Source organism: Erythrolamprus reginae, chromosome 3 (genome assembly GCF_031021105.1).
Source record: "Erythrolamprus reginae isolate rEryReg1 chromosome 3, rEryReg1.hap1, whole genome shotgun sequence".
NCBI classification, from domain to species: domain Eukaryota; kingdom Metazoa; phylum Chordata; class Lepidosauria; order Squamata; family Dipsadidae; genus Erythrolamprus; species Erythrolamprus reginae.
Window position 1 is genome coordinate 4,828,442 of NC_091952.1, and position 71,688 is coordinate 4,900,129.

The 71,688-nt window shown below is 42.1% G+C and overlaps 4 protein-coding genes across 4 annotated transcripts in view; all 4 read right to left on the reverse strand.

Moving 5' to 3' along the window:
* Positions 1-4,107: 4,107 nt before the first annotated feature.
* LOC139165559 (tyrosine-protein phosphatase non-receptor type substrate 1-like) lies at positions 4,108-9,653 on the reverse strand. The gene is made up of 4 exons (XM_070748754.1): positions 9,524-9,653; positions 8,311-8,637; positions 7,049-7,369; positions 4,108-5,507 (listed from the first exon to the last, which is right to left on the reverse strand). Exons 1-4 carry the CDS (start codon positions 9,627-9,629, stop codon positions 5,338-5,340), a joined length of 924 nt encoding a protein of 307 aa, XP_070604855.1. The 5' UTR covers positions 9,630-9,653; the 3' UTR covers positions 4,108-5,337.
* A 6,250-nt stretch (positions 9,654-15,903) lies between these two features.
* Positions 15,904-27,509, reverse strand: LOC139165561 (tyrosine-protein phosphatase non-receptor type substrate 1-like). The gene is made up of 5 exons (XM_070748755.1): positions 27,373-27,509; positions 23,898-24,230; positions 21,947-22,273; positions 19,014-19,361; positions 15,904-16,304 (listed from the first exon to the last, which is right to left on the reverse strand). Exons 1-3 carry the CDS (start codon positions 27,446-27,448, stop codon positions 21,975-21,977), a joined length of 708 nt encoding a protein of 235 aa, XP_070604856.1. The 5' UTR covers positions 27,449-27,509; the 3' UTR covers positions 15,904-16,304; positions 19,014-19,361; positions 21,947-21,974.
* Positions 27,510-33,193: 5,684 nt separating this feature from the next.
* Positions 33,194-58,507, reverse strand: LOC139163474 (tyrosine-protein phosphatase non-receptor type substrate 1-like). The gene is made up of 5 exons (XM_070744273.1): positions 58,432-58,507; positions 46,930-47,271; positions 37,320-37,646; positions 36,540-36,866; positions 33,194-33,676 (listed from the first exon to the last, which is right to left on the reverse strand). The coding sequence occupies exons 1-5, from the start codon at positions 58,505-58,507 to the stop codon at positions 33,504-33,506; spliced, it is 1,245 nt and encodes a 414-aa protein (XP_070600374.1). The 3' UTR covers positions 33,194-33,503.
* Positions 58,508-67,066: 8,559 nt separating this feature from the next.
* LOC139165562 (tyrosine-protein phosphatase non-receptor type substrate 1-like) overlaps positions 67,067-71,688 on the reverse strand; it is a 7,564-nt gene continuing 2,942 nt past the window's right edge. Inside the window, exons 2-3 of the mRNA XM_070748756.1 lie at positions 71,270-71,611; positions 67,067-67,526 (exon numbers count right to left, since the gene is read on the reverse strand). Coding sequence (XP_070604857.1) covers positions 67,381-67,526; positions 71,270-71,611 — 488 coding nt within the window. The 3' untranslated portion in view covers positions 67,067-67,380. The remainder of the gene's footprint in view (positions 67,527-71,269; positions 71,612-71,688) is intronic.

Below are 71,688 nucleotides of genomic sequence, written 5' to 3' on the forward strand. Positions count from 1 at the left end.
TTAGATCTTGTTTAAGGCGTCTTAGTTCTAAGCTTTCTAGGCCCAGGATTGTAAGTCTAGTCTCATAGGGTATTCTATTTCTAGTGGAGGAGTGAAGGGCTCTTCTGGTGAAGTATCTTTGGACATTTTCAAGGGTGTTAATGTCTGAGATGCGATATGGGTTCCAAACAGATGAGCTGTATTCGATCCACTGGTTGATCGTTGTGACCATCCTTATTTCCAGGTTGAATCTCTCCTTGGTCAGCTTCCAGCCGTTGTTCCTCGTCCGGCCCTCCGGTGCCCTGGAGAATAAAATAATCCCCTCCTCTCTGTGGCAACCCCTCGTATACCTGTACAATGACCAAACTATTACCTAGTTTGGTCATTGAAATGTCTGCAAGAAAATAACCAAGTTCCAAGGATCATCGAAATATAGAAGACTGATGGCGGAAAAAGACCTCATGGTCCATCTAGTCTGCCCTTATACTATTTCCAGTATTTTATTTTAGGATGGATGGATGTTTATCCCAGGCATGTTTAAATTCAGTCACTGTGGATTTACCAACCACGTCTGCTGGAAGTTTGTTCCAAGCCTCTCCTACTCTTTCAGTCAAATAATATTTTCTCCCGTTGCTTCTGATCTTTCCCCCAAATAGCCTTATATTGTGGCCCCTTGTTCTTGTGTTCACTTTCCTACTAAAAACACTTCCCTCCTGGACCTTATTTAACCCTTTAACACATTTAAATGTTTCGATCATGTCCCCCCTTTTCCTTCTGTCCTCCAGACTATACAGATTGAGTCCATGAAGTCTTTCCTGATACGTTTTATGCTTAAGACCTTCCACCATTTTTGTAGCCCGTCTTTGGACCCGTTCAATTTTGTCAGTATCTTTTTGTAGGTGAGGTGTCCAGAACTGATCACAGTATTCCAAATGTGGTCTCACCAGCGCTCTATATAGTAGGATCCCACAATCATCTTCCTCCTCCTCCTCCTCCCTGTAAACCTCACTCCCTTTTAGCACTGGTGTTATCTAGTCTTCGGAGAGGGGCGGCATACAAATCTAAATAATAAATAAATAAATAAATAAATAAATAAATAAATAAATAAATAAATAAATAAATAAATAAATAAATAAATAAATGTCTTTAACAAAACAAGGAAGTTGCCAGGCCAAAGGCAGAATGCGTGGCCTGGCACATTATGCTACATTCTTTTGGAACATTTCTTGCTGTGTGTTGCAGTTAGTTCTGGCCCAGCTCCTGCCCCAAGGAATGTGCAGGTGGATGTGGGGGAGACATCCACATGCTGGAGGCCTGATTTGCTCCCGATGGAATCTGCCGACAAAGTCTCCTCTGACCAAGGAGGCCTGAGTGACAGGGAGGAAGAGAGTTTGGCAGACAGCCCAGGAGGAGATCAATCATCTGTATCATCTCTGGATTCTGAACAAGAATTAATGACACATCCACGCATGCGTAGAGTGATGCATAGGAAGCAACAACTGAAGGATTATTACAAGAGAAAATGAGGCCACCTGTGGTTGGGTGGGGCTGCTGTAATTAGTGCTGCTGCTATAAATAGCAGCTTGTGGGTTTGGCCGTTGTGGAGAATTATCTGATCGTTGTGTTTCATGAACGTCTTGCTGACTCCGACCTTTGTTTGTTGACTTTTCCACCACTTTGAAACCAAAGCGGAGCAAAGTGTGTTTCACTTCGTGGAAGAAGAAGGGCTGTGACTTTCTTCACAGCTGCAAGCTAAGTACTTACGAACTGATAAGGGACTTGTACAAACTACCCAGTTGTTTTGGGACGAGTGCTCTTTGCAATACAAAAAGAGTGCTTAGTTTATTTTGACTTTTGGGATAAAGAACATTGTTTTGAATTTTCAAACGTGTGTGTGTCTGAAATTTGTACCTTTGAATTTTTGGGAGGCTCCTACCAGAGAGTCCTGCAGAACACCGTGGGAACTTGAGGGGTGTGTGGTAGATGCATGCCATGACACATTGATTGATTGATTTGGATTTATATGCCACCCCTCTCCGAATATTCGAGGCAGCTTACAAACATATAAAAAAACTAGAAGAATACAAAATAGTCATCTAAATCCAATTAATTTAAAACTAAATGTACTAATCTATAAAACCCAATATTATTTTAAAAAACAATCATGACCACTCACACAACAATCATACGTAACATTCATCGACCAGGGGCTTAAGATCTAAGCGCCCCAAGCCGGGCAGCATAAATGAGTCTTAAGATTCTTGTGGAAGGCGAGGAGGGTGGGGGCAGTACGTATCTCCAAGGAAAGCTGATTCCAGAGGGCCGGGCCCCCCACCAAGAAGGCTCTTCCCTAGGCCCTGCCAAGCAACATTGTCTTGTAGATGGGGCCTGGAGAAGGCCGACTCTGTGGCACCCAACCAGTCACTGGGATTCATGCAGCAGGAGGTGGTCCCATAAGTGTTCTGTCGGGCTCTCTGGTAGAATCCTCCCAAAAATTCATAGGTACAAATTTCAGACACACACATGTTTGAAAATTCAAAACAATGTTCTTTTTAATGAAAATTCACTTAAACCAAGCCCTCTTTTGGTATAGCAAAGAGCACTCGTCTCCAAATAAACTGGTAATTTGTCTTAAACTGGTAAAGTCCCTTATCAGTTCTGTGATACTTAGCTTGCAGCTGTGAGGCAATTCACAGTCCTTCTTCTTTCACAAAGTGAAACACACTGCTCTGGTTTAGTTTCAAAGCGGGGAAAAATCAGCACACAAAAGGTCAAAGTCAGTAAAGCAGTCATGAAACACAACGATCAGATAATCCTCCACAATGGCCAAACCCACAGGCTGCTCTTTATAGCAGCCTCACTAATGACCACAGCCCCACCCAACCACAGGTGGCCTCATTTTCTTTGATAATAATCTTTCAGTTGTTGTTGCCTATGCATCGCTCTCCGCATGCGTGACTGTATCATTAACTCTTGTTCTGAATCCAAGGAGGAACTAGATAATTGATCTCCTTCTGAGCTGTCTGCCACACTCTCCTCCTCCCTGTCACTCATGTCCTCTTGGTCAGAGGAGCCTTCATCATCAGATTCCACCGGGGGCAAAACAGGCCTGCAGCATGTGGATGTCTCCCCCACATCCACAGTCCTTGGGGCAGGAGCTGGGCCAGAGCTAACCACAACAATAAGTAATCTGGTCTAATGCTTTATAGGTCCTTTTAGGTTCTCGCTATCAGACTTGGGTGTTGAGTACACTGGCGTAGAATACCAACCCACACCCATCTCTCGATCCTCAGAATCCATGATCAGCTGTGTAGGATGCGGCCGGGCCACAACACTTTCTGCCTTTGTTAACATTTTTCTCCTTTGCGGATATATAATATTCTGCCTCTTTTAATATCCCCCAAAATATTTCATTCTATAGGAAGAGGGGAGGGTTCATCCAATTTAAATAAATGTCAAAAGAACTGTTACTTGAAGCCGGGGTGGCGCAGCAGGTAGAGTGTTGTACTGCAGGCCACTGAAGCTGACTGTAGATCTGAAGGTCAGCGGTTCAAATCTCATCACTGGCTCAAGGTTGACTCAGCCTTCCATCCTTCCGAGGTGGGTAAAATGAGGACCCGGATTGTGGGGGCAATAGGCTGGCTCTGTTAAAAAGTGCTCTTGCTAACAGACTGTAAGCCACCCTGAGTCTAAGGAGAAGGGAGGTATAAAAATTGAATGAATTAATGAATGAATAAATAAATAAATAAATATTTCAGTTTACTTGCTTAATTTTTTTAGAAACCCCCCATCCCACCCCAAGATCTGCATTTAAATATCCATTCATCATTACAGACATGGCAAAACAAAGCAAGCTCAATTTCTGCTTTATATCAGTTTCAGTTTTATTGGCTTACTAGTAGCTGGATACCTGTAAGAAAAATTCCCCAGACCAAGAGAATAAAAGCTACATAACAGAAAGATAACAAAGATTCCAGCATGATCATACAGGGATGAAAACCAGCCACTGGAAAAAAAACTCCAGTAAGGGCGCCCTGTCAGGTTTCTCCCAACCTCCAGCCAGGAAAAAAGTTCTCAGGCCCCACGTTGGGTGCCAATTTGTAAGAAAAATTCCCCAGACCAAGAGAATAAAAGCTAAAAAGCTTTATTAACAACATGGCATATATATATCATAGAAACATATATCAAACATAACATAAAGATAACAAAGATTCCAGCATGATCATACAGTATCATACAGGGACCAAGAGAAGTCACGGGAAGAACACCCGTGAACCTCAGAAGGTAAAGTACCTAACTACAAGAATCATCTTATATAGAATTTTTATGTCTCTTTTACACCCACTTCTTCCTGTCCACTTATTTGTCCATATATGGGGTTGTCTTGCATCCAATTTCAGCATAGTTCCTTGGAACTCTCTAGATTAATCCATCAAGCTGTTGTTCTGCCTTTATGAATGTTTCTTGGCCTAAAAAATAGGATTTCTTCATCTCTGATACAGGATGTACACATACTTTTGTACTTTTTGCATTTTCTGGCAAGGTCCGCTGTCCAAAAGGTCGGAAGTTTAGTACTCTAATAAGAGTGTTTTGTGTCTATCTAGGCCTTAGATGCCTAGATTCTATAGATAATTCTCACAATACCTGTGTTTCACTAAGAAACTATGTGATGGGGCTTGATAAATTGACAGTTAAAGCTTGAAAATTAATGAGTAGTTGCGATCGGGCTTGATACATTGACACCTGAAGCTTGAAAGTTTATGTAGAATGTGTAACTCCTTAGCTTCAGAGTGTGTTAATATAAGGCAACTGGCAGTTGGAACAGAGTTCTTTTGTGGTGGGGAGGGGGAGTAGAATGTCTAAACTCCCAGCCCACTGGCTGGATAAATTACGCACTGGCCACATCTATGCTCAGTTTAGCAAAGGGGTAGCATCAGAATGTGATAATATAAGGCTGCTGTCAGTTGGAACAGAGTTCTTTTCAGGTGGGGAGAGGGAGTAGAAACACTGATTATGTTCCCTAGTTCGATAATGAAACATCTGCAAGGAAACCACAAAATTCAGGGAGCATCCCTCAGTTCTAGCATTGATCCCTCCCCACGCCCGGTTTAGCGAAGGAGTAGCATCAGAGAGTGTTAATGTAAAACAACTGTCAGTTGGAACAGAGTTCTTTTCAGGTGGGGAGAGGGAGTAGAATGTCTAACTCCTTAGCATCAGAGCGAGCACCTAGAAGCCAAGAGGAACATGTGTTTGTAGTCTTTATAGTTCTGGAGATTATACAAGCATTCTAGGAGTTGTATGGTTGATTCCCTAAGCAGATCCTTTCTTATACTGAAAGTCTGTCAGGAATAGGAGCCCTCAACCTGACTTTCCAGACTGCCTCGCTTCTTGGGATAATCTGGAGGGATTTCTTGCACAATTGCATTTGCACGCTTTCATTACGAAGAGGAGAGAGATGACAAGAAGAACGCCTGCTTTGTTCAGAAAAAGTGCAATCCAGAGGTTAGTGGGAGAATTCTGTGTTGAGCCTGTGGAGAAAAAAACAGCAGATTATTTTATATAATAATAATAATAATAATAATAATAATAATAATAATAATGACATCGCAATCCCAGAAGACAGCAGAATTGAGGAGAAGCAGCTAGAGAAATTAGTGAAATACGAAGATCTAAAAATTGAGCTGCAACGACTCTGGCATAAGCCAGTGAAAGTGGTCCCAGTGGTACTTGGCACACTGGGCGCAGGGCCAAAGAATCTCAGCAGACATTTGAAAACCATCGGAATTGACAAAATCTCTATCTGTCAATTGCAAAAGGCCACTTTACTGGGATCGGCAAACATAATTCGCCGCTACATCACGTAGTCCTAGGTGCTTGGGAAGCGCCCGACTGGTGATGAAATATGAAATCCAGCATAGTGATCTCGTTTGCTGTGTTGTACTGACATAATAATAATAATAATAATAATAATAATAATAATAATAATAATAATAATAATTACTACTACTACTACTACTATTACTACTACTACGACAAAAACAACAACAGAGTTGCAAGGGACCTTGGAGGACTTCTAGTCTAACCCCCTGCTAAGGTAGGAAACCCTACACCATTTCAGACAAATGGGTATCCAACATCTTCTTTAAAACTTCCAGTGTTGGAGCATTCACAACTTCTGGAGGCAGCTGTTCCACTAATTAATTGTTCTCACTGTCAGGAAATTCCTTCTTAGTTCTAGGTTGCTTCTCTCCTTGTTTAGTTTCCACCCATTGCTTCTTGTCCTACCCTCAGGTGCTTTGGAGAAATCGCTTGACTCCCTCTTCTTTGTGGCAATCCCTGAGATACTGGGACACTGCTATCGTGTCTCCCCTGGTCCTTCTTTCCATTAGACTAGCCATGCCCAGTTCCTGCAACTGTTCTTCATATGTTTTAGCCTCCAGTCCCCTAATCCTCTTTGTGGCTCTTTTTTGCACTCCCACCCATGAAAAAAGAATTTCCGTGAAGTAGAGGAAAGATATTTTTTAAATGTATTTAACGAGTATTTGGACTTTTAAAACGCACCCTTTGCATGAAACAGCCATTCTATAATGTTTCTCAGCTGGAACTACATGTGATATCCTACCAGTTTCTTTAATTTAGTACAGTAGTACTGTAGAAGAATTTTATGAATTTTTAATGGATTTAAAATTTTCAATGGACTTAATGGATTTAAGTCCCCTTTGAAAACCCGTGAAGTAGCAAATCCGTGAAAGATGAACCGCGAAGTAGCGAGGGATTACTGTATAAGTCTACATGCTATTTCTATTCCTTTGTTCCTTCTGCACGTGTGCGGAAGTAAAGAAATGGCCGAAAAGCTGTGAAATCTTATGTACAAGAGTGTCCTCACGTGAGATTTCGCTTGCAGACGTGCAGAAGCCAAATCTCGCGCTGACGGGCACATACATGTCCATCAGACGTGCACATACCTGCAAAGGTCCTGGAGAGCATACAGGTAGCGGCCGGTAAGTGGAACCCCCACCTGTGCAGACCCCATGGCCTCCTCCCTCTCTGCAACCCAGAGCTCACCGACCTCTTATGACTTTCCCGAGTACAAGGTCCTGCTGTAAGGAGTTCTCCAAGGAGCTGTGTCGAACTTGGCATGACAGCACCGATCCCATATCTTCTGGTCGGAGCAAGATCTTCACCGTGGTCTCCAGGCGGTACCGGATGTCCTCGAATGTTGTATAATTCCAGATGTCGGTCCCGGCGGGCTCTATTTCTTCCTTATCCTTTAACCAGATGACTGTGATTTCTTGGGAAGGGAATTCTTTGGCGGAACAATTGAAAGAGACCTGGGATCCCACCGCGATGCCGTCTGTGGGGCCACGAATCAAAGGCTGGGATGGATGGGCTGAGAAAGGAAGTGTAAAGGCAAAAGCGTAAAAGAACAGAATGGAGTAGAATAAGGATAGAATTGGGAATGGAACGGAACAGAACATAATATGAATAGAATAGAATTAGAATAGAATAATAAAAATAGAATAGAGTAAAATGGCATGGTATGGAGTGGAATAGGATAGGATAGGATAGGATAGAATAAAATAAAATAGAATAATTGAATAGAATAGAATATGGATCAGGATTAGGAATTGAATTAAAACAGAACCGAACAAAATAGAACAGCAAAGAATTAGATTTAAATAGAATAGAATGGAATAGAATTGTAACAGAATAGAATAGAATTAGAATAGAATAGTAAAAATAGAATAGAGTAAAATGGCATGGAATGAAATAGGATAGGATAGGATAGAATAAAATAATAGAATAGAATAGAATAGAATATGGATCAGGATAAGGATTTGAATTAGAATTTAAAACAGAACAGAACAAAATAGAACAGCAAAGAATTAGATTTAAATAGAATAGAATGGAATAGAATTGTAACAGAATAGAAGAGATTTGAATTCGAATGGAATGGAATTAGAATAGAATAGTAAAAATAGAATAGAATAGAAACTTTATTGTCACTTTAAATATACATTCATCAGCATACATTAAAATGAAATTTCATCGCATCCAGCTCTCAAAGTACAATCATTATGCCTATACCCACATACATACACATATATGACACAGAGAAACATTACACTATGCCATTACATGGCAAGGAAAAAACAGAAACGTATGAATTTGCAAGACCCAATGGCATCAGGAGCCAACCCTGCCTTTTGCTTCTTGTGACTGCGCAAGGACTCCAAGCTAGGTCCCTGCTTGAGACCCCCCCCCTTCCATCCTGACTGGCAGATTTGCTGCCGAGTCGACTAGAGTTGATCCCACCTGAACAGCACCTACCAACCACAGAGACCACCGATTTTGTCTTTATAGAGTTTCTGCTTTGGGGACCTTCGTTGACCACTAAGCAACAATAGGTCCCGCTATCTTCAGGGCCGACGTTGTACAGTTGGACACTGAAGTCAATTGGAGATCCTGGAACGAGCCTTGCCCCACGAGAAAATTTGTCACTTTCCCTGTAAATGATCTCCTGGTCATTGCCCAAGTCTTTGTACCATTCGGCAGTGGCTGGCATATCTTTCTGAGTCAGGATACACACGAGAATGAGGGTTTTGCCAGCTGTGATTGTCACAGCTTCCTGGCTCATTGGGTTAGGACGTCCACCAACTGAAAAGGAAAACGGCATATTATTATTATTATTATTATTATTATTATTATTATTATTATTATTATAGAAACATAGAAGACTGACGGCAGAAAAAGACCTCATGGTCCATCTAGTCTGCCCTGATACTATTTTGTGTTTTTTATCTTAGGATGGATCTATGTTTATCCCAGGCATGTTTAAATTCAGTTACTGTGGATTTACCAACCACGTCTGCTGGAAGTTTGTTCCAAGGATCTACTACTGTTTCAGTAAAATAATATTTTTTCATGTTGCTTTTGATCTTTCCCCCAACTAACTTCATTTTACATTTACATTTAATTACATTTCTATTTCTTCATTTCCCCTATTTTTTGGAAATAATAATAATAATAATAATAATAATTACTACTGCTATTATTATTATTATTATTATTATTATTATTATTATTATTATTAATTAGATTTGTATGCTGCCCTCTGCAAAGACTTGGATTTATTTACATTTATCTTATTTCTCACTTTCCATCCATCCAAATATAAAATTTATCCCACATAGTGTAATATCCTTCTTCCTGTTTGTTCTGTAACTCGAGTAAATTTACTCCATTTTGTACATCCTAGTATTGTTTTTAATTATCCTTGGTTGGTACATTTTCTTTTTTCCAATTCTGTGCAAAGATCAGTCGGGCCGCAGTTAATACACGTGCTATCAAATAATAATTGGCTTTTTCATGTTGTCCTCTGATTATTCCTAATAAAAATATCTCAGGTTTAAATTCTAATTCAAACTTTAGTATTTTATGTTGTTATTATTATTATTAAGACACTTTCACTAATCTGGAACCTGCTAAGGAATCGAATAATCTCCTGGTCTTCCAGCTAGGAATCAGAGCAAAAACAACTCACCTATTCTCTCGAACGAATGCTCTGCCAGGTGTGTTCGCACAAACAGGAGGAGCCAAAGTTGAAGTGCTGGACCCAGGATTGTGGAGAAGGATCTCAAGGCAGCCATGGTGGCATCATCTTCCCACCCCTCCCAAAATGCTTCCTTTTTAAAGACGGAGCAAAAAGAGGAACCTGCGTTTCCTGCTTCGAGGTTTGAGCCAATTGCCTTCTTTGGCAGAGTCGCTCGGTGGAAGAGTCACGAAAGGGGGCATTCCGCAATCCGAGATTAATAAGTCCCCAAAGTAGAAGAGATGAGATGGTGGTGATGCAAGAAGAGGCTGGGAAAAACCTGGACAGAGAACTCAGCAGTGATTTCTGTTCTCTTTCACCAATGACGTTCCCTAGCTGGGTAATGACATGTCTGCAAGAAAGCCACCAAGCTCCAAGAGAGCCAGGGACCCCACAGCTGTCGTTGTTGTCGTTGTTGTCCTCTTCCAGGAACCCCACAGTTGTTGTCATTGTTGTTGTCTTCTTCTAACATCATCCCCATCTAGCACTGATGACATTCCCTAGTTGGGCAATGAAATGTCTGCAAAACAACTACCCAGCTCCAAGAGAGCCAGGGACCACACAATCATTGTCATCATCATCGCCTCCTCCTCCTCCTCCTCCTCCTCCTCCTCCTCCTCCTCCTCCTCCTCCTCTTCTAACATAATCCTCATCTAGCACTGATGACATTCCCTAGTTGGGCAATGAAATGTCTGCTAGAAAACAGCCAAGCTCCAGAGACTTCACAATCTTCCTTGTCCTCTTTCTCCACCACTCCTTTCTAGCATTGATAATGTTACCTTATTGGGTAATGAAATGTCTGCAAGAAAGCCACTAAGCTTCAAGGGAGCCCGGGAGCCCATTGTCCTCCTCCTCCTCCTCTAGACTATTTCTCTCCCTCTCCCACTCCCTCCCTACCTACCTACCTACCTACCTACCTACCTACCTACCTACCTACCTATCTATCTATCTATCTATCTATCTATTTATCTATCTATTTATCTATCTGTTATGTCCATTTAAAGAAATAAGAGAAATTCACTGATTGGTTAAGACGCAGCTAGTTCTAGGTTGCCGCCAAAAATAAATGGTTGTCAGAGGAAATTCCCGCGCTTAAAAAATGGTATAAATAGGGCAACGGATTAGCCGTTGCCCTTGTTGGGAGTTACTGTTGAGAGGATCAGTTGGATGTTACACCTTCCGAAATAAATATGTTTGAACAACAAGAGTCTCCGGTGCAGTGATTTAACACTATCTATCTGTCATCTATCTATCTATCTATCTATCTATCTATCTATCTATCTATCTATCTATCTATCTATCTATCTATCTATCTATCTATCTATCCTATCTATCATCTATCTATTATTATTATTATTATTATTATTATTATTATTATTATTATTATTAATTGGATTTGTATGCCGCCCCCCTCCGCAGACTCAGGGCGGCTAACAACAGCAGTAAAACAGTAAAACAAAATCCAATACTAAAAAAGCAGTTAAAACCCCATTATATAAAGACCAATCATGCATACATTAGAGTTGAAAGGGACTTTGCAGGTCATCAAGTCCAACCCCTTGCTCAAGCAGGAAACCTTACACCTCCCCAGCCAGATGGCAGTCCAATCTCCTCTTGAATGTGTCGAGAGTTGGGGCATTCACAACCTCCGGTGGCAGGCCGTTCCACTGGTTGATTGCTCTCACCGTCAGAAAGTTCTTCCTTATTTCCAGGTTGAATCTCTCCTTGGTCAGCTTCCATCCGTTGCTCCTGGTCTGGCCCTCTGATGCCCTGGAAAACAGTGTGTCCCCCTCCTCTCTGTGGCAACCCCTCAAATATCTGTACTGTATACTGCTATCATGTCCCCCCCCCTGGCCCTCCTTTTCGCTAGACTATCCATGCCCAGTTCCTGCAACCTTTCCTCGTATGTCTTGGTTTCCAGTCCCTTTATCATTCTGGTTGCTCTTTTCTGTACTTTCTGTAGAGTTTCAATGTCCTTTTTGTAGTGGGGTGACCAAAATTGAATGCAGTGCTCCAGGTGTGGTATTACTAGGGCATTCGCTGGCTGGGGAATTCTGGGAGTTGAAGTCCAAATATCTTCAAGTTGCCAAGGTTGGGAAACACTGGACTAGGGCATTACAGAGTGGTATTGGTACCTCCTTAAGTCTTGGAGTGTATCCAGCGGTGGGCCACCATTGCCTTGCGCTCCTGGAACACAGCGCACACTTGCACATGCTCTTGGCGCATGTCCTCATGTGTGCTCCCGGCATGAGCAGAAGCCAAATCTTGCACGAGGCCTCTCGTGCACATGAGAGTTTGCCAATTTTCGGGTTTTCTGTTTCTGCACATGCAGAAGCAAAAAAAGGCTGAAAATAAGGTAAATGACCTGCTCTGCCCCCCCCCCCCGGCTCTGTTGCTCACAGCTGCTCTGCCGCTCGCACCTCCACCCCACCCTGCTGCTTGCAGCAACTCTGCCGCTCGTGCCCCACCCAGCCTGCCCCATACCTTTTGGGGCCTTCTCCACCTTGCTTGCGAAGGGGCCGCACTGAGATGGCATGCGGTCCACAGGCTGAGCGGCCCTGAGCTCCAGCTGCACTGTGGTCTCCCACACATCTCTTGGTGCACGCCATGATGGCCCCCTGAGTGAATTGTGGCCACTGTTGGGCGAACTGAACCCGCACAATTCGGGTCCATACCAAATTTTGTGGTGTTCGGCATTTAAAAAAAAAATCGTGCTCCGGTTCGGCGTTCGTGCCGAACACCGCGAAAGCCACTGCCCGGCTGTCATCTGCTGAGAAGAGGAGGAGGAGCCGGGTGCCGGTGGCAGCGGAGGAATGCGAACACCGGGGAGCTGTCAGCCGGTCGGGAGGCTGGGAGGGAGGCACAGAAGAAGCTGGGGAATCCCACGAAGGGATTCCGGGGGTGGACCTTTGACATCACATATACCGGCAGGTTGCACAACAATTTGTAGAATAGTAGGTTGTGGTCTACTTTATCAAAAGCTTTACTAAAGTCCAAGTATATTACCGTAGGTCTATTGCATTATGCTGGTCTACTGATTTAGTTATGGTGTTGAAACCAAATCAGTTGAACCATGAACCATTTGTTGAAACCAAATCAGACTAAACTGTCTCTCTTTCATTGTTGTTGCCTCAAGGACTGGAGGACTGTGGTTGCCTTTTAAGTACTTTAACATTCTCCTTTCCCCTGTGCTTGGACTATGCTTCTTGGTAAGTACCTTGCAAAAATAAAGGGTTTCCTTTTTTTCATTCCCATACTTGTTTACATTGGAGAACTATTTATTCTGCCTCAGCTAAGGACCAGAGAAAACATAGCACACATGCAGTTGGTTCAAACCTATATTTAATTGATTAACCCCTACTAATGTTCTGCCGGCGTGTCCCAACCACCTGTAATTATAGGGTAATTAATCCAAAAAGACACACACCACACGATAGAAGGAAAACCAAAAGTCTTTATCAACAGAAAAGCAGAAAAAACTCCCCTTTTAAATGTCAAAGGGATTTTCTGGTACACACAAGGCACAGGTTAAATGCAATCCAATGTCTCACCCAGTAACTGAGAAATTGAGTCCAATTCTAAAGTCCAGAAAGTCCACACACAGTCTTGAACAGGGAAACAGCAAAACCACGATCTTGACGAAACTATGAATCAGATAAACTTCCACAAGGCTAAATCAGCACGCTGCTCTTTTTATCTGTAGCACTGATTACACTTATCTCCTGTAATAATCCTTCAGTTGTTCTCTCCTATGCATCACTCTATGCATGCGTGGGTCCGTCATCAGTTCTTGTTCAGAATCCAGGGATGATAAGGATGATTGATCTCCTCCTGGGCTGTCTGCCAAACTCCCCTCTTCCCTGCCACTCACGCTTCCTTTGTCAGAGGAGACTTCGTCGGGAGATTCTATCAGGAGCAAAACAGGCCTGCGGCATGTGGATGTTTCCCCCACATCCACCTCCACATTCCTTGGGGCAGGAGCTGTCTGATTCCCCTCCTCCACTGTCTGTCATTGGCAATGAATCTTCACCATCAGAATCTGCTGGCAAGAACACACATCTCTGTGAACCCGAGAATTCCCCTGAAGTAGCGTCCAAATTCCCCATTGCAGAAGCTGGTCCAGAGCCAACCAAAACAGAAACACAATGTAAAGAGTTGGTTGTAACCTATAAAGCCCTACATGATTTAGGAGCAGATTACTTATGGGACCGTCTCCTGCCTCACGTATCCCAGTGGACAGTCAGAGATGAGCGCCGCCAGTCCATCAGTTAATGCTCCCATTAGTGAGACATCAGACTCAGAGGAGGATCCGCTTGTAGATGCCCATGTGCGCAGGCTCATGGCAGGTATCGTCGAAGAGGCAATTAGGGTAATGTGTTTGGTGATAAATTACGGGCATTGGGGAGTGTGCATGTAGAAACATAGACACATAGAAGATTGACGGCAGAAAATGACCTCATGGTCCATCTAGTCTGCCCTTATAATATTTCCTGTATTTTATCTTAGGATGGATCTATGTTTATCCCAGGCATGTTTAAATTCAGTTACTGTGGATTTATCAACCACGTCTGCTGGAAGTTTGTTCCAAGGATCTACTACTCTTTCAGTAAAATAATATTTTCTCATGTTGCTTTTGATCTTTCCCCCAACTAACTTCAGATTGTGCCCCCTTGTTCTTGTGTTCACTTTCCTATTAAAAACACTTCCCTCCTGGACCTTATTTAACCCTTTAACATATTTAAATGTTTCGATCCTGTCCCCCCTTTTCCTTCTGTCCTCCAGACTATACAGATTGAGTTCATTAAGTCTTTCCTGATACGTTTTATGCTTAAGACCTTCCACCATTCTTGTAGCCCGTCTTTGGACCCGTTCAATTTTGTCAATATCTTTTTGTAGGTGAGGTCCCCAGAACTGGACACAGTATTCCAAATGTGGTCTCACCAGTGCTCTATATAGGAGGATCATAATTTCCCTCTTCCTGCCTGTTATACCTCTAGCTATGCAGCCAAGCATTCTACTTGCTTGTAGACGTTTATCCATTTGGAGAAAGACCATTGCTACTGTTTAGATTATCCCAGGACTTCTACTGACTTTTTGGACACTTCACAGTTAACTAACTCTTGTGGACTCATAGAAGGGGGTGGTTGTCAGGATTGACAGCTGCTTTAATTGCTCGTTTGTTTTTGCCTTTGGCTGCATTCCAGGACTGTTATCTAAATGAGAGAAATTTGGCTCTTTTTTTAATATTTTTTTAAAATATTTTTATTTACAAATATAATACAAAATACATGAAATACATAAATACATTTATGTATTTCAATTTGGCTCTTTTTAAAGTGTGTGCTTTCAAAACTGTTTGGATAAACTATTTGATTTGATTTGATTTTATTGGATTTTATTGGATTTGTATGCTGCCCCTCTCCGCAGACTCGGGGCGACGAACAACAGTAGTAAACAGCTTATGACAATCCAATATAAACCGTTAAAAACCCCTATTGTAAAACCAACATACATACAGACATACCATGCATAAAATTGTAAAGGTCTAGGGGGAAAGAATATCTCAGTTCCCCTATGCCTGGCGGCAGAGGTGGGTTTTAAGAAGCTTATGAAAGGCAAGGAGGGTGGGAGCAATTCTAATCTCTGGGGGGAGTTGGGTCCAGAGGGTTGGGGCCGCCACAGAGAAGGCTCTTCCCCTGGGTCCCACCAAGCGACATTGTTTAGTTGACGGGACCCGGAGAAGACCCACTCTGTGGGACCTAACTGGTTGCTGGGATTTGTGCAGCAGAAGGTGGTCCCTGAAATAGTCTGGTCTGGTGCCATGAAGGGCTTTATAGGTCATAACCAACACTTTGAATTGTGACCGGAAACTGATCCGCAACCAATGCAGACTGCGGAGTATTGGTGTGACATGGGCGCATTTAGGGAAGCCCATGATTGCTCTCGCAGCTGCATTCTGCACGATCTGAAGTTTCCGAACACTTTATTTATGTATTTATGTATTTCAATTTGGCTCTTTTTAAAGTGTGTGCTTTCAAAACTGTTTGGATAAACTATTTACATTTCTTCTGTGCTGGAGTGTGTGTGTGTGTGCTTGAATTTACATTCCTAACTCACTGGGCACCATTAGTGAAGAGCCCAGCATAACAGCCCCCCCCCCCCTTTCTGATTTTATTTTTCTTTCTTGGCCTGAAAAGCTGTCAGAGCTCAGATTTCCTAATTGGACTTTCAGACTGTTTCATTTTCCGGGTTGTTCTGGAATGACGTTTTGTGTGTTTGCATACCGGCACCTTCATTAGAAAAAGGCAAGATATGAAAAAAAGGATGGCTACTTTATTTAATTTATTTATTTATTTATTTTGTCCAATACATAATACACATTGCAGAGAATAGATATGTAATAATATAAAGAAAGAAAAGAATAGGAGAAAAGATATCAAAGTATATGTGAACATATTTGAAAGAAAGAAAAGATAAATGAGATAAGGAGAGACAATTGGACAGGGGACGGAAGGCACACTGGTGCACTTATGCATGCCCCTTACTGACCTCTTAGGAACTTGGAGAGGTCAATCGTGGAAAGTCTAAGGGAAAAATGTTGGGGGTTAGGGGTTGACACTACTGAGTCAGGTAATGAGTTCCGCGCTTCGACAACTCGGTTGCTGAAGTCAAATTTTTTACAGTCCTTTGATCAGGAAAAGCAGGATCCAAAGAACGAGGAGGGATGGTGAGTCTGTAGAGAGGGAAAAAAAGTGAGTTGTTTTGATTTAATCCTCATATATAACAATAGCAACATATCAGGAAAGACTTCATGAACTCAATCTGTATAGTCTGGAGGACAGAAGGGAAAGGGGGGACATGATCGAGACATTTAAATATGTGAAAGGGTTAAATAAGGTTCAGGAGGGAAGTGTTTTTCATAAGAAAGTGAACCCAAGAACAAGGGGGCACAATCTGAGGTTACTTGGGGGAAAGATCAAAAGCAATGTGAGAAAATATTATTTGACTGAAAGAGTAGTAGATGCTTGGAACAAACTTCCAGCAGACGTGGTTGGTAAATCCACAGTAACTGAATTTAAAAATGCCTGGGATAAACATAGATCCATCCTAAGATAAAGTACAGTGTTCCCTTGATTTTCGCGGGGGATGCGTTCCGAGACCGCCCGTGAAAGTCGAATTTCCGCGAAGTAGAGATGCGGAAGTAAATACAGTACACTACTTTTGGCTATGAACAGTATCCCAAGCCTTCCTTAACACTTTAAACCTCTAAATTACAATTTCCCACTCCCTTAGCAACCATTTAGATTATTACTCACCATGTTTATTTATTAAAGTTTATTTTAAAAAATGTTTTTTAAAGGCAGACGAAAGTTTGGTAATGACATATGATGTCATCGGGCGGGAAAAACCGTGGTATAGGGAAAAAACCCGCGAAGTATTTTTTAATTAATATTTTTGAAAAACCGTGGTATAGACATTCCGCGAAGTTCGAACAAGAACAAGGGGACACAATCTGAAGTTAGTTGGGGGAAAGATCAAAGGTAACATGAGAAAATATTATTTTACTGAAAGAGTAGTAGATCCTTGGAACAAACTTCCAGCAGACGTGGTTGGTAAATCCACAGTAACCGAATTTAAACATGCCTGGGATAAACATATATCAATTGTAAGATAAAATACAGGAAATAGTATAAGGGCAGACTAGATGGACCATGAGGTCTTTTTCTGCTGTCAGTCTTCTACGCTTCTATGTTTCTAATACAATCTAATCTGAAAAAAAAATATCTTTAAAACAAAAACGAAGCCTACAAAGCAGCGATGGATTGCTCCAAGTTCAGCTTGGTTCTGGAAACTGGTAGTGGAGATGGCGGGAGGCTTTGCCCATCATCTTGGGATGGATGCTTCTCCACATGCACAGAAGCATCGCACCCATGCACGAGTGTGCACACAAACCGGTAGCAATGGATTTTAGAACCCACTCCTGCTGCAAAGTGTGTATCAGCAAATTCTCAGAAAAACTATTGAATAAACATAGAAACATAGAAGTCTGACGGCAGAAAAGGACCTCATGGTCCATCTAGTCTGCCCTTAACATATGTGAACACAAGAATAAGGGGACCCAATCTGAGGTTAGTTGGGGGAAAGAGTAGTAGATGCTTGGAACAAACTTCTAGCAGACATGGTTGGTCAATCCACAGTAACTGAACTTAAACATGCCTGGGATAAACGTAGATCCATCCTTAGATAAAATACAGGAAATTGTATAAGGGTAGAATAGACAGACCAGGAAAATCCAACTTTCCTATTTATTTATCTATTTATTTATCTATTTATTTATCTATTTATTTATCTATTTATTTATTTATTTATCTATCTATCTATCTATCTATCTATCTATCTATCTATCTATCTATCTATTTATTTATTTATAGAAACATAGAAGTCTGACGGCAGAAAAAGACCATCTAGTCTGCCCTTATAATATTTTCTGTATTTTATCTTAGGATGGATATATGTTTATCTCAGGCATGTTTAAATTCAGTTACTGTGGATTTATCTACCACGTCTGCTGGAAGTTTGTTCCAAGGATCTACTACTCTTTCAGTAAAATAATATTTTCTCATGTTGCTTTTGATATTTCCCCCAACTAACTTCAGATTGTGTCCCCTTGTCCTTGTGTTCATTTTCCTATTAAAAACACTTCCCTCCTGAACCTTATTTAACCCTTTAACATATTTAAATGTTTCAATCATGTCCCCCCTTTTCCTTCTGTCCTCCAGACTATACAGATTGAGTTCATTAAGTCTTTCCTGATACGTTTTATGCTTAAGACCTTCCACCATTTTTGTAGCCCGTCTTTGGACCCTTTCAATTTTGTCAATATCTTTTTGTAGGTGAGGTCTCCAGAACAGAGCACACTATTCCAAATGGGGTCTCACCAGCACTCTATGCAGCGGGATCATAATCTCCCTCTTCCTGCTTGTTATACCTCTAGCTATGCAGCCAAGCATCCTACTTGCTTTTCCTACCGCCCGACCACACTGCTCACCCATTTTGAGACTGTCAGAAATCACTACCCCTAAATCTTTCTCTTCTGAAGTATTTGCTAACACAGAACTGCCAATGCAATACTCAGATTGAGGATTCCTTTTCCCCAAGTGCATTATTTTACATTTGGAAACATTAAACTGCAGTTTCCATTGCTTTGACCATTTATCTAGTAAAGCTAAATCATTTACCATATTACAGACCCCTCCAGGAATATCAACCCTATTGCACACTTTAGAGTCATAGGCAAATAGGCAAACCTTCCCTACCAAACCTTCCCCTATGTCACTCACAAACATATTAAAAAGAATAGGACCCAGAACAGACCCTTGTGGCACACCGCTGTTGGAAAAGAAAAAAACTCTGAAGAATCAACTTTAAAGCCAATACTTACTTTCTGGACCATCACCCGAAAGTCTGTTGTCGTTAGGATGCATCCTGATAAACAGTGTGATGCTTTCATTGACCAGAGGCTTGGAGTCTTGCTGGACCTGGCAGAGGAACATGGAGTTGTTCTTGTCTTGGGTGGCCACCACCTCTAGGCTGCTTCTTTGGGTCAAGGTCCCGTCTGGATTTATGGTCCACATATGAAATGATGTTTTTATGGTTTGGGCATCCTTGGAAAACAACTTCACTTCCACACCACCTGGAAAATAGCTCTCTGCATTGCAAGCGACCACCACGGAGGGGTTTAGCTGGTCGGGAGAAAGTGGGATGGTCTCAAGGCGCACCTTGGGGGGAACTGAGCAAAGAAAGCCAAAGAGGTCAGTCAGAAACATGGACACATAGAAGATTGATGGCAGAAAAAGACCTCGTGGTCCATCTATTCTGCCCTTATAATATTTCCTGGTTTTTTTTATCTTAGGATGGATCTATGTTTATCCCAGGCATGTTTCAATTCAGTAACTGTGGATTTACCAACCACGTCTGCTGAAAGTTTGTTCCAAGCATCTACTACTCTTTCAGTAAAATAATATTTTCTCATGATGCTTCTGATCTTTCCCCCAACTAACCTCAGATTGTGCCCCCTTGTTCTTGTGTTCACTTTCCTATTAAAAACACTTCCCTCCTGAACATTATTGAACCCTTGAACGTATCTAAATGTTTCGATCATGTCCCCACTTTTCCTTCTGTCCTCCAGACTATACAGATTGAGTTCATTAAGTCTTTCCTGATATGTTTTATGCTTAAGACCTTCCACCATTCTTGTAGCCCGTCTTTGGACCCGTTCAATTTCATCCATATCTTTTTGTAACTGAGGTCTCCAGAACTGAACACAGTATTATTCCAAATGTGGTCTCACCAGTGCTCTATACAGCGGGATCACAATCTCCATCTTCCTGCTTGTTATACCTCTAGCTATGCAGCCAAGCATCCTACTTGCTTTCCGAAAAGATTCGAACTCCTGGTTCCTGCATGCAGAATGGGGTGAAAATCCAAACGGATTCTGCTCTCCAATTGTGGCATTGGGGAAATAATTCCAGGACAATTAGGATTAAAATATATCTCTCCAATTTGTAACCACATTTGTATTCCACATTTGGAATACTGTGTTCAGTTCTGGAGACCTCACCTACAAAAAGATATTGACAAAATTGAACGGGTCCAAAGATGGGCTACAAGAATGGTGGAAGGTCTTAAGCATCAAACGTATCAGGAAAGACTTCATGAACTCCATCTGTAGAGTCTGGAGGACAGAAGGAAAAGGGGGGACATGATCGAAACATTTAAATATGTTAAAGGGTTAAATAAGGTCCAGGAGGGAAGTGTTTTTAATAGGAAAGTGAACACAAGAACAACAGGGCACAATCTGAGGTTAGTTGGGGGAAAGCAGAAGTAACGTGAGAAAATATTATTTGACTGAAAGCGTAGTAGATGCTTGGAACAAACATCTAGCAGACGTGGTTGGTAAATCCACAGTAACTGAATTTCAACATGCCTGGGATAAACATAGACCCATCCTAAGATAAAATACAGGAAATATTATAAGGGCGGACTAGATGGACCAGGAGGCCCTTTTCTGCCGTCAATCTTCTATGTTTCTATCTCACCAATTTGTAACTCTACTCAATTTATTATTATTTTTATTTTATTAATTGGATTTCTATGCCGCCCCTCTCTGAAGACCCAAGTCGGGACTGCTTTGAGGGTCGAACGACTGTTTCACAGGGGTCACCTAAGACCATGAGAAAAGACAATTTTCCCACGGTGTTAGGAACTAAAGTTTCTATTCTGGCGCTTTGGAACATATTTTTACAATCCGCCCATCAAGCATTTACATTGCGGGTGTCCTTCTGACCTTCCTGCCAATCAGCTTAAAGCTCTGTTGGGAGAATTGGTGGGTGCTAGACTTATGGTTGGGGGTCACCACAACATGAGGAACTGTATTAAGGGGTTGCGGCATTAGGAAGGTTGAGAATCACTGATTTAGATCTTATATTCGACTTCTTTTTAAAATCTTTTTCTGTATTTATATTGTTTATATTGTTTATTGTTGTTCTGTCGGGCTTTCTGGTAGAATCCTCCCAAAAATGCACAGGTACAAATTTCAGACACACACACGTTTGAAAATTCAAAACAATGTTCTTTATAATGAAAATTCACTTAAACCAAGCCCTCTTTTGGTATAGCAAAGAGCACTTGTCTCCAAACAAACTGGTAATTTGTACAAGTCCCTTATCAGTTCTGTAATATTTAGCTTGCAGCTGTGAGGCAATTCACAGTCCTTCTTCTTTCACAATGTAAAACACATTTTGCTCTGGTTTAGTTTCAAAGCGGGGAAAAATCAGCACACAAAAAGTCAAAGTCAGTAAAGCAGTCACGAAACACAACGATCAGATAATCCTCCACAATGGCCAAACCTACAGGCTGCTATTTATAGCAGCCTCACTAATGACCACAGCCCCACCCAACCACAGGTGGCCTCATTTTCTTTGATAATAATCTCTCAGTTGTTGTTGCCTATGCATCGCTCTCCGCATGTGTGGCTGTATCATTAACTCTTGTTCCGAATCCAAGGAGGAGCTAGAGAATTGATCTCCTTCTGAGCTGTCTGCCCCACTCTCCTCCTCCCTGTCACTCATGTCTTCTTGGTCAGAGGAGCCTTCATCATCAGATTCCACCGGGGGCAAAACAGGCCTGCGGCATGTGGATGTCTCCCCCACATCCACAGTCCTTGGGGCAGGAGCTGGGCCAGAGCTAACCACAACAATTTTAAGCCGCCCTGAGTCCTTCGGGACTGGGTGGCTTAGAAGTCGAATTAAATAAACAAACAAACAAACAAATAATAATGGCCTCATTTGTCTCTGCAACCCAAAGTTCACCTACCTCTTAGGACATCCGCAAGTGCAAAGGTTCACTGGAGAGGACCACGACCTTCCAATGATTTGTGTTGGATCTGGCAGGTCAGTTGAGACTTCACATCTCCTCGTTCCAGCAAGATTTCCACGGTGCTTTCCGCTCGGTACGAGATGCTCTGCTTTTCTTCGGAATCCAGGATGTTGGCAGGGGCAGCCGGTATTTCTTTCCCATCCTTCAACCAGCTGACCGTGATCTCTCGAGGGAAGAATCCCCCTGTGGAGCAGTTGAAGGAGGCCCGAGACCCCGCCGTGATTCTCCTTGTGGGGCCACGAAACACAGGCTGGGATGGCTCGGCTGAGGGAGAAAGCAGAGAGAGACATCTGTTGAGGTTCCTCAGGGACAATACAGGAGGCCACGAGATGGTTATAAAAAAAACTTTATTGAGTATAAAGAATTGAAAAAAGGGGGAGGGAAAATGGGGGGAAGGAGAAAAGGGGGAGGATACACAATAATTATTATACATAATGTGGTATACATCAGCACATCATAACAACAGTTATCTAAAGGGATGGACAAAAAAATGGAAACACTTGACTTTGGCATCATAATGTTTGAACGTGTTCAAATCAATCAAAATTTGACATATTTTAATGTTTTTTTAAAATTCTGTTATTTGATACATTTTTTTAAACAGAAATTTAAGGAAATTGGTTGTAACCTTCTAGAAATGGCAGACCTCTCAGACTTTCAAAGAGGCCAAATTGTTGGTGTTTGAATGACAGGCGCTAATGTAACAGAAAGTGCCCAAATGTTTGGTGTTTCAAGAGGTCATGTCTCAAAAGTCATGACTGCTTTTGAAAGAGAAGGGAAAACGTCCTCAGCCAAGCACAGGTCTGGTTGAAAGTCGAAGTTGTCTGAGAGAGACCGGTCGGACTCTAAAGCGAATTGTTAGAGTGGATCGCAAGACCGCAGCTCTTAAAATCACTGCAGAGCTCAATGGACACGTACAGAACCCAGTTTCCACAAAAACTGCTCGAAGGGAGCTTCACAAATCTGGATTCCACGGAAGAGCTGCAAGGTGTTTCCATTTCTTTGTCCACCCCCTGTATATTTGTACATTACAGGGAGTAAAAGGTAGGTGTACAAAATATAAAGTAAGTGAATGAAATGATGAAAGGAAAAAAGAAAAGAAAAAAAGGAAGTGTAAGAAAATTGGGAAAGGTAGGGAGGGGAAGGAGGAGAGGGACATTTTAGAAGTATACGACTTTATGGTCTAAAGGAGTGGTGCGTGTATATGGTATAAAGTAGTAAATCAAATATAGAATTGTGGTAGTAAGTTCTGATATTTCTGTAAAGCTGTGGATGTTTTGGTATTTCAAAATAAGTTGAGGAGTTATGTGGGTTTTTTTCACGAGATAGGTTTTGGTCAGAGAGACGCAACTTTGAACATGGGATGTAGAATGGAATAGAACAGCAGAGTTGTAAGGGACCTTGGAGGTCTTCTAGTCCAACCCCCTGCTTAGGCAGGAAACCCTACAGTACTTCAGACAGACGGTTATCCAACATCTGCTTAAAAACTTCCAGTGCTGGAGCATTCACAACTTCTGGAGGCAACTTCTCTTCCACAGATTAATTGTTCTGTCAGGAGATTTCTCCTTAGTTCTAAGTTGCTTCTCTCCTTGATTAATTTTCACCCATTGCTTCTTGTTCTACCTTCAGGTGCTTTAGAGAATAGGTTGACTCCTTCTTTGTGGCAACCCCTGAGATATTGGAACACTGCTATCCTGTCTCCCCTGGTCCTTCTTTTCATTAAACTAGCCAAGCCCAGTTCCTGCAACCGTTCTTCATATGTTTTAGATTCCAGTCCCCTAATCCTTTTTGTTGCTCTTCTCTGCACTCTTTCTACTCCCACCTGTCTCATGGTTGACTGGGAACTTCTCCCTCCATCCCCAGAAATCAAGTGCCAAGGGCAACTTACCAATCACGGAGACCACAGTGCCTTCCCCTGAGACCAGCTCTTTCTCTGGGACCCCTGCCCTGAACTTCACACAAAAGTAGGTCCCATCATCTTCACGACGGACGTTTTGGATGATGATGCTGAAATCCGCGTTGTCTCCTGGGATGACCCTCACCCCCCTGTTGGAAGCTTCTTGTCTATCGCTGTGAATCGGGGTCTGGCTTCTGTCCTTCCCTTTGTACCACCACACGCCTCCAGGTATGTTTGCTCCACTCAAGACACACTGTAGAGTGAGGTTATCTCCTGCTTTCACTGATACATGTGCCGGAAGTTGGGTTATCTTTATGTTTTGTCCTGTAACAATTAAAAACATAGAAACATAGAAGACTGATGGCAGAAAAAGACCTCATGGTCCATCTAGTCTGCCCTTATACTATTTTCTGTATTTTATCTTAGGATGGTTATATGTTTATCCCAGGCATGTTTAAATTCAGTGACTGTGGATTTACCAACCACGTCCGCTGGAAGTTTGTTCCAAGGATCTACTACTCTTTCAGTAAAATAATATTTTCTCACGTTGCTTTTGATCTTTCCCCCAACTAACTTCAGATTGTGTCTCCTTGTTCTTGTGTTCACTTTCCTATTAAAAACACTTCCCTCCTGGACCTCATTTAACCCTTTAACATATTTAAATGTTTCAATCATGTCCCCCCTTTTCCTTCTATCCTCCAGACTATACAGATTGAGTTCATGAAGTCTTTCCTGATACGTTTTGTGCTTAAGACCTTCCACCATTTTTGTAGCCCGTCTTTGGACCCGTTCAATTTTGTCAATATCTTTTTGTAGGTGAGGTCTCCAGAACGGAGCACAGTATTCCAAATGGGGTCTCACCAGCACTCTATACAGCGGGATCATAATCTCCCTCTTCCTGCTTGTTATACCTCAAGCTATGCAGCCAAGCATCCTACCTGCTTTCCCTACCGCCTGACTGCACTGCTCACCCATTTTGAGACTGTCAGAAATCACTACCCCTAAATCCTTCTCTTCTGAAGTATTTGCTAACACAGAACTGCCAATGCAATACTCAGATTGAGGATTCCTTTTCCCCTAGTGCATTATTTTACATTTGGAAACATTAAACTGAAGTTTCCATTGCTTTGATCATTTATCTAGTAAAGCTAAATCATTTACCATATTACAGAAGCCTTCATGAATTGAAAGACAAAAGAGACACTTTTGTAACTAGAATTCCTCTAGAACCGTGATGGCAAACCTATGGTACGCCTGGCATATGCAGCCTTGCCTGTTTGTCTTCTGGGTTTTGGGCACACATGCGGCATGGCAATCAGTTGTCCTTTGCATGCACAGCAGTGCTAAATATGGTGTGTGCAGACACACTGGCCAGCTCATTATCAGGTACGCATGTGTGCCAGAACCTGCAGGTTTAGCTTTTCTGTAGTGCAATCCCTTTGCAGTACTGAAAACCAGCCTGCATATGTCCGCTGGTCAGCTGATCATTGGGTGCACATGCGCACCACAATCTGGAAGTGTGGCTTTTCTGGAGTGCAATCCCTTTGAACATGCAGTAGTGTTGAAAACCACCCTGCGCATGTGCGCCAGCCAGTTGCTTGTCATGCAGAGCCAAGGTGGCGCAGTGAGTAGATATGTACTAACATTGGCACCGAAAAGCCGGTCAATTAAAAGAACAGCCTCAGAATTCATGCTTTCAACAAGAATGGTTAAAAGAGCACGAACTCTGAAAACAGTTTGTGGAATCCTGGGCAAACCAGACAAGAAGAAAGGTAAAGTGCTACCAAAAGTGTTATTATTATATTATATTATATTGCATTGCATTGCATTGCATTGCATTGCATTGCATTGCATTGCATTGCATTACATTACATTACATTACAATATATATTATATTATATTATATTATATTATATTATATTATATTATATTATATTTAAATATTATATTATATTATATTATATTACATTACATTATATTGCATTATATTGCATTATATTGTATTATATTATATTATAATACTATACTATAATATACTATACTGTATTATATTTTATTTAAATATTATATTATATTATATTATATTATATTATATTATATTATAATACTATACTATACTATATTATATTATATTATATTTAAATATTATATTATATTATATTATAATACTATACTATACTATATTTAAATATTATATTATATTATTATTATATTGTATTATAGAAACATAGAAACATAGAAACATAGAAGACTGATGGCAGAAAAAGACCTCATGGTCCATCTAGTCTACCCTTATACTATTTCCTGTATTTTATATTAGGATGGATATATGTTTATCACAGGCATGTTTAAATTCAGTTACTGTGGATTTATCTACCACGTCTGCTGGACGTTTGTTCCAAGGATCTAATTCTCTTTCAGTAAAATAATATTTTCTCATGTTGCTTTTGATCTTTCCCCCAACTTATTTCAGATTATATTATATTATACTATACTATATTATATATTTTGTTATTATTTAGTATTATTTATTTTTTAAAATTTTGCGTATTAAAAAAAGAATCACTTTTACTGCACTTGTATCAAGGGTGCAGTGCAGAAATCAGAGGCTGCCCGCAAAGAGTTGAAGACATTTTTTCAATCCTTATATGAAGAGACACCAAAATTAAAGCAATATATTCTTAAAGAAGAGAAACTGCTCTTTCTAATGGTGCTAAATTGAAGAGGATTGAAGCTGTCCCACAGGATCAAACAGGGCATCAAAGATAGCCAAAATTTGGCAAAAACCTGTTAAATACCAACTTTGAACTCTTATATTTTTTCAAGCTTGAAAGAAAGTGCTGCAAATTGGAAGTCCTCATTGCAGCTGTGTACTTAGTACACCTGCCAAAAATCAACCTGAAAGGCCAAGTAGTTTTGAAACTACAGCAGCCTGGAGATTGCTGTAAATTCATTTTTGAGGGTGTCTTTTTGCAAAGTTTCAGCCTGAACCATGTAAAAAGTAAGAGGACTAGGTGCATGGGCTTTTGCAAGTTTATAAAGTCTTGCAAGGTTTGCAAGTTCTCCAAATATCTCCAATATAGTACTGAAACTACCACATTTACAGCTTCTGGACGTTGGCCCAAAATGTGATTTTTTCTGACTTGACATTTTGCAACCCTTTACTTGAGGTCTCCTAGAACTCCCAATTTTTAGTCTTTTGAACTAAAATTTTGCACGGCATAGTTTTATACCATAAAGAAACTATGTCCCAAATTTCATCCAAATCTGAGATGGTAAGATGGGGATAGTCTTTAAAAATTGGTCCACTTGACACGGAATGACTCCCTGGCCTTTTCAGAGGAAGCTGGTGATCACACTCTTCAGAAGAGCTCCAGAGTCTCGAAGCAGCCTTCATATTGCTCTCGCTCTGGGTTCTGCCCCAGTTGTAAATGGAACCTGCCCAATCTCAAGTATCAACACTCACCCAGACCCCATGGAAGCAGCAGCAGCAGGAACTGAAGAGAACCAGCGATTCTCTTGAAGGACCTCCGGGCAGCCATGCCAATAGCAGCAGGAGAAACTTCTGGGGTGACTTCCTGTCTTGCCCACTAAGTCTTCCCCAAAGCAGAAGGAGAGAGAAAAAAAGGAACCTTCATTTCCTTCTTGTAATGCAGCCTTGTGGCGCAACCACAACAGTCTGGAACTAAACGCACTCAATTATTGTTCGTTCGTTCGTTCGTTCGTTTGCTCGCTCACTCGCTCACTTATTTATTTATTTATTAGGTTTGTATGCCGCCCCTCTCCGCAGACTCGGGGCAGCTCACAACAGTAACAACAACAGTATACAATGTAACAAATCTAATATTTAAAAAGTATCTAAAAAACACACCATACATAAATGATATAAGCCCGGGGGAGATGTCTCAATTCCCTCATACCTGGCGATATAGCTGAGCAATTTACGAAAGGCACGGAGGGCGGGGGGGAGTTCTGGGGGGGAGTGATTCCAGAGGGCCGGGGCCAACACAGAGAAGGCTCTTCCCCTGGGGCCCACCAGACGACAGGACCCGGAGAAGGCCGACTCTGTGGGACCTTATCGGCTGCTGGGATTCGTGCAGCAGAAGACAGTCCCAGAGATATTCTGGTCCGATGCCATGTAGGGCTTTACAGGTCATTACCAACACTTTGAATTGTGACCGGAAACTGATTGGTAGCCAATGCAAGCCATGGAGTGTTGGAGAGACATAGGCGAACCTATGTAACCCCACGATAGCTCTTGCGGCCGCACTCTGCACGATCTGAAGTTTCCGAACACTTTTCAAAGGTAGCCCCATGTAGAGAGTAGCCAAACCTCGAGGTGATGAGGGCATGAGCGACTGTGAGCAATGACTCTCTGTCCAAATAGGGCCGCAACTGGTGCACCAGGCGAACCTGGGCAAACGCCCTCCCTCAATACTATAGAAATTGTGGTGGATTTCAGAAGAAAACAACCTATAGTACCACCTCTCACAATACTAGACAACACAGTATCAACGGTAGAGACCTTCAAATTTCTAGGTTGTATCATTTATTTATTTATTTTATTTTGTCCAATGCACATTAATACACATTGAAGGTTATAGTGGATATACTTGAAGTGAAATATATTAAGGAAAGAATAGAGGATAAAATATAGGAATAAAATATATCAATGAGAGCATGGAAGAAAAGATATAGGAATAGAAGAGAAGATATATGAGATACTGGAGAGACAATAGGACAGGGGATGGGAGGCACACTAGTGCACTTTTGCACGCCCCAATATATATAAAAAACAAGCACACAATCAATCAAATACCAAAACAATTTGGACAAGGGGGAGATGTTTCAGTTTCCCCAAGCCTGACGACAGAGGTGGGTTTTAAGGGGTTTATGAAAGGCAAGGAGGGTGGGGGCAATCCTAATCTCAGGGGGGAGCTGGTTCCAGAGGGTCGGAGCCACCACAGAGAAGGCTCTTCCCCTGGGTCCTGCCAGACGACATTGTTTAGTCGACGGGACCCAAAGAATTTCCCTCGTACAAAGCTGAAAGAATGAGATCCTGTGGCCTAGAGGTTAATTCTCTGCCTTACAAGGCCAAGGCTGCAGGGTCAAATCACAGTGAGGGTTTGGCTAGCTGATGAGAGGAAACAACTTCGATATAGATCTATACCAGACTCCCTTCATTTTCAATTCTGCAAATGTTTGTGTGTGTGTGTGTGTGTGTGTGTAACAGATTTTTGCTGATTATGAAAAGGAAGGGAGACTACCCTAGATCTACTTCTGGCTTATTTTGCCCACATCAGGTAGCCACACCGTTACTGGGATTTGAACTCGAGGCTCTGCCTTGTTATAGCAGCTTGTAGCAGGGAAGAGTTATGTGTGGATTTTTTGTCAAGTCACCCTGGTATATAGAAACATAGAAGACTGACGGCAGAAAAAGACCTCATGGTCCATCTAGTCTGCCCTTATACTATTTCCTGTATTTTATCTTACAATGGATATATGTTTATCCCAGGCATGTTTAAATTCAGTTACTGTGGATTTACCAAGCACGTCTGCTGGTAGTTTGTTCCAAGAATCTACTACTCTTTCAGTAAAATAATATTTTCTCACGTTGCTTTTGATCTTTTCCCCAAATAACTTCAGATTGTGTCCCCTTGTTCTTGTGTTCACTTTCCTATTAAAAACACTTCCCTCCTGGACCTTATTTAACCCTTTATCATATTTCAATGTTTCGATCACGTCTCCCCTTTTCCTTCTGTCCTCCAGACTATACAGATTGAGTTCATTAGGTCTTTCCTGATACGTTTTATGCTTAAGACCTTCCACCATTCTTTTAGCCCGTCTTTGGACCCGTTCAATTTTGTCAACCTCTTTTTGGAGGTGAGGTCTCTAGAACTGAACACAGTACTCCAAATGGGGTCTCACCAGTGCTCTATATAGCGGGATCACAATCTCCCTCTTCCTGCTTGTTATACCTCTAGCTATGCAGCCAAGCATCCTACTTGGGAGGAGCATACACACTGTGGCTGAATCTGAATTGTCTGCTTCAGATACCACGAAGCCCCCTCCCAGAAGGTAACAAGGAAAACAGGTCATAAAGAGGAAGTGTGACATGTCGGACAATCCTGAGAATACTTAATATATTTTTCAGAGTATAAGACGCACCATTTTCCTCACTAAAAGAGGCTGAAAATTTGGATGCACCTTATACAGTAGTATCCCTAGATAAGAGCATAATTTGTTCCAGAAGGGAGCCTGTATGTCAAGGCAACTCGTATCTGGAACAAATAACTTTAGACGTTGTTTTTCCCCTCTGAGATAACCAAAAGCAAGGATTCTTGCGCCACCTAGTCTACGCTCGGCTTGTATCCCGAATTTGAGCTCAGGACGGGAACAGAAATGTCTCTCTCCTCCTGGCTCGTATCTTGAAATACTCGCATGTAGAACAGCTCGTATCTAGAGGTACTACTGTACTCCAAACATAGCTTTTCTGAAGCTTTTCCCCCAGCCCATACGAGATGCCTTCCCAATTCTTACCTTGCAGGTTCTTTCATTGTTAGTCTCTCCAAATAATGTTTTTCCAGCCTTAAGTCTTTGCAGGCTTTTTTCATTGTAACTTGCTCTGAATAAGTTTTTTTCCAGCCCTAACGAGATCTTAACAATCCTCCCAGCTCTTGCTGGCTTGCTAGCTCTTTCGTTGCTACTCGTTCCGAATAAGCTTTTTTTAAAGCCCTTAACCAGGGGATAAAATAATGCGCTGACCAGACTAAGGATGCTAACCAGATGAATGCCTGGTGGACAGATTTCCCCCCTTATTTTGCTTCCCAAAAACTAAGGTGTGTCTTATACTCCCTAAAATACGATATATACTATGTCCTGGATAGAAAGGAGTGAACTGCCAATAATCTGCTAATAAATAAGATCAATTCATAGATTAGAAAGTGTTGTGGTTCAGCCTGAGTCAGATGAAAGACCAGCTGCGTCTCTGCTGGCTCCATGCCCGGGGGAGGATGAGAGCGGAGAGGGAAGTGATGAGGAAGAAAGGCCTGGGAGCCTTGGGGAGGGGCTCTCTCAAGCCAGTAGCTTGGATTCTCTGGAGTCATTGGATGACAAAGCACAAGCTATCATTAGTATGTGACAGAGACGCATAGATCAAAGGAGGAATCAATTGAAGAAATATTATCAGCGTTGAATGAGGAACACCAGGGGGTTGGGTGTGGTCCTCATTAGCAGGGAAGGGTTTGTAAGGCAGGCAAACTCTTTCGGCAGCGTGGAGTGTTATCAGAGTGGAGTTGCTGTTATCTGCATTGTCTCAGCGTTTCTGTTCCTGGCTCGTGGCCCAGCAGTCTTGAAGACCCGTGGGAGGTGTATGTCTGTAATCTCAACAGCCTCGTCTTGGCATTAAGGATCCTGTGTTTCAGTATGAACAATTGCCTTCATGTATCTATTTGGAGTTCCAGTGTTTTCCTGATTTGTAAGGACATTTTCTGTTGGCTTCTTTTCTTTTTACCATTATAAAATAGAATAGAATAGAATTTTTATTGGCCAAGTGTGATTGGACACACAAGGAATTTGTCTTGGTGCATATGCTCTCAACGTACATAAAATAAAATATTACCGCATATAATATATATAAATATAAATATAAATATAAATATAACCGCATAATGTTGCAAATGCTAAACCTTGCAAAACTAAAGGGTTTCCTTTCTTTCATTCCCGTGCTTGTTTGCATTGCAGAACTATTTATTCTGCCCCAGCTAAGGACCAGAGAAAATATAGCACACATGCAGTTGGTTCAAACCTATATTTAATTGATTAACCCATACCAATAAACTGGCGTAGTAGTGTTCACACACATAAATAAATCTTAAATCAGTCTTTTCTTGGAAAAAACCCCAGCATTAACATTGATTGATTTGATTTTATTGGATTTGTATGCCACCCCTCTCCATAGACTCGGGGCGGCTAACAACAGTAGTAGACAGCATATGATAATCCAATATTAAAACAGTTAAGAACCCTTATTGTAAAACCAAACATACATACAGACATATCATGCATAAAATTAACAGCTGGCCTAAGTCCATAAAGTTGTAAAGCAAAGATAAGTCATTAGTCCTGGGTATTGCAGGAAGCCTATGGAGGTTGCCAAGATGTCAGCAATCAGTCCACAAAACAGAAGCCAAAACAGATAAGCCGAGCAGAGGTTTCCCAAACAAGAGGCACACACTTGAGCAAACTATCAAATGAGCTGTTTCCTGCAGAGATTTTTCCATCTTCCATAAGTAGGCTTGGGGAGTGGCCAATTAGCCGCAAGCCTTAACATCGAGGAGACCTCCTCCTGAATAACCATTCCTGTCTCTTAGCAGCTCTGTGCGCTCATGCATCAAGGAGAAGCCTCTTCTTCTTCATCACTCCTGTGAGCAGCTGGAGGTTGCAAAGGCCCTGGCTGAACCTCTGGCACCAAGTCCTCGCCATCCTCTTCACTATCTGACTCAAGTGGATCAGAGTTGCCATAGAGAAGGCCCTTTCCCTGGGCCCCACCAGTCGACATTGCTTGGCTGACAGGACCTGGAGAAGGTTGACTCTGTGGGAACTGACCGTCCGCTGGGATACGTGAGGCAGGAGATGGTCCTGTAAGTAATCTGCTCCTAAATCATGTAGGGCTTCAAAGGTTATAACCAACTCTTTACATTGTGTTTCTGTTGTGGTTGGCTCTTGACCAGCTTCTGCAATGGGGAATTTGGACACTACTTCAGGGGATTCTTGGGTTCACAGAGATGTGTGTTATTGCCAGCAGATTATGATAGTGAAGATTCATTGACAAAGACAGACAGTAGAGGAGGGGAATCAGACAGAGAGATGGGTGCAGCCAGCCCATCAGTTAATGCTTCCATTAGTGAGACATCAGACTTGGAGGATGATCCATTGTAGATGCTCATGTGCGCAGGCTCATGGCAAGAAGGGACCAGCTGTGCAGGTATCGCGGAAGATAAGGGAGAACACCTGTTCCTGAGGTAATTATGGAAATGTATTTGGTGATAAATTACAGGCGTTGGGGAGTATGCATGTAGGTGTTTATCTGTTTGGAGAAAGACCATTGCTACTGTTTGGATTATCCCAGGACTTCTACTGACTTTTTGGACACTTCACAGTTAACTAACTCTTGTGGACTCATAGAAGGGGGTGGTTGTCAGGATTCACAGCTGCCTTAATTGCTCCTTTGTTTTTGCCTTTGGCTGCATTCCAGGACTGTTATCTGGGTGAGATAAATTTGGCTCTTTTTATTTTTTATTTTTAAAAAAATATTTTTATTTACAAATATAATACAAAATACATGAAATACATATAAATACATTTATGTATTTCAATTTGGCTCTTTTTAAAGTGTGTGCTTTCAAAACTGTTTGGATAAACTTTTTACATTTCTTCTGTGCCGGAGTGTGTGTGTGTGTGCTTGAATTTACATTCTTGACTCACTGGGCACCGTTAGTGAAGAGCCCGGCATAACAGTCCCCCCCCCCCTTTCTGATTTTCTTTTTCTTTCTTGGCCTGAAAAGCTGTCAGAGCTCAGATTTCCTAATTGGACTTTCAGACTGTTTCATTTTCTGGGATGTTCTGTGGTTCTGTCTTCTGTTCTGTGGAATGATGTTTTGTGTTTTTGCATACCGGCACCTTCATTAGAAAAAGGCAAGATATGAAAAAAAGGATGGCTACTTTGGTCAGGAAAAGCGGGATCCAGAGAACGAGGAGGGATGGTGAGCCTGCAGAGAGGAAAAAACAGTGAGTTGTTTTGATTTAATCCTCATATATAACAATAGCAACATATCAGGAAAGAATTAACGGACTCAATCTGTCTAGTCTGGAGGACAGAAGGGAAAGGGGGGACATGATAGAGACATTTAAATATGTCAAAGGTTTAAATAAGGTTCAGGAGAGAAGTGCTTTTAGTAGGAAAGTGAACACAAGAACAAGGGGGCACAATCTGAAGTTAGTTGGGGGAAAGATGAAAAGTAACTGTTCTGTCGGGCTCTCTGGTAGACTCCTCCCAAAAACGCACAGGTACAAATTCCAGACACACACACGTTTGAAAATTCAAGAAGCTGGAAACTACAGGCCAGTTAGCTTGACATCAGTTGTAGTTAAAATGATGGAGACTCTACTCAAAAAGAGGATAAATCAGCATCTAAAAAACAATAACTTATTGGACCCAAATCAGCATGGCTTTACTGAAGGCAAATCGTGTCAGACTAATCTCATTGAGTTCTTTGACTATGTCACAAAGGTGTTGGATCAAGGTGGTGCCGTGGATATTGCCTATCTGGACTTCAGCAAAGCCTTTGATACGGTTCCACATAAAGAGCTGATAGATAAATTAGTGAAGATTGGACTTAATCCCTGGATAGTTCAGTGGATTTCAAGCTGGCTGAAGCATAGACATCAGAGAGTTATTGTTAATGGCGAGTATTCTGAGCAGAGACAGGTTACAAGCGGTGTGCCACAAGGGTCTGTTCTGGGTCCTATTCTTTTTAATATGTTTGTGAGTGACATAGGGGAAGGTTTGGTAGGGAAGGTTTGCCTATTTGCCGATGACTCTAAAGTGTGCAATAGGGTTGACATTCCTGGAGGGGTCTGTAATATGGTAAATGATTTAGCGTTACTAGATAAATGGTCAAAGCAATGGAAACTGCAGTTTAATGTTTCCAAATGTAAAATAATGCACTTGGGGAAAAGGAATCCTAAATCTGAGTATTGCATTGGCAGTTCTGTGTTAGCAAAAACTTCAGAAGAGAAGGATTTAGGGGTAGTGATTTTTGACAGTCTCAAAATGGGTGAGCAGTGTGGTCGGGCAGTAGGAAAGGCAAGTAGGATGCTTGGCTGCATAGCTAGAGGTATAACAAGCAGGAAGAGGGAGATTGTGATCCCCTTATATAGAGCGCTGGTGAGACCACATTTGGAGTACTGTGTTCAGTTCTGGAGACCTCACCTACAAAAAGATATTGACAAAATTGAACGGGTCCAAAGACGGGCTACAAGAATGGTGGAAGGTCTGAAGTATAAAACGTATCAGGAAAGACTTAATGAACTCAATCTGTATAGTCTGGAAGACAGAAGGAAAAGGGGGGACATGATCGAAACATTTAAATATGTTAAAGGGTTAAATAGGGTTCAGGAGGGAAGTGTTTTTAACAGGAAAGTGAACACAAGAACAAGGGGACACAATCTGAAGTTAGTTGGGGGAAAGATCAAAGGCAACATGAGAAAGTATTATTTTACTGAAAGAGTAGTAGATCCTTGGAACAAACTTCCAGCAGACGTGGTTGGTAAATCCACAGTAACCGAATTTAAACATGCCTGGGATAAACATATATCCATTGTAAGATAAAATACAGGAAATAGTAAAAGGGCAGACTAGATGGACCATGGGGTCTTTTTCTGCCGTCAGTCTTCTATGTTTCTATGTTTCTATAATGAAAATTCACTTAAACCAAGCCTTCTTTTGGTATAGCAAAGAGCACTCGTCTCCAAACAAACTGGTAATTGGTACAAGTCCCTTATCAGTTCTGTGATACTTAGCTTGCGGCTGTGAGGCAATTCACAGTCCTTCTTCTTTCACAAAGTGAAACACACTTTGCTCTGGTTTAGTTTCAAAGCAGGGAAAAATCAGCACACAACAGATCAAAGTCAGCAAAGCAGTCACGAAACACAACGATCAGATAATTCTCCACAATGGCCAAACCCACAGGCTGCTCTTTATAGCAGCCTCACTAATGACCACAGCCCCACCCAACTACAGGTGGCCTCATTTTCTTTGATAATAATATCTCAGTTGTTGCTGCCTATGCATCGCTCTCCTCATGCGTGGCTCTATCATTAACTCTTGTTCTGAATTCAAGGAGGAGCTAGATAATTGATCTCCTTCTGAGCTGTCTGCCACACTCTCCTCCTCCCTGTCACTCATGTCTTCTTGGTCAGAGGAGCCTTCATCAGCAGATTCCACCGGGGGGGGGGGGCAAAACATGCCTGCAGCATGTGGATGTCTCCCCCACATCCACAGTCCTTGGGGCAGGAGCAGGGCCAGAGCTAACCACAACAAGTAACGTGAGAAAATATTATTTTACTGAAAGAGTAGTAGATGCTTGGAACAAACTTCCAGCAGACGTGGTTGGTAAATCCACAGTAACTGAATTTAAACATACCTGGGATAAACATATATCCATCCTAAGATAAAAGTACAGGAAATAGTATAAGGGCAGACTAGATGGACCATGAGGTCTTTTTCTGCGGTCACTCTTCTATACTTCTTTGTTTCTAATAAAATCTAATCTGAAAAAAAAATCTTTAAAACAAAAACGAAGCCTACAAAGCAGCGATGGGTTGCTCCCAGTTCAGCTTGGTTCTGGAAACTGGTAGTGGAGATGGCGGGAGGCTCTGCCCATCATCTTGGGATGGATGCTTCTACACTTGCACAGATGCATCGCTCCCATGCACGAGTGTGCACACAAACCGGTAGCAACGGGTTTTAAAACCCACACTTGCTGCTAAGTGTGCATCAGCAAATTCTCAGAAAAACTATTGGAAAAGAAAAATAAACTGTGAAGAATCAACTTCAAAGCCAATACTTACTTTCTGGACCATCACCCGAAAGTCTGATAAACAACGTGATGCCTTCATTGACCAGTGGCTGGGAGTCATGCCGGACCTGGCAGAGGAAGATGGAGTGGTTCCTGTCTTCGGTGGCCAACATCTCTAGGCTGCTTTTGAGGTTGAAGGTCCCATCCTGATTCGAGGTCTTCACGCCAACTTTTCCCTTTCTGCCTGGGGCATCCTTGGGGAACAACTCCATTTTAGCATTGTATGGGTAAAAGCTGTCTGCATTGCAAGTGACCAACATGGAGATGTTGAGCTGGACGGGAGAAGATGGGTTGGTCTCAAGGTGCACCTTGGGGGGAACTGAACAAAGAAAGCCAAAAAGGTCAGTCAGAAACATGGACACATAAAAGACTGATGGCAGAAAAAGACCTCATGGTCCATCTATTCTGCCCTTATACTATTTTTTGTATTTTATCGTAGGATGGATCTATGTTTATCCCAGGCATGTTTAAATTCAGTTACTGTGGATTAACCAACCACGTCTGCTGGAAGTTTGTTCCAAGGATCTACTACTCTTTCAGTCAAATAATATTTTCTCATGTTGCTTCTGGTCATTAGGAAGGTTGAGAATCACTGGTTTAGATCTTATATTTGACTTCTTTTTTTATCTTTTTCTGTATTTATATTGTTTATATTGTTTATTGTAAGCCGCCCTGAGTCCTTTGGGACTGGGTGGCTGAGAAGTCGAATTAAACAAACAAACAAACAAATAATAATGGCCTCATCCGTCTCTGCAACCCAAAGTTCACCTACCTCTTAGGACAGCCCCAAGTGCAAAGGTTTGCTGGAGAGGACCACGACCTTCCAACGATTTGTGTTGGATCTGGCAGGTCAGCTGAGACTTCACATCTCCTCGTTCTAGCAAGATTTCCACTGTGCTTTCTGCTCGGTACGTGATGCTCTGCTTTTCTTCGGAATCCAGGATGTTGGCAGGGGCAGCTGGTATTTTCTTCCCATTCTTCAACCAGCTGACCGTGATCTCTCGAGGGAAGAATCCCCCTGTGGAGCAGTTGAAGGAGGCCCGAGACCCCGCCGTGATTCTCCTTGTGCGGCCAAGAACCACAGGCTGGGATGGCTCGGCTGAGGGAGAAAGCAGAGAGAGACATCTGTTGACGTTCCTCAGGGACAATACAGTAAAGGAGGCCACAAGATGGTTATAAAAAATAGTTTATTGACTATAAAGAATTTTTAAAAAGAAGGAGGGAAAATGGGGGAAGGGGAAAAGGGGGAGGATACACAATGAGGCGGAATCTTATATTATACATAATGTGGTATACATCAGCACATCATAACAAGTTATCTAGGACTTCCGGTTTTGGTGCAGTGCTGTTGCTGTGTGTTTCCCGGTTCTCCGGGTTACATCTGGCCTTTTGTGTTGATTGATTGCCCTATCGGGCGACCGCGGACCCGTAGAGCCCAAGGTCTTTGAGGGGAAGTTTACGTGCATCCGGGGGTGTTCTGCGGACCCCCCCCGGGGGACGGGAGATCCCCCAAATCATCAACCAAAGAGATCAGCTTTTTTTGCTGATCCGGAAGCGCTGCGCTCTGCTTTATTTTGGAAGCCGCGGTAACGACAAATACCTTTGGGGGTGTTATTGCTTGCTGCAGAAGGACTGAGGACGGTTTTTGGATTTGTGGTATACGTGTTGGATTACTCCTTGCGAAAGAGACATCCCGGCTCTTTTTTTGAGTCTGAAGAACGGGAGGCGGCGACTTCGATCTGTGAGTGTTACGATCCCCTTGGCAAAGATGGCGACGATGACTCGGCGGAAATTACTTGAAAGTTTTTAGAATGAATTTTCGCCACGTCTATTTGTGATTTTGACTTGCCCTAGAACTATCAGCTACACTTTAAATTTTCGCAAGGAGAGAAGGTTTAAGTAACGTGTTTCGAAGGTAGGAGAAAGTTTAAACCCCCCGCAAGAAGGAAAATAATATTTTTGCTATTTGTCTTTGAAATAACACCCTGATTAGTTGGAAAAAAAGTAAAGCAGATAAGAGTTAAAACAGCAACCGGAAAACCCCGACCCTACTTTTCTACCTACCATTTACCCTTCCTTTCCATACCCTTTTTTGCCTTAATTTTCATTACTTTTTACCTCCCTCCTTTAATATTAAATAAATAAATAAAGTTTGCTTACTTTTGAATCTCATACATAGATAGATATTTTTGCTTTTTTTTTTTTTTAATTTCCACTACTATTATCCTTTTTCTTTTTGGACATCTTTGCATATATTGGATTACTTTTGGATACTTGGAAATTGAAATTGAACAACTTGGACATTTTGATATTAGGACACTTGAATATTGGACGTTCATAGATCCGGAACTTTGGACAACTTGCTAATCCTCTACTGTCTCTTTTTTTTTTCTCACCCTCCCTGGAACTTCGTCACTAAAATTTATTTCATCAACTACAAACAAAAGTCTTAACAAAATCATTGACCTTACTCTTTGAATTTATACCCCACCAATATCTTTCTATCAAACTCTCAATATAACTGAACCGAACTGTACCGAACTTGATCAATTTAATAGCACCATATTGTTGAACCACGAACCCTTTGATTTGGATTGATTTGGATTGAATTTTGCTTTTCTTCTAATTTACTTAAATCTCATTTTGATATCTTTGGACTATATATACTGACAAAACCTCCTTATCCAATTGTGTAATACATAAAATATTGTAATATTTACTTTAGCTACTGAACTATTTATATAGATTATATTAAGATAGATTGTACTATATTTAGGTAGAATATACTGATAGATTACTTTGAGTTGATAGCTTTACTTTATATTAACATTAAACTTTAGACTTTATTATTATTTATCCTTAATTAACTTTAAATAGCAAATAGTAACTGGACTTCTTTTTGATTCTATAACTTATAGTAATTTAATGTTTTAAGATTTATCTGATTTAATCAACTTAACTGATTCAACTGATTTAAACCCTTAATAGAGTAACCCCCCGATTGATTGACTGTCTTTCCCCTTATACTGAATATCGAATAATTGTACTACTGAATTATTACTTCCTCCCATTTTCTCTCCCCTTCCTTTTCTTTTCCATACATTGAGATATTACTACTGGAGTCATACTGATTTAAATGCTATTTTATTGATAATTTGAACCCTAAATATAAACTTTCTTTCTCTTGCTACTTCTTAAGTGTAACAAATTCTGATATTCTCTTAACAACTCTCTACTAACTATCTTTAAAAAACAAAAACAAAAAACCTTTACTACACATACTGCAACTTTCTATACCACCTTAATCACTCTAACTTCATCACTTCCGACAACATTACATACACTTCTCTACACCACATACATTCTTTTACTACATCATACACACCATCTATATACTGTTCTAACGACCTCTCCTTAATACAAAAATGTCTACCTCAAATCAACCAACCCTAATGAAATCTTGGAAGAAAAACCCCAATCAGCTTGCAACACCAAACTCAACCCAGCAACGTTCAGCTGACTTGTCAGACAAAACATCTCTCCAACAACAAACACAGGAAATTCCCATTATATCACTAAACGCCTTATTGGAGAAGATGAACAAAATGCAAGACACATTAGATATTAATTTTGAATCTATAAAGGGAACGATGGGAGAAATGAAGCAAGACATCAAGAAAATTCAAGAACATGCGGGTCATCTTGAGGAGCGAACGATCAAATTGGAAGACCAAATGGAAGTCGTTTGTGAAACAATTACCAAGAATACAGAAAAAATAAATAATATTGAAGAATTAACCAACAGGATGGATACCAAATTTCAGTTTTCAGAAGCGAAGGCAGAATATACCAACAAATCCCTGGAAGAGTCCCTTATGAACCTGGAGCTCGAGAAATCAGCCTTTTTTTTTGCGTTTCCAAAATATCATAGAAACCGATCAACAAGACCTTCCTCACACGGTGGCGACAATAATAGCTAAAATCATTGATAAACCAATGGATGAAATTTTAGCACAAATGGACGAGGTATACCGGCTTACAACTTCATACGCTAGACGAAACAGACTCCCACGAGAGGTCCATGTACGTTTTCTCAAAAGGAAATTCAGAGACGAAATTTACAATGCCTCTAAGGATAATCCAGCTACCCATCAAGGTCGAGACATAGTAATCCTACGCCAAATCCCAAAGCGGGTAAGGGAGAAACGCAAACCCTATCAAACGCTAGCCACCAAATTAAATAAAGAATCTATACAGTTTAGGTGGATGATACCAGAGGGAATGACGATTACACTTCTGGATAAAAAATATAAAATTTCCACTCCTGAAGATGCAAGAGACTTCTACGCCCACATCTTGAAGATGGATCAGTCTGCCCTTAAAGAATTCGACACTAGAGACACTCCCCGAAATGAAGAGGCTACCTTTGATGACAATCTGATAAACAATGATCAAGAATTACAAATTCAGAATGACGAGTCAAGCAAACATGGACCAGTTACCCGGGCAAGAGCTGAGGCAAGAAAGGAGAAATTTAAGGAACCAACACCACAACAATAGACAACCCCAAATCACACTATTCTCAACAAACATAAATGGTCTGAACTCATATAAAAAGAGACAAAAAATATTCCATAAACTATTTGAAAACAACTATGATGTAATCTCACTACAAGAAACCCACATTAAAAATGAAGATACTACTCTTTTAGCTATCCCCAACCTTAAAATTAAATCTGAGTTTGAATTCTTTTGTGCTTCCGCCTCCGAAAAAAAGAGAGGCATAGTTTTATATGTTAAAAAAATTTATTCTCCAACATTAATATATACTGATGAAAATGGTCAATTACTAATTGTGCAAATAACTTTACAAAATAAAAGAACAATAAATATAATATCAATATATGCACCATCTGTTAGACAATCTTCCTATTTTAAAAATTTACACAAAAAAATATTAGAATTAGATCTAAACAATTTTGTAATAATTGGAGACTTTAATGCAATAGTTGATGTAAACAAGGATTATAAAGGTAACTCCAAGTGCCGTACTCGTAACATTATTCCCTCTACCTTTCAACAAATAATTTATGAATATGCCTTAAAAGACATTTGGAAATACTTTTACCCTAAATCTATACAATATACCTTTTTTTCTCCCCCCCATCGAACCTGCTCACATATTGACATGGCTTGGTCTAATATAGAAATCATAAATCAAATAATTGATGTTCAAATACTCAATGCAACTTGGGCAGACCACAATCCCCTCCTACTCACAATAAGAGACAATACTTACAATATTCCGCATAGATGGTCGATGTACTCAACAGTGATAAACCAAAAACAATTCCAACATAAAATACAGAATGATATCCCCCCTTTCATCCAAATTAACTTCAATGGCGAGATACCCAACGAAATAGCGTGGGACGCCACTAAAGCATATATACGCGGTATTTACATTTCATATACGGCAAACAAAAACAAAGAAAAATATGCGCAACTTCAAAAACTAAACATCTCTCTTCAAGAAGCAGAAAAGCTACTTTGCAACGATCCTAAAAATAACATAATTCTATTAGAAATAAATACGATCAAACATCAAATAAATTTAATAACACAACAACACATTGCTCAAAAGGTTAAAAATGCGAAACAAACATACTTTGAATCGGCCAATAAACCAGGACGTTGGCTTTCTCTCAAACTAGCCCATCAAAAATCCGATAGAAACATAGATACTTTAGTTGACCCTTCTGGACAATTGAAAACGACCAATTCTGATAAAAAACAAATTATCCAAAACTTTTATCAACAACTCTATCAAGTCTCAAATTTGGATGCCGATTTAATATCAAAATATTTACAAACAAATGAACAAACAACTATGATAACAGATGACCAAAGAACCCTTCTAAACAAACCAATTTCTATTTCGGATATTGAGGCTGCAATAAACAAACAAAAAAACAATAAAACCCCAGGACCAGACGGAATCCCATCTGAATTTTATAAATATCATATTGATATAATGGCACCCATACTCTTAGACATCTATAACAATGCGCTCTCACATGCAAAACTGCCCACGTCCTGGTTTGAATCCTATATAACCCTTATCCCTAAAGACATTGAAAATAGACATCATTTGGAGAATTACAGACCGATTGCATTACTTAATACTGACTATAAAATATTTGCATCAATAATTGCGGACAGACTAAAAAATATATTAAACAAAATTATCCATTCTGACCAAAACGGTTTCCTTCCGGGAAGAAACATTTCCACGAACACAAGAACTATACTAAATGCCTTGGAATACTATGACAAAAACTATGACAAAGCAGCTGCATTAGTATTTATGGATCTCAAAAAAGCTTTTGACAGTCTTCAATGGCACTATCTTATAAATCAAATTAAATACATGAATTTCGGCTCCAAATTTTTCAATCTAATCAAAACTATTTATTCTACCCAATCGGTCAAAATTCTCTTTAACAATGATATTACTAACACAATTACTATAACTAAGGGTGTACGTCAAGGATGCCCTCTGTCCCCACTTATTTTTATTCTGGCCATCGAGACCTTTCTCAAAACTATAAGAAATAACTCACAAATTCACGGTATTATGATTAAAAAAGAACATTACAAATTGCAGGCCTTTGCGGATGACATTGTATTCATCCTACAAGATCCAATTCGAACAGCACCCATTTTATTTGACGAAATTTACAAATTTGGTGAAATATCTGGCCTGCAAATCAATAAAAATAAAACTCAAATTTTGACAAAAAATATGATACCAAAAGAGATACTTACCTTGGAAGAATTAATTAAAATAAAGACCACAAAAAAAATTAAATACTTAGGAATTTGGATGACTTCGAATTATGCTACGATCAAAAAAGACAATTACGAACGATTAATTAAAGAAATACAACAAGATCTTAACAGATGGTCAAAATTAAACCTATCTATTATGGGGAAAATAGCCGCCATAAAATCAAACATTCTTCCAAGGTTTCTTTATCTATTTCAAGTTGCTCCAATAAATTTGAATAAAACCTTTTTCAATACTCTTCACAAACAAGTAAAGAAGTTTATTTGGACCAAGAAGAAGGCCAGAATAAAATTGAAAAACCTTCAAGACCTTAGATCCAGGGGTGGACTTGGACTTCCAGATTTTTATATGTATTATCAAGCTACCATTTTAACCATGATTAAAAATTGGATTACGCTCCAAAATACAAGACTCCTAACTCTGGAAGGATTCGATCTTCTTGCTGGGTGGCATACTTTCTTGACAGTAGACTACCACAAAATACCTAAATACTTCAAAAATCATTACTTACGCAAAACACTAATAACAATCTGGTTTACTATTAAAAAAAATTATTACACCTCAATACCAAAATGGATATCCCCCAATGAAATACTAATCTTTCCCAATCTTTTCTCGCACTCTAAAATTCTGAGATACCAACAACTACTCGACGAATCAGATGCTCTTATCCCTAAACAACAACTGAACAATCAAGGAATTAATATAGACTGGTTAACATATTTACAAATTAAATTAAAATACGAACAACACAAAAAGCAATTTGGATTTCAAAATAATAATGTAATAGACACGATTCTTTTCGGCCCCTCTACAAAAATGATCTCAAAATTGTACAACTACTTACTAATCCAAGAAAATCCCGAAGAGCAAGTGAAATGCTGTATGATAGCTTGGGCTCAGAATTTTGGATATACGATTAACCTAATTGAGTGGGAGAAAACATGGACATCAAATTATAAAATGACAACGGCAATGTCTTACAAGGAGAACCAAATTAAAATGTTTTATCGTTGGCATTTGCCCCCAGCAAGAATATCCAAAATGTTTCCCAACTTTTCACCGACCTGCTGGAAGTGCAAGACCAAACCTGGAACTTACTACCACACATGGTGGACATGCCCAATTGCACAAAAATATTGGACAACAATTCAATCCCTAATCGACCAAGTCATGTCAATCAAATTACCACTCAAACCCGAGCTTTATCTTTTAGGTATATTTAGACAAAACCTTACTAAGACACAAAAATATCTTATACTACAAATTATAACTGCAGCCAGAATATCATATGCCTCTCTTTGGAAATCTGATCAAGTACCCTCTTTCTTTACAATAATTACGAAAATTAATGAATGTGCTGAAATGTCTAAAATAGCAATGGAAGCACAAAACAAAAAAGATTCAGAATACTACGAAGCATGGGAAAATTGGCATAAATGGGTTTCTCAGAAAAAATACAAAAAACTTTTACTGTAAAATTCACACTTTATCACACCCAAAAGTACCTTCAACACTTAAATTAATATTAAAATAAATTAGAAAAGAAGCACCAAAAACTAATTAAATTTGCAACAAGAAAATATATTAAATCTCTTTTTATCTGTCTTCTAACTAACTCAACACACACTATAAACGTATTAACTACCTTTAGAATAACTAATCCTTATATACACCCATTATATCACCTATATACTCCCCACACTACAACTAAACAAAAGTCGTCCATAAAAACGTCTGCAGTAAATGCAGATTCTTCTCTCTCTCCCTTTCCTTTTTTTTTCTTTCCTCCTCCTTCTTAACCGCTAGAACTTTAATGCCTATATATACTAAGAAATACGACATTTGAGTTATTTCCAAATATAAATATTAAGATTAGGAAAGTAAGAGTTATTACATTCCATTTAAGACACTTGTGTATTACAACTCACATGTATTACAATTCTATCATAAATGTTTTGTTTTTGAATTCTCCCTCCCCTTCCTACTCTACCCCACCCCCAACCCTTCGTTCTGTCCCCCTTCCCCCCAATCCCTTTCCCTGTTTTTAATTATATTTGTAAATAAATAAAGTATATTTTCAAAAAAAAAAAATAACAAGTTATCTACAGGGGGTGGACACAAAAATGGAAACACCTGACTTTTTGGCATCATAATGTTTGAATGTGTTCAAATCAATCCAAACTTGACATATTGTAATGTTTTTTTTAAATTCTGTTATTTGATACATTTTTTAAAACAGAAATTTAAGGAAATTGGTTGTAACCTTCTAGAAATGGCAGACCTCTCAGATTTTCAAAGAGGCCAAATTGTTGGTGCTCGAATGGCAAGCGCTAGTGTAACAGAAAGTGCTCGAATGTTTGGCGTTTCAAGAGGTCATGTCTCAAAAGTCATGACTGCTTTTGAAAGAGAAGGGAAAACGTCCTCAGCCAAGCACAGGTCTGCTCGAAATTCGAAGTTGTCTGAGAGAGACCGTCGGACTCTAAAGCGAATTGTTAGAGTGGATTGCAAGACCGCAGCTCTTAAAATCACTGCAGAGCTCAATAGACACGTACAGAACCCAGTTTCCACAAAAACTGTTCGAAGGGAGCTTCACAAATCTGGATTCCACGGAAAGAGCTGCAAGGTGTGTCCATTTTTTTGTCCAACCCCCGTATATTTGTACATTACAGGGAGTAAAAGGTAGGTGTACAAAATATAAAGTAAGTGAATGAAATGATGAAAGGAAAAGAAAAAGAAAAAAGAAAGTGTAAGAAAATTGGGAAAGGTAGGGAGGGGAAGGAGGAGAAGGACATTTTTGAAGTATACGATTTTATGGTCTAAAGGAGTGGTAGGTGTATATGGTATAAAATAGTAAATCAAATATAGAATTGTATATTCTATATAGTAAGTTTTGATATTTCTGTAAAGTTGTGGATGTTTTGGTATTTCAAAATAAGTTGAGGAGTTATTTTTTTTTCACGAGATGGTTTTTGGTTGCAGAGACGCAACTTTGAACATGGGACGTAGAATAGAATAGAACAGCAGAGTTGGAAGGGACCTTGGAGGTCCTCTAGTCCAACCCCCTGCTTTGGCAGGAAACCCTACACCACCTCAGACAAATGATTACCCAACCTCTTATTAAAAACTTCCAGTGTTGGAGCACCCAAAACTTCTGGAGGCAACTTCTCTTCCACAGATTAATTGTTCTAACTGTCAAGAGATTTCTACTTAGTTCTAAGTTGCTTCTCTCCTTGATTAGTTTTCACCCATTGCTTCTTGTTCTACCTTCAGGTGCTTTAGAGAATAGGTTGACTCCTTCTTTGTGGCAACTCCTGAGATATTGGAACATTGCTATCCTGTCTCCCCTGGTCCTTCTTTTCATTAAACTAGCCAAGCCCAGTTCCTGCCACCATTCTTCATATGTTTTAGATTCCAGTCCCCTAATCCTTTTTGTTGCTCTTCTCTGCACTCTTTCTACTCCCACCTGTCTCATGGTTGACTGGGAACTTCTCCCTCCATCCCCAGAAATCAAGTGCCAAGGGCAACTTACCAATCACGGAGACCAGAGTGCCTTCCCCTGAAACCAGCTCTTTCTCTGATACCCCTGCCCTGAACTTCACACAAAAGTAGGTCCCATCATCTTCAGGACGGATGTTTTGGATGATGATGCCGAAGTCCGCATTGTCTCCTGGGATGACCCTCACACCCCTGTTGGAAGCTCCTTGTCTATCGCTGTGAATCGGGGTCTGGCTTCTGTCCTTCCCTTTGTACCACCGCACGCCTCCAGGTATGTTTGCTCCACTCAAGACACACTGTAGAGTGAGGTTATCTCCTGCTTTCACTGATACATGTGCCGGAAGTTGGATTATCTTTATGTTTTGTCCTGTAACAACTGAAAGACAAAAGAGACACTTTTGTAACTAGAATTATTATATATTATATTATATTATATTATATTATATTATATTATATTATATTATATTATATTATATTATATTATATTATATTATATTATATTATATTATATTATATTATATTATATTATATTATATTATATTATATTATATTATATTATATTATATTATATTATATTATATTATATTATATTATATTATATTATATTATATTATATTATATTATATTATATTATATTATATTATATTATATTATATTATATTATATTATATTACATTACATTACATTACATTACATTACATTATATTACATTATATTACATTACATTACATTATATATTATCTGCCGCATGAATCCCAGCGACCGATTAGGTCCCACAGAGTGGGCCTTCTCCAGGTCCCGTCAACTAAACAATGTCATTTGGTGGGACCCAGGGGAACAACCTTCTCTGTGGCAGCCCCAGCCCTCTGGAACCAACTCCCTCCACCCTCCTCACCTTTCGTAAGCTCCTTAAAACCCACCTCTGCCGTCAGGCATGGGGGAACTGAGATATTCTTTCCCCCGGGCCTCTACAGTTTATGTATGGTATGTCAGTATGTATGTCTGGTTTTATAATAAGGGTTTTTAGTTGTTTTATTATTGGATTGCTACATATCGTTTTTATCACTGTTGTTAGCCGCCCCGAATCCACGGAGAGGGACAGCATACAAATCCAACAAACAAACAAACAAACAAACAAACAAACAAACAGTATTATATTATATTATATTATATTATATTATATTATATTATATTATATTATATTATATTATATTATATTATATTATATTATATTATATTATATTATATTATATTATATTATATTATATTATATTATATTATATTATATTATATTATATTATATTATATTATATTATATTATATTATATTATATTATATTATATTATATTATATTATATTATATTATATTATATTATATTATATTATATTATATTATATTATATTATTATATTATACAGTAATACCTCATGATACGAACTTAATTGGTGCAAGGAGGAGGTTCGTAAGACGAAAGGTTCGAAAGACGAAACATTGTTTCCCATAGGAAACAATGTAAAGTCAATTAATCCGTGCAACCAAACCCCCCCCCGCAAAAAAACGGCTTTCGGCGACTGCTGGAAAGCTGCGCGGCTGTTTTAAAAGGTGACAGACGGCCTGGGGGGCTTCCCAGCACCCCCCGAACCCGGGTTCGGGGTTCGGGGGGGTGCTGGGAAGCCCCCCAGGCCGGCTGTCACCTTTTAAAACAGCCGCAGCGCTTCCCAGCTGTCTCCCGAAGCCGAACGCCAAAGCCGAACTTCCGTGTTCGGCTTCAGGAGACAGCTGGGAAGCCGCGCGGCTGTTTTAAAAGGTCGCGACCAGCCTGGGGGGCTTCCCAGCAACCTCCCGAACCGAACCCGGGGTTCAGAAAAATTTTGCCTCTTTTTACGAACTTTGTTTGAGTTACGAACCGGCATTCGGGAGGCTTCTGGGAAGCCCCGCCGCCCGGCTGTCACCTTTTAAAACAGCCGTGTGGCTTCCCAGCAGTCTCCGAACGCCGGTTCGTAACTCGAAAAAAGTTCGTAAGAAGAGGCAAAATTTTTCTGAACCCCGGGTTCGTATCACGAGTTGTTTGTAAGACGAGGGGTTCGTATCTTGAGGTACCACTGTATTATATTATATTGTATTGTATTGTATTGTATTGTATTGTATTATTATATTATATTATATTGTATTATAATATTTTGTTATTATTTATTATTCTTTATTTTTTTTAAATGTTGCTTATTGAAAAAAGAATCACTTTTACTGCACTTGTATCAAGGGTGCAGTACAGAAATCAGAGGCTGCCCACAAAGAGTTGAGGACATTTTTCCAATCCCTATATGAAGAGACACCAAAATTAAAACAATATATTCTTAAAGAAGAGAAACTGCTCTTTCTAATGGTGCTAAATTGAAGAGGATTGAAGCATCAAATAGCCAAAATTTGGCAAAAACCTGTTAAATACCAACTTTGAACTCTTATATTTTTTCAAGCTTGAAAGAAAGTGCTGCAAATTGGAAGTCCTCATTGCAGCTGTGTACTTAGTACACCTGCCAAAAATCAAACTGAAAGGCCAAGTAGTTTTGAAACTACAGCAGCCTGAAGATTGCTGTAAATTCATTTTTTAGGGGGTCTTTTTGCAAAGTTTCAGCCTGAACCATGTAAAAAGTAAGAGGACTAGGTGCATGGTCTTTTGCCAGTTTATAAAGCCTTACAAGCACTGTTTCCCGTAAGCTGCATGTGCGTGCCCCCCAAAATACCCCCCGCGCGCCCTTTTCCATGTGCGCGCACTCCCCATCCCCCTGCCAGCCCACGGGGGGCAGAGGCGGGGAGGTGCGGCAGTAGGAGGAAAGGGAGCCGCGGCCGCCCCTGCCTCCCCATGGTGCCTCTGGCCAAACGCGCCCGTGGCTTCTCGGCCCTGCCCCCCGCCCGCCCGATCCGCCCCCTCTCCTCCTCCGCTGCCTCCTGACTTGGCGCGCGACTTCTCCCGCGGCAGTGGTGGCTGCGAGATGAAAGCGCTGCCAGCCAGGGGGCTATGAGAGAGGGCTTTCTCCGCAGGCTTCGAGAACGGTTGCCCCGCCCCTCTCGCAGCCCCTTCACTGGGAGCTCTTTCATCCCAGACTTCCAGCAAGGGGACTGCAGTAGAGGCAGGGCAGGCGTTCCCGAAGGGCAGTGTGATCAGCTGTGAGGCAGAGCTCCGGAACTGAGGCACTGACGGTGAGGGGGCTGGGAGAAAGCACTCTCGCAGCCCCTCGCCATCGGTGTCTCAGTTCCAGAGCTCCGCCTCACAGCTGATCACCCTGCCGCCGCCCCACAGCTACTGCCGAATGCCACTGCTGAGAGAGAGAGAGAGAAAGGGGGGGGGAGAGAGAGATAGCAAGAGAGAGAAGAGAAAGAAAGCAATAGAGAGAGAGAAAGAAAATGAGAGAAAGAGAGAGAGAGATGAAAGGGGGGAGAGAGAGCTAGCAAGAGAGAGAAGAGAAAGAAAGCAATAGAGAGAGAGAAAAAACAAGAGAGAAAGAGAGAGATGAGAGGGGGAGAGAGAGCTAGCAAGAGAGAGAAGAGAAAGAAAGCGAGAGAGATAGAAAGAAAGAAAGAGTGAGAGAGAAAGAAAGCAAGAGAGAGAGAGAGAGAAAGAAAGAGAAATGACTCTTGATTTAAAGCATATGGTATAAAGCACCCAAATAATAACAGAGAAAAAAAACCCCAGCCGTGCAGTGTTCCCTCTAATTTTTTTGGGGGGTGGGCGGAAAAGTACAGTGTTCCCTCGATTTTCGCGGGGGTTATGTTCCAAGACCTCCCGCGAAAATCGATTTTCCGCAAAGCAGCGGTGCGGAAGTAAAAACACCATTTTTGGCTATGGACAGCCAAAAACTACCCCTCTCACCGGCTTTCTTCGGACACGGGTCCTCCTGCAGCAGCGCTGGCGGCCACCGTTCCCTGTAGGCACCCGCCCGCCGTTCGCCGTTCGCCCGCCCACCGTTCGCCCGCCCGCCGTTCGCCCGCCTGCTGTTCGCCATTCGCCCGCCCGCCGTTCGCCCGTCGTTCACCCGGCCAACTGCCGTTTGCCTGGCCGCTCGCTCGCCGCTCGCCCGTTCGCCCGCCCGCCCACCCATCCGCCTGCCCGCCGTTCGCCCGCCCACTCGCTCGCCGCTCGACCGCCCGCTCGCCCGCTCGCCCACCCGCCTGTTCGCCCGCCGTTCGCCCGCCGTTCGCCCGCCGTTCGCCCGCCGTTTGCCCGCCGTTCGCCCGGCCACCCACCGTTCGCCCAGCCGCTCGCTCGCCGCTCGCCCGCCCGCTCGCCGCCCACTCCACCTCTCTTTCTCCTCTGCTGCAAGAGAGGCGGTGTGCTCTTCCCATCTCCCTGCCTGCGCGCCCGCCCGGAACAGAGCGAAGGGTTTTCTTATTTTGAATGTTCCGGGCGGGTGGGCTGGCAGAGAAAGTGAGAAAGAGAGTGAGAGAGAAAGAGGGGGGAGAGCAAGAGATAGCAAGAGAGAGAGAAAGAGTGAGAGAAAGAAAACAAGAGAGGGAAAGTGAGAAAAAGAGAGAGAGCAAGAGGGGGAGAGATAGAGAAAGAGAGAGAAGGAAAGAAAGAAAGAGATGAGAGAGGGAGGAAGAGAGTATGAGAGAGGAAGAAAGCAAGATAGAGAAAGAGAGAGAGAGAAAGAAAGAAAGTTGAGAAAGGAAGGAAGAGAGTGAGAGAAGAGTGGAAGGAAGAGAGAGAGAAATGATAGAAAAAAGGGGAGAAAAAAAGAGAAATGAGAAAATGATTGAAGCAGAGAATGACAGGAAAGAAAGAGAAAGAGACAGAGAAGTGATTCTTGGTGATGATGTATGACGTCATCGGGTGGGAAAAACCGTGGTACAGTGGTACCTCGAGATACGAGTTTAATTCGTTCCTGACCTGGGCTCTTAAGTCGAGCAGCTCTTATCTCGAACGACTTTTCCCCATAGGAATTAATGTAAATAATTTTAATTGGTTCCAGCCCTCAAAAAACTCACAAAGTTAGTCTAAATTATGCAGAAAGACAAGTTTTTAATGAAGAAATGTACATGTACATATAAATGAATAATGAAGTTTCTTTCACTTAACTTGTAAACTTTCTTAAACTTTTAAATTTACATATGTTCAACTTCTCTGCCACCCAATCCTGTAGGACAGAGGTCCCCAACCCTTTTTGCACCAGGGACCGGCTTTAAGCGATCAAGAGAGGAATGGGATAAATGAATGGACGGAGGGTGGGAAGGAAGGAAGGAAAGAGGGAAGGGACAGGAACAGAGGAAGGAAGCAAGGAAACTTATGAAAGGGGAGAGTAAGAGAGGAATGAGTGAAGGGAGGGAGGGAGGGAGGGAAGAAGGTGGGAAGGAGAAAGAAAAGAAGAAATAGAGGAAGGGAAGGTAAAAGAGAGAAAGAAAAAGAGCTAACTTCCGCGTTCAGCTTCAGGAGACAGCTGCGAAGCCGCGCGCGTGTTTTAAAAGGTTGCAGCCGGCCTGGGGGGCTCGGGGGGTGCTGGCAAGCCCCCCAGGCTGGCTGCAAGCACCCCCCGAGCCCCCCAGGCCGGCTGCAACCTTTTAAAACACGCGTGCCGCTTCGCAGCTGTCTCCTGAAGCCGAACGCGGAAGTTAGCGTTCGGCTTCAGGAGACAGCTCCTTGGCGCTTGTATCTCGAATTTGGGCTTGTAAGTAGAACAAAAATATATCTCCCCTCCCAGCTCTTATCTCGAGTTGCTCTTAAGTAGAGCAGCTCTTATGTCGGGGTTCCACTGTATAGGAAAAAAACCGTGGAGTATTTTTTAATTAATAGGTTTTGAAAAACCGTGGTATGGTTTAGGTTAGGTTTAGGTTTATTGGATTTATATGCCGCCCCTATCCGCAAACTCGTGGCGGCTCACAACAATAATAAAAAACAGTACGGTACACAATACCAAATCCAATGCCCACCCATCCAGTTACAATTTAAATTAATAATCTCATAAAAACAGTACAGTGGTCCCTCGACTTGCGCGTTCTCGATTAGCGCGAAACGCTGCAACGCGGTTTTTCAAAAAATATTATTTAAAAAATAAAATATTTAAATATTTTTTAAAAAAATGTTTTTTAAAAAAAATTTTAAAAAAAAAATTTTTTTTTTTATTCTGTTCCCTGAATGGAGACCGCCGGCCGCTCAATCGGGCCGGCAGGGAACAGAATGGAGCCTTCCGCGGCGGGGCTGGTAAGGGGGGGAGCCGAGGGGGGAGCCGAGCCCAGCCCCGTGGCATTCGCATTCCTCCCGCCGGCAGCCGACTGATCGTGGGCTCCTTCGCAACCTCGGAGAGCTTCCTGGTTTTCGTGAGCTTTCATGCCCCGGAAGCTCTCCGAGGTTGCGAAGGAGCCCACAATCAGTCTCGGCTGCGGGTGGGAGGAAGGCGAATCCCCCGTGGGCTCCGTTATATTTTCCGCTGCCAGCCAGGCCATGCTGGCGGCAGCGGAACAATCGCTGGGTGGAAGGCGTGCTCGGCTCTGCCGCTCCAGCCGCTTTCGGCCGAGCCTCCCCGGCCAAGCAGCCAGGGAAGTCGAGCCAGGCGTGGCGGCGGCAGCGCTGCTTCTCCGGTCGCCCGGTCCAATCCTGCCTCCTGCGCCGATGTTCCCCGCTGCGACGGAAGGCAGTCGCTTGGCTAGGGAGGCTCGGCCGAAAGCGGCTGGAGCGGCAGACCGAGCACGCCTTCCACCCAGGGAGTCCTGCCCTTTCATTCCCGCCGACCACAGGGGCGAGGGGTGGGGATGAAGGGGCAGAACTTCCCGGGCGGAAGGCGTGCTCGGCTCTGCCGCTCCAGCCGCTTTCGGCCGAGCCTCCCTAGCCAAGCGACTGCCTTCCGTCGCAGCGGGGAACATCGGCGCAGGCCGCCGCCACGCCTGGCTCGACTTCCCTGGCTGCTCGGCCGAAAGGGGCTGGAGCGGCAGAGCCGAGCATGCCTTCCGCCCGGGAAGTCCTGCCCCTTCATCCCCACCCCTCGCCCCTGTGGCCGGCTCATCCAGGGGGGCGTGTGTGGACTGGCAAGCGGCAAGCGGGAAGACCAAGGGAAGGTTCCTTCAGCCGCCCAACACCTGATCCGCTCCGCAGCGCGGCAGCAGCGAGGAGCCGAAGATGGGGTTTCCCCTTTGCCTTTACCCCATCTTCGGCTCCTCGCTGCTTCCGCGCTGCGGAGCAGATCAGCTGTTGGGCGGCTGAAGGAACCTCCCCTTGGTCTTCCCCGCCGCCCACACGCAAACTCCACCTTCTGCGCATGTGCGGCCATGAAAAAAAATGGCGCACATGCGCAGAAGGTTTTTTACTTCCGCATCCAGTATAACGCGGAAATCGGTTAGCGCGGGAGGTCTTGGAACGTAACCCCCGCGCTAATCGAGAGATCACTGTATATATAAAAAACAGGCACACAGTCAATCAATCAACAGAACAACATGGGCAAGGGGGAGGTGTTTTAGTTCCCCCATGCCTGACGGCAAAGATGGGTCTTAAGGAGTTTACGAAAGGCAGGGAGGGTGGGGGCAATCCTAATCGCAGGGGGGAGCTGGTTCCAGAGGGTCGGGGCCCCCACAGAGAAGGCTCTTCCCCTGGGTCCCACCAGACGACATTGTTTAGTCGACGGGACCCGGAGAAGGCCAACTCTGTGGGACCTAACCGGTCGCTGTGATTCGTGCGGCAGGAGGCGGTCCCGAAAATATTCTGGTCCGGTGCCATGAAGGGCTTTATAGGTCATAACCAACACTTTGAATTGTGACCGGAAACTGATCGGCAGCCAATGCAGACTGCGGAGTGTTGGAGTGATATGGGCATACTTGGAGAAGCCCATAATTGCTCTCGCAGCTGCATTCTGCATGATCTGAAGTTTCCGAACACTTTTCAAAGGTAGCCCCATGTAGAGAGCGTTACAGTAGTCGAGCCTCGAGGTGATGAGGGTATGAGTGACTGTGAGCAATGACTCCCGGTCCAAATAGGGCCGCAACTGGCGCACCAGGCGAACCTGGGCAAACGCCCCCCTCACCACAGCTGAAAGGTGTTTTTCTAATGTGAGCTGTGGATCGAGGAGGACGCCCAAGTTGCGGACCCTCTCCGAGGGGGTTAATAATCCCCCCCCCCAGGGTAATGGACGGACAGATAGAATTGTCCTTGGGAGGCAAAACCCACAGCCACTCCGTCTTGTCTGGGTTGAGTTTGAGTTTGTTGACACCCATCCAGGCCCCAACAGCCTCCAGGCACCAGCACATCACTTCCATTGCTTCGTTGACTGGACATGGGGTGGAGATGTACAACTGGGTATCATCGGCATATTGATGATACCTCACCCCATGCCCTTGGATGATCTGACCCAGCGGTTTCATGTAGATATTAAATAGCAGGGGGGAGAGGACCGACCCCTGAGGCACCCCACAAGGGAGAAACCTCGGGGTCGACCTCTGACCCCCCCACTAACACCGACTGCGACCGACCGGAGAGGTAGGAGGAGAACCACTGAAGAACAGTGCCTCCCACTCCCAACCCCTCCAGCCGGCGCAGAAGGATACCATGGTCAATGGTATCGAAAGCCGCTGAGAGGTCAAGGAGCACCAGGACAGAGGAGAAGCCCCTGTCCCGGGCCCGCCAGAGATCATCCATCAACGCGACCAAAGCAGTTTCCGTGCTGTAGCCGGGCCTGAATCCAGACTGCTGAGGACCTAGATAATCGGCTTCATCCACGGACCGCTGGAGTTGAAGTGCCACCACCTTCTCGACAACCTTCCCCATGAAGGGAAGGTTGGAGACTGGACGGTAGTTATTAAGCACGGCTGGGTCCAGGGAAGGCTTCTTGAGGAGGGGGCACACAACCGCCTCCTTATAAAGGGGCGGAAAGGACCCCCTCCCCAAGGAGGCGTTGACAATCTCCTGGACCCAGCTCCGTGTCACCCCTCGACTAGCCGAAACCAGCCAAGAGGGACACGGATCCAGTAAACAGGTGGCGGAACTCACAGCTCCAATGGCCTTGTCCACTTCATCAGGTGTCACCAAGTCAAACTCCTCCCAGACAGATGGACAAAGACGTTTAGCCCCAGTCACCTCGACTGACTCATTGTCAATCGACTCTGTTTCACAATTATCAGCGAAAAACGTGTTAAAATCCTCAGCACTACTCTGCAAGGGCTCCCCAACTCCCCTCTGATTAAGAAGGGAGCGGGTTACCCTAAACAGAGCGGCCGGGCGGGATTCCGCTGATGCAATCAAGGCGGCATGATACGCGTATCTTGCCGCCTTGAGCGCCACTTTGTAAGTCTTAATATGAGCTCTTACAAGTGTTCGATCGGATTCGGACTTACTCTTCCTCCATCGCTTCTCCAGACGTCTCTTCTGGCGCTTCAACACCCGGAGCTCCTCGTTGAACCATGGAGCTCTACGGGGTCTAGTGCCGCGGAGAGGTCGCAACGGCGCAATCCGGTCAAGAGCCTCCCCTGCAGCCTTGTTCCAGGCCTCAGCAAGAGACTCTGCCGAACTGTGGACAAGTGTATCTGGAATAACCCCAAGCGCTATCTGGAAGCCTTCTGGATCCATCAGGCGTCTGGGGCGGAACCTCCTAATTGGTTCTGCCTCCCTGCGGGGAAGGATTGGAGCCAGGAAGTTAAGCCACAGTAGGAAATGATCTGACCATGACAAAGGCAACACTTCTAAGCCCCTTAATCTCAGATCATTACTCAGTTGCTCAGAGAGGAATATCATATCGGGTGCGTGCCCACCCTCGTGAGTCGGACCCTGAACTACTTGAGTCAGGTCCATGGCTGTCATGGTGGCCATGAACTCCTGTGCCAGTGCAGAGGAACCGCCGAGCGACGGCAGATTGAAGTCCCCCAGGACGATAAGTCCAGGGAACTCCACCGCCAGCCCGGCCACCTCCTCGAGTAGCACAGGCAGGGCTGTTGACACGCAGCTGGGAGGCAGGTACGTGAGTAACAAGCCCACCTGAACCCCTAAGTCCAACTTCACCAGGAGGGACTCGCAACCCGCAACCTCTGGAGCAATGAGCCTACGCAGGCCAAGACTCTCCCTGGCTATAATAGCCACTCCTCCCCCCCTTCCCTGGGGTCGAGGTTGGTGCCATACCCGGTATAGCGTTTCGTGAAGTTTGAAGCCGCGAAAATCGAGGGATCACTGTATAGTGTCTGAGCGGCAGTCCCTTCAGGACTGGGCAGCACAGAAATAATAAATAAATGAATGAATGAACGAACGAACAAACGAACAAACAAACAAACAAACAAACAAACAAACAAACAAACAAATAAAAACCCCACCCTGTTTTGCCTCAGAGAATTTCAAAATAAAATACTGTACTGTGTGTCCATAACAGTGAGCTCATAATAGGGCAACTCTATCAATATCAAAATGCCATTTAAATAGTTGAGTTAGTTTCAAACTAGATTTTGATTTTCTTTCTCTCTTCCTTACTCCCATTCTTTCTCTTTCTCTTTTCCTTACTCCCATTCTTTTTCTTTCTCTTTTCCTTCCTCTCTTTTTTCTGTTTCTCTCTCTTCCTCTCTTCCTCTCTCTCTCCTTCCCTCTCACTCCTTCCCTCTCGGCTTCTGGGCAGGTTTGGAAAACTCTGAGTTGATGATGATTTTTAAGTGAGCGATTGCTCACTGCTCAGCTTAGAGGGAACCATGGCCGTGTGTTATCTTCTCTTTTTCCATCCCTGTCTCCTCCCCCCTTGTGTGCGTGTGTGAACTCTTGAACCATTTGCAATAGCTCACCTCTAGTTCACACACACACACACACACACACAAGGGGGGAGGAGAGAGGGATGGAAAAAGAGAAGATAATAATAGTAATAGATTTTGGTTTTGTTTTACTATTAATTTCTTTTAATAAAAAAAGAAGGGAATTTTTTTCTTATTTATTTATTTATTCATTCATTCATTCATTCATTCATTTATTTTTCTATGCCGCTATACTTTTCCCCCCACACTGAAAAAAAATTAGAGGGAACATTGCTTACAAGGTTTGCAACTTCTCCAAGTATGTTTGGGTTTTTATATTAATGGGTTTTTTAAATCATCTCTAGTATCAGATTACTATTGTATACTGTTTTATTGTTGCTGTTAGCCATCCCGAGTCTCCGGAGAGGGGCGGCATACAAATCCAATAAATAAATAAATAAATATCTCCAATATAGTACTGAAACTGCCACATTTAGAGCTTCCGGCTGTTTGCCCAAAATGTGATTTTTTCTGACTTGACATTTTGCAACCCTTTACTTGAAGTCTCCTAGAACTCCCAATTTTTAGTCTTTTGAACTAAAATTTTGCACGGCATAGTTTTATACCATAAAGAAACTATGTGCCAAATTTCATCCAAATCTGAGATGGTAAGATGGGGATAGTCTTTAAAAATTGGTCCACTTGACACGGAATGACTCCCTGGCCTTTTCAGAGGAAGCTGGTGATCACACTCTTCAGAAGAGCTCCAGAGTCTCGAAGCAGCCTTCATATTGCTCTCGCACTGGGTTCTGCCCCAGTTGTAAATGGAACCTGCCCAATCTCAAGTATCAACACTCACCCAGACCCCATGGAAGCAGCAGCAGCAGGAACTGAAGAGAACCAGCGATTCTCTTGAAGGACCTCCGGGCAGCCATGCCAATAGCAGCAGGAGAAACTTCTGGGGTGACTTCCTGTCTTGCCCACTAAGTCTTCCCCAAAGCAGAAGGAGAGAGAAAAAAAAGAAACCTTCATTTCCTTCTTGTAATGCAGCCTTGTGGCGCAACCACAACAGTCTGGAACTAAACACACTCAATTATTATTCGTTCGTTCGTTCGTTCGTTCGTTCGTTCGTTCATTCGTTCATTCGCTCGCTCGCTCGCTCGCTTGCTTGCTCGCTCGCTCACTCACATTTATTTATTTATTAGGTTTGTATGCCGCCCCTCTCCGCAGACTCGGGGCATCTCACAACAGTAACAACAACACTATACAATGTAACAAATCTAATATTAAAAAAGTATCTAAAAAACACACCATACATAAACGATATAACCCCGGGAGAGATGTCTCAATTCCCTCATACCTGGAGATACAGCTGAGCAATTTACAAAAGGCACGGAGGGTGGGGGCAGTTCTGATCTCTGGGGGGGAAGTGATTCCAGAGGGCTGGGGCCAACACAGAGAAGGCTCTTCCCCTGGGGCCCGCCAGACAACAGGACCCGGAGAAGGCTGACTCTGTGGGACCTTATCGGCTGCTGGGATTTGTGCGGCAGGAGATGGTCCCAGAGAGGGCTTTACAGGTCATTACCAACACTTTGAATTGTGACCGGAAACTGATTGGCAGCCAATGCAAGCCACAGAGTGTTGGAGAGACATAGGCGAACATAGGTAACCCCATGATAGCTCTTGCGGCCCTTTAACATATTTAAATGTTTTGATCATGTCCCCCTTTTCCCTTCTGTCTTCCAGACTATACAGATTGAGTTCATTAAGTCTTTCCTGATACGTTTTATGCTTAAGACCTTCCACCATTCTTGTAGCCTGTCTTTGGAACCGTTCAATTTTGTCAATATCTTTTTGTAGGTGAGGTCTCCAGAACTGGACACAGTATTCCAAATGTGGTCTCACCAGTGCTCTATATAGTAGGATCACAATCTCCCTCTTTCTGCTTGTTATACCTTTAGCTATGCAGCCAAGTATCCTACGACCCCTCAATCCTTCTCTTCTGAAGTTTTTGTTAACACAGAACTGCCAATACAATACTCAGATTGAGGATTCCTTTGCCCCAAGTACATTATTTTACATTTGGAAACATTAAACTGCAGTTTCAATTGCTTTGCCCATTTATCTAGTAAAGCTAAATCATTTACCGTATTACAGATGCCTCCAGGAATGTGAACTATGTACCATCTCTATGGCCTAATTTGAATAGCTTAATAATAATGAATGCCATTTGGTACTATTAATAGTAAAATTAACAAAAAGTATACAAAAGAAGGAAAGAAGAAAAAAGATAACACTCTCAATCAATATAGATACCTTAATCTCCTATACATATTAAAGTTTGCCACCAGGTAATTTTCTTTTATCCTTTAGCAGTTAAGTATGTTATATATTATATACATTATATTTATTCGATTTGTATGCCGCCCCTTTCCGTAGACTCGGGGCAGCTCACAGCAATAATAAGAACAATATACAGTAACAATCCAATAACTAATGATGGCTTGGCCTTTTTCTTTCAATCCAACATAAGTCCCAACAATTATTTATTTATTGGATTTATTTTTTATTTATTTATTTATTGGATTTATATGCCGCCCTTCTCTGCAGACTCGGGGCGGCTAACCACAGTAATAAAACAGCATATAATAATAATCCAGTACTAAAAACAGTTAAAAACCCATTGTTATAAAAACCAAACATACATACAGATATACCATGTATAAAATTGTAAAGGTCTAGGGGGAAAGAGCATCTCAGTTCCCCCATGCCTGGCGGCAGAGATGGGTTTTAAGGAGCTTACGAAAGGCAAGGAGGGTGGGGGCAATTCTAATCTCTGGGGGGAGTTGGTTCCAGATGCCCAGGGCCGCCACAGAGAAGGCTCTTCCCCTGGGTCCCGCCAAGCGACATTGTTTAGTTGACGGGACCCGGAGAAGACCCACTCTGTGGGACCTAACTGGTCACTGGGATTCATGCAGGAGAAGGCGGTCCCGGAGATATTCTGGTCTGATGCCATGAAGGGCTTTATAGGTCATAACCAACACTTTGAATTGTGACCGGAAACCGATCGGCAATCAATGCAGACTGCGGAGTGTTGGTGTAACATGGGCATATTTGGGGAAGCCCATGACTGCTCTCGCAGCTGCATTCTGCACGATCTGAAGTTTCCGAACACTTTTCAAAGGTAGCCCCATGTAGAGAGTAGCCAAACCTCAAGGTGATGAGGGCATGAGCGACTGTGAGCAATGACTCTCTGTCCAAATAGGGCCGCAACCGGTGCACCAGGCGAACCTGTGCAAACATCCTCTTTCAATACCATGGAAATTGTGGTGGATTTCAGAAGAAAACAACCTTTCACAATACTAAACAACACAGTATCAACGGTAGAGACCTTCAAATTTTGAGGTTCTATCATTTATTTATTTATTTTATTTTGTCCAATGCACATTAATACACATTGAAGGTTATAGTGGATATACTTGAAATACATCAAGGAAAGAATAGAGGAGAAAATATAGGAATAAAATATATCAATGAGAGCATGGAAGAAAAGATATAGGAATAGAAGAGAAGATATATGAGATACAGGAGAGACAATAGGACAGGGGATGGGAGGCACACTAGTGCACTTATGCACGCCCCTTACTGACCTCTTAGGAATCTGGAGAGGTCAACCGTGGATAGTCTAAGGGTAAAATGTTGAGGGTTAGGGGATGACACTACAGAGTCTGGTAATGAGTTCCACGCTTCAACAACCCGATTACTAAAGTTTACAGTCAAGTTTGGAGCGGTTAATATTAAGTTTGAATCTGTTGTGTGCTCTTGTGTTGCTGTGGTTGAAGCTGAAGTAGTCATTGACAGGCAGGATGTTGCAGCATATGATCTTGTGGGCAATACTTAGATCATGTTTAAGGTGTTGTTGTTCTAAACTTTCTAGACCCAGGATTGTAAGTATATTTTTGTAGGGTATTCGGTTTCAAGTGGAGGAGTGAAGGGCTCTTCTGGTGAAGTATCTTTGGACATTTTTGAAGGTGTTAATGGCCAAGATGCGATATGGGTTCCAAACAGAGGAGCTGTATTCGAGGATGGATCTGGCGAAGGTTTTGTAAGGTCTGGTAAGTAGTATGAGATTGCCAGAGCAGAAGCTACGTAGGATTAGGTTAACAACTCTTGAAGCCTTCTCGGCGATGTTGTTGCAGTGGGCTTTGGCACTTAGATCTTTTGTTATTAGTACTCCGAGGTCTTTAACCGAGTGGGGGTTATCTTGTTTATTCAGTTTGTATTTGTAGTTCGGATTCTTGTTGCAGATGTGTAGGACAGAGCATTTGCTGGTTAGATTTGGAGTTGCCATGTGTTAGACCAATCAGAAACAGAGTCTATGTCAGTGATGGCGAACCTATGGCACAGGTGCCACAGATGGCACGTGGAACCATATCTGCTGGCATGCGAGCCATTGCCCTAGCTCAGCTCCAATGTGAATGTGTCTGATTTTTGTGGATTTTTGGCTCACACAGAGGCTCTTAGAGGATGTTTTTGGCTTCCAGAGAACCTCCAGGGGGATAGGGAATGGCGTAAACTATATTATGTATGTGTAACATATTTTTGCTGAATTGAAAATGAAAGGTGTTGTGGTTAGCTCTGGCCCAGCTCCTGCCCCAAGGACTGTAGATGTGGTGGAGACATCCACATACTGCAGGCCTGTTTTGCCCCCGGTGGAATCTGCTGATGAAGGCTCCTCTGACCAAGAAGACATGAGTGACAGGGAGGAGGAGAGTGTGGCAGACAGCTCAGAAGGAGATCAATTATCTAGCTCCTCCTTGGATTCAGAACAAGAGTTAATGATACAGCCATGCATGCGGAGAGCAATGCATAGGCAACAACAACTAAGAGATTATTTTCAAAGAAAATGAGGCCACCTGTGGTTGGGTGGGGCTGTGGTAATTAGTGAGGCTGCTATAAATAGCAGCCTGTGGGTTTGGCCATTGTGGAGGATTATCTGATCATTGTGTTTCGTGACTGCTTTACTGACTTTGACCTTTTGTGTGCTGATTTTCCCCCGCTTTGAAACTAAACCAGAGCAAAGTGTCAGGACTGTGAATTTCCTCACAGCTGCAAGCTAGTATCACAGAACTGATAAGGGACTTGTACAAATTACCAGTTTGTTTGGAGACGAGGGCTCTTTGCTATACCAAAAGAGGGCTTTGTTTAAGTGAATTTTCATTATAAATGTTGTGGTTCAGCCTGAGGCAGATCAAAGGCCAGCTGCGTCTCTGCTGGCTCCATGCCTGGAGGAGGCTGACAGCGAAGAGGAGGGGGCTGAGCAGTCGGATGGGGGAGGGTCCCGTCAGGAATGTGACGAGGAAGAACAGCATGGGAGCCCCGGGGAGGTGCTCTCCCCTGCCAGTAGCTTGGAGTCATTAGGTGACGAGGCACAAGCTGTCATTGACATGCGACAGAGATGTTTAGATCAAAGGAAGGAGCAATTAAGGAAATATTATCAGCATTGAATAAGGAACACCAGGGCTTGGGTGTGGTCCTCATTAGCAGGGAAGGGTTTATAAGGCAGGCAAGCTATTGAAGCCATGTGGAGTGTTATCAGTTTGGAGTTCCTGTAACCTGCATTGTTGGCATCTCTGTTCCTGGCTTGTAGCCCAGCAGTCTTGAAGAACCGTGGGAGGGAGGTGTATATCTGTTATCTACAGGCTCGTCTTGGCAGCAAGAATCCTATATTGATGCATGGACAATTACCTTCGTGTATATATTTGGAGTTTCAGTGTTTTCCTGCTTTGTAAGGACATTTTCTGTTAGCTTCGTTTTTCTTGAACATTATAAAACTGTATTTGAATTTTACGGTGTGTCTGGCTTATCTTTTTGTGTTGGTCATAGCTTCCGGAGTGATCCAGACAGAACAATAAAGAACATTGTTTTTGAATTTTCAAACGTCTGTGTGTGTCTGAAATTTGTACCTGTGAATTTTTGGGAGGAGTCTACCAGAGAGCCCGACAGAACAAAAGGAGACTAGTATTGTGCCGAGAGACAAAAGAAAGCATTAAGCTCCTCCCATATTGGTTATGCCAGGGTGATTCAACAGAAAAAAACATATGATATTTCCCTCGTACAAAGCTGAAAGGATGAGATCCTGTGGCCTAGAGGTTAATTCTCTGCCTTACAAGGTCAAGGCTGCAGAGTCAAATCACAGTGAGGGTATGGCTAGCTGATGAGAGGAAACAACTTCGATATAGATCTATACCAGACTCCCTTCATTTTCAATTCACAAATGTTTGTGTGTGTGTGTGTGTGTGTGTGTGTGTGTGTGTAATAGATTTTTGCTGATAATGAAAAGGAAGGGAGACTACCATAGATCTACTTCTGGCTTATTTTGCCCACATCAGGTAGCCACACCCTTACTGGGATTTGAACTTGAGGCTCTGCCTTGTTGTATCAGCTTGTAGCAGGGAAGGGTTATGTGTGGATTTTTTGTCAAGTCACCCTGGTATATAGAAACATAGAAACATAGAAGACTGATGGCAGAAAAAGACCTCATGGACATGGTCCATCTAGTCTGCCCTTATACTATTTTCTGTATTTTATCTTACAATGGATATATGTTTATCCCAGGCATGTTTAAATTCAGTTACTGTGAATTTACCAACCACGTCTGCTGGAAGTTTGTTCCAAGGATCTACTACTCTTTCAGTGAAATAATATTTTCTCACGTTGCTTTTGATCTTTCCCCCAACTAACTTCAGATTGTGTCCCCTTGTTCTTGTGTTCACTTTCCTATTAAAAACACTTCCCTCCTGAACCTTATTTAACCCTTTCACATATTTAAATGTTTCGATCATATCCCCCCTTTTCCTACTGTCCTCCAGACTATACAGATTGAGTTCATGAAGTCTTTCCTGATACGTTTTATGCTTAAGACCTCCCACCATTCTTGTAGCCCATCTTTGGACCCGTTCAATTTTGTCAATCTCTTTTTGTAGGTGAAGTCTCCAGAACTGAACACAGTATTCCAAATGTGGTCTCACCAGCACTCTATATAGCGGGATCACAATCTCCCTCTTCCTGCTGGCTATACCTCTAGCTATGCAGCCAAGCATCCTACTTGGGAGGAGCATACAAACTGTGGCTTAATCTGACTGTTCTGCTTCAGATACCACTAAGCCCCCTCCCAGAATGTAGCAAGGAAAACAGGTCATGAAGAGGAAGTGTGACATGTCGGACAATCCTGAGAACACTTAATATATTTTTCAGAGTATAAGACGCACCATTTTCCTCACTAAAAGAGGCTGAAATTTGGATGCACCTTATACAGTAGTACCCCTAGATACGAGCATAATTCGTTCCAGAAGGGAGCTTGTATGTCGAGGCAACTCGTATCTGGAACAAATAACTTTAGACGTTGTTTTTCCCCTCCGAGATAACCAAAAGCAAAGATTCTTGTGCCACCTAGTGGACGCTTGGCTCGTATCCCGAATTTGAGCTCGGGACTGGAACAGAAATGTCTCTCCCCTTGTGGCTCGTATCTTGAAATACTCGCATGTAGAACAGCTCGTATCTAGAGGTACTACTGTACTCCAAACATAGCTTTTCTGAAGCTTTTCCCCCAGCCCATACGAGATGCCTTCCCAATTCTTACCTTACAGGTTCTTTCATTGTTAGTCTCTCCAAAGAATGTTTTTCCAGCCTGAAGTCTTTGCAGGCTTTTTTCATTGTTACTTGCTCTGAATAAGTTTTTTTCCAGCCCTTAACGAGGTGCTAACGATCCTCCCAGCTCTTGCTGGCTTGCTAGCTCTTTCGTTGCTACTCGAATAAGCTTTTTTTAAAGCCCTTAACTAGGGCTTTAACCAGACTAAGGACGCTAGCCAGATGAATACCTGGCAGACAGATTTACCCCCTTATTTTGCTTCCCAAAAACTAAGGTGTGTCTTATACTCCCAAAAATACGATATATGCTATGTCCTGGATAGAAAGGAATGAACTGCCAATAATCTGCTAATAAATAAGATCAAGAATGATTAAAAAATGTGGCTCAATTCATAGATTAGAAAGCATAAAAAAATGACTAGAAATAGATAACATGGCATCAGACCAGATTACCTCTGGGACTGCCTTCTGCTACATGACTCCCAGTGATCCCACAGACTTTCTCCAGGTCCCATCAACTAAACAATGTCGTTTGGCAGGACCTGGGGAAGAGCCTTTTCTGTGGGGGCCCCGGCCCTCTGGAATCAGCATTGCCCACACCCTCCTCGCCTTCCGTAAACGCTAGGGCCATAAGACCCTAGCCCCCTGGCTGATGAGTGTAGTATGTTTTGCTGCGTGAATGGGAATGAATGATTTTAAATTTTATTAGAGTTTAAAAAAAGTTTTTTAGCATATTAATTGGATTTTTAGATATGGTATATTGTTTTTGACAATATACTGCCCCAAGTCCTTGGAGAGGGGCGGCATACAAATCCAATCAATCAATCAATCAATCAATCAATCAATCAATCAATCAATCAATCAATCAACATATACAGAATAAATTCACAATATGCCACAATGAAGAATGTTCCAAGGGATGCATTGGTACACTTTGAAAGAAAAAGAAAAAGAGAACAAGTTTGAGATTGTCCCTATTTGAATTTTGAGAAAGAGAGAGGCATTCCTTCCAGATACGTTGAAGTGGGGAAAGTTTTCATTTCATTGGAACAAACTTGAAAAAAGTCATTTTTCTCTATTGAGAACAAAGATTTAGACTGAATTCTATAGAACCCCCCCCTATTTTGTATTTATTATTACTAACTTTTATAAATTAATATTTATGCAAAAAAAAAAAATCCCTGCAGTGATAGAATAAGCCTCACAATACATACCTGTAGTTTTGGAACATTTTCCGAATTATCACAAATGGATAGTAGAAAAATACAAGAAAGGAGATGTTCCACAAAAAGCCTATCTACATCCCAGCATTATTTGCTCCTTAATAACTTCTGTAAGCAAATACTTTTTATTTTTCTTTCTTTCCTAATCATTCCAATGCATGTCCAAAAGAACAATTTCTTCAGTTCTTCCTTCCTTCCTTCCTTCCTTCCTTCCTTCCTTCCTTCCTTCCTTCCTTCCTTCCTTCCTCCCTCCTCCTCTTCCTTCCTCCCTCTTCCCCCTCTTTCTTTTTTCTTTCTTTCTTTTTTCCCTTTTCTTCCTTCCTTCCTCCTCCTTTTCCTTCCTTCCTTCCTTCCTTCCTTCCTCCTCATCCTACTTTCCCTTCCTTCCTCCCTCCCTCTTCCTCTTTCTTTCTTTCTTTCTTTCTTTCTTTTTTCTTTCTTTTTCTTCCTTCCTTCCTCCTCCTCCTCTTCCTTCCTTCCTCACTCTTCCTCCTCTTTCTTTCTTTCTTTCTTTCCCTTTTCCTCCTCTTTCTTTCTTTCCTTTTCTTCCTCCCTCCCTCCTCCTTTTCCTTCCTTCCTTCCTTCCTCCACCTCCTACCTTCCCTTCCTTCCTTCCTTCCTTCATTCCTTCCTTCCTTCCTCCCTCTTCCTCTTTCTTTCTTTCTTTCTTTCTTTCTTTCTTTCTAATAAAAATTTGCATTTACATTTTGAGGAAGGTTCAATTAAGTCCCAAACATGGCAAAAAAAAGTAAAGTTAGTTTTCTTTATCATCTCCGAATTGATTTCACAGGCTTAAAAATCTTTATACGGTTGGCGGAGGGAAGTACTCGTGATACAAGCATTTTAATAATATTATTGTTGATTCCCTGACTGGATCTTTTCTCCTCCTAAAAATCTGTGAGGGAGAGGAGTCCCTAATTTGAAGTTCCAGACTTTTACTGTTCCTGGGATGTTCCGGGACGAGATCTGGTCCTTCTGTGTCCGCGCACATTTACTAGGAAAAGGCAAAAGATGAGAAGGATGGCGACTTTGCTCAGGAAAAGCGCGGTGCAGAGAACGCCAAATAATTGTTTCTGTGAGTCTGTGGAGAAAAGACAGTGGATTAACCACACAGAGTAACAGAGGTGGAAGGGATCTTGGAGGTCTTCTAGTTCAGTATTTCCCAACCTTGGCAATTTGAAGGTATCTGGACTTCAACTCCCAGAATTCCCCAGCCAGTGAATGCTGGCTGGGGAATTCTGGGAGTTGAAGTCCAGATATCTTCAAGTTGCCAAGGTTGGGAAACACTGTTCTAGTTGAATCCACTGCTAAAGCAGGAGATCCTATACTGGTGATGGAGAACCTGATTTTTTTAAAATTTCTATTAGAAATTTTAATTTTTTATATATACATATACAAGTATTACAAACGTAACATAGACATACAAAGTTAAAACTCACAAAAAACGGGCGAGTGCGCGACAAGTCTGTATTATAATAGAAACATAGAAGATTGACGGCAGAAAAAGACCTCATGGTCCATCTAGTCTGCCCTTATACTATTTCCTGTATTTTATCTTAGGATGGATATATGTTTATCCCTGGCATGTTTCAATTCAGTGACTGTGAATTTACCAACCACGTCTGATGGAAGTTTGTTCCAAGCATCTACTACTCTCAGTAAAATAATATTTTTTCATGTTGCTTTTGATCTTTCCCCCAACTAACTTCAGATTGTGCCCCCTTGTTCTTGTGTTCACTTTCGTATTAAAAACACTTCCCTCCTGAACCCTATTTAACCCTTTAACATATTTAAATGTTTTGATCATGTCCCCCCTTTCCCTTCTGTCCTCCAGACTATACAGATTGAGTTCATTAAGTCTTTGCTGATACGTTTTATGTCTTTGGAACCGTTCAATTTTGTCAATATCTTTTTGTAGGTGAGGTCCCCAGAACTAAACCCAGTACTCCAAATGTGGTCTCACCAGCGCTCTATATCGTGGGATCACAATCTCCCTCTTCCTGCTTGTTATACCTCTAGCTATGCAGCCAAGCATCCTACTTGCTTTTCATACCGCCCGACTACACTGCTCACCCATTTTGAGACTGTTAGAAATCACGACCCCTAAATCCTTCTCTTCTGAAGTTTTTGTTAACACAGAACTGCCAATACAATATTCAGATTGAGGATTCCTTTTCCCCAAGTGCATTATTTTATATTTGGAAACATTAAACTGCAGTTTCCATTGCTTTGACCATTTATCTAGTAAAGCTAAATCATTTACCTTATTACAGATGCCTCCAGGAATGTGAACTATGTACAATTTCTATAGCCTAATTTGAATAGCTTAATAATAATGAATGCTATTTGGTACTATTAATAGTAAAATTAACAAAAAGTATACAAAAGAAGGAAAGAAGAAAAAAGATAACACTCTCAATCAATATAGATACCTTAATTTCCTATATATATATTAAAGTTTGCCACCAGGTAATTTTCTTTTATCCTTTAGCAGTTAAGTATGTTATGACGGCTTGGCCTTTTTCTTTCAATCCAACATAAGTCCCAACAATTATAGAATAAAGACTCTTCATTATTTCTTAATTCTAATGTATGTTTTACCATTTCTGCACAATGTATAATTTTTTCCAAAATCGGATCTTCCTGTGGAATTCCCTCATTTCCCCACACTTCTGCAAAGGCTATTCTGGCGGCAGTTGTAATGTGGATCACCAAATGTAGCGATGTCCCCCAAGGTAGTGTACTCGGACCAATGCTGTTCATTCTCTACATCAATGACCTTTGCGATTACATCCCAAGCAACTGTGTCCTCTTCGCCGACGATGTAAAACTCTGCAACACCACCGATAACACAACTACTCTCCAAAAAGACCTTGACGCTGTTTCTGAGTGGTCTAACACATGGCAACTCCAAATCTCAACTAGTAAATGCTCTGTCCTACACATTGGGAAGAAGAAACTGAACTCTAAATATGAACTAAATAATCAAATTATCACAGATAATCCCCACTCAGTTAAATACCTTGGTATACTAATAACAAAAGATTTAAGTGCCAAAGACCACTGCAACAACATAGACAAGAAGGCTTCAAGAGTTGTAAACCTAATCCTACCTAACTTCTCCTCTGGCAATCTCACACTACTTACCAGAGCTTACAAAACTTTCGCCAGACCCATCCTTGAATACAGCTCATCTGTTTGGAACCCATATCGCATCTCAGACACTAACATCCTTGAAAATGTCTAGAGATACTTCACCAGAAGAGCCCTTCACTCCTCCACTCGACATAGAATACCCTATGAGACTAGACTTTCAATCCTGGGCCTAGAAAGCTTAGAACTAAGACGCCTTAAACATGATCTAAGTATTGCCCACAAGATCATCTGCTGCAACGTCCTGCCTGTCGGCGACTACTTCAGTTTCAACCACAACAACACAAGAGCGCACAACAGATTTAAACTTAATATTAACCGCTCCAAACTTGACTGTAAAAAATATGACTTCTGTAACCGAGTTGTCGAAGCGTGGAACTCATTAGAAACATAGAAACATAGAAGTCTGACGGCAGAAAAAGACCCCATGGTCCATCTAGTCTGCCCTTATACTATTTTCTGTATTTTATCTTAGGATGGATATATGTTTATCCCAGGCATGTTTAAATTCAGTTACTGTGGATTTATCTACCACGTCTGCTGGAAGTTTGTTCCAAGGATCTACTACTCTTTCAGTAAAATAATATTTTCTCATGTTGCTTTTGATCTTTCCCCCAACTAACCTCAGATTGTGTCCCCTTGTTCTTGTGTTCACTTTCCTATTAAAAACACTTCCCTCCTGGACCTTATTTAACCCTTTAATATATTTAAATGTTTCGATCATGTCCCCCCTTTTCCTTCTGTCCTCTAGACTATACAGATTGAGTTCATTAAGTCTTTCCTGATACGTTTTATACTTAAGACCTTCCACCATTCTTGTAGCCCGTCTTTGGACCCGTTCAATTTTGTCAATATCTTTTTGTAGGTGAGGTCTCCAGAACTGAACACAGTATTCCAAATGTGGTCTCACCACCATTCTATATAGCGGGATCATAATCTCCCTCTTCCTGCTTGTTATACCTCTAGCTATGCAGCCAAGCATCCTACTTGCTTTCCCTACCGCCTGACTGCACTGTTCACCCATTTTGAGACTGTCAGAAATCACTACGCCTAAATCCTTTTCTTTTGAAGTATTTGCTAACACAGAACTGCCAATACAATAGTCAGATTGAGGATTCCTTTTCCCCAAGTGCATTATTTTACATTTGGAAACATTAAACTGCAGTTTCCATTGCTTTGACCATTTATCTAGTAAAGCTAAATCATTTACCACATTACCGGACTCCATAGTGTCATCCCCAAACCCCCAACACTTTACCCTTAAATTATCCACGGTTGACCTATCCAGATTCCTAAGAGGTCAGTAAGGGGCGAGTACAAGTGCACTAGAGTGCCTTCCGTCCCCTGTCCTATTGCTCTCCTATATCTCCTATTCCTTTCTTCTATTCCTATGTCTCTTCTTCTATTCTTTCATTGATATGTTTTATTCCTATATCTTCTATTGTTTCTTAGATATATTTTACTATGAGTATCTACTCTATAACCTTCATTATGTATTTTATTATATGTATACCCACTAAAACCCTCATTGTGTACTGGACAAAATCAATCAATAAGTGCCAGCAGATATGGGTCTGCGTGCCACCTGTGACGCCTGTGCCATAGGGTCACCAGTTGACTGGGAACAGACCCCTCCAACCCCCCCAACATCAAATGCAGAGGGCAACTTACCAATTACATAAACCAGAGTGCCTTTCCCCAAAACCAGCTCTCTCTCTGGGACCTCTGCCCTGAACTTCACACAAAAGTAGGTCCCGTCATCTTCAGGACGGACGTTTTGGATGATGATGCTGAAATCCGCGTTGTCTCCTGGGATGACCCTCACCCCCCTGTTGGAAGCTCCTTGTTTATCGCTGTAAATCGGGGTCTGGCTTCTGTCCCTCCCCTTGTACCACCGCACGCTTCCAGGTATGTTTACTCCGCTCAAGGTACATTGTAGAGTGAGGTTATCTCCTGCTTCCACTGATATTTTTTCCGGATGTTGGATTATCGTTATGTTCTGTCCTGAAACAACTGAAATGAAAAAGAGACATTATTTTGAATGAAATAATAGAAAAGCATTAATAATAACAATAACAACAGAGACTAAG

Bases quoted from the DNA above. Each gene is read 5' to 3' on its own strand.
- LOC139163474 (XM_070744273.1), bottom strand. From the start codon at position 58,507: ATGGCTGCCCGGAGGTCCTTCAAGAGAATCGCTGGTTCTCTTCAGTTC. The intron at 37,647-46,929 runs GTAAGTTGCCCT...TTTCTCCCTCAG, and splicing joins CACTCTGGTCTCCGTGATTG to CCGAGCCATCCCAGCCTGTG. The intron at 36,867-37,319 runs GTAGGTGAACTT...TTCTTTGTTCAG, and splicing joins ACTTGGGGCTGTCCTAAGAG to TTCCCCCCAAGGTGCACCTT.
- LOC139165559 (XM_070748754.1), bottom strand. From the start codon at position 9,629: ATGGCTGCCTTGAGATCCTTCTCCACAATCCTGGGTCCAGCACTTCAA. The intron at 8,638-9,523 runs GTGAGTTGTTTT...TTTCCTTTTCAG, and splicing joins GCATTCGTTCGAGAGAATAG to TTGGTGGACGTCCTAACCCA. The intron at 7,370-8,310 runs GTAGGTGCTGTT...TTCCTTTCTCAG, and splicing joins ATCGGTGGTCTCTGTGGTTG to CCCATCCATCCCAGCCTTTG.
- LOC139165561 (XM_070748755.1), bottom strand. From the start codon at position 27,448: ATGGCTGCCCGGAGGTCCTTCAAGAGAATCGCTGGTTCTCTTCAGTTC. The intron at 24,231-27,372 runs GTGAGTGTTGAT...TAATTGTTACAG, and splicing joins GCTGCTTCCATGGGGTCTGG to GACAAAACATAAAGATAACC. The intron at 22,274-23,897 runs GTAAGTTGCCCT...TTTCTCCCTCAG, and splicing joins CACTGTGGTCTCCGTGATTG to CCGAGCCATCCCAGCCTGTG.